Source organism: Silene latifolia, chromosome 10 (genome assembly GCF_048544455.1).
Source record: "Silene latifolia isolate original U9 population chromosome 10, ASM4854445v1, whole genome shotgun sequence".
NCBI lineage: Eukaryota > Viridiplantae > Streptophyta > Magnoliopsida > Caryophyllales > Caryophyllaceae > Silene > Silene latifolia.
Genome location: NC_133535.1, coordinates 74,801,291 through 74,873,379, shown reverse-complemented (window position 1 = coordinate 74,873,379; position 72,089 = coordinate 74,801,291). Strand labels below are relative to the sequence as shown.

At 36.1% G+C, this 72,089-nt stretch overlaps 2 protein-coding genes across 2 annotated transcripts; both read left to right on the top strand.

The window, feature by feature from the left end:
• The first annotated feature begins 43,402 nt into the window (after positions 1-43,402).
• LOC141607787 (uncharacterized) lies at positions 43,403-45,927 on the top strand. Its single transcript, XM_074427137.1, has 3 exons — positions 43,403-43,786; positions 44,574-44,755; positions 45,236-45,927. The coding sequence occupies exons 1-3, from the start codon at positions 43,403-43,405 to the stop codon at positions 45,651-45,653; spliced, it is 984 nt and encodes a 327-aa protein (XP_074283238.1). The 3' UTR covers positions 45,654-45,927.
• Positions 45,928-49,364: 3,437 nt separating this feature from the next.
• Positions 49,365-50,424, top strand: LOC141607786 (uncharacterized). The gene is made up of 2 exons (XM_074427136.1): positions 49,365-49,967; positions 50,056-50,424. Exons 1-2 carry the CDS (start codon positions 49,365-49,367, stop codon positions 50,422-50,424), a joined length of 972 nt encoding a protein of 323 aa, XP_074283237.1.
• Positions 50,425-72,089: the final 21,665 nt, after the last annotated feature.

Here is a 72,089-nt window from a genome sequence, read left to right as displayed (position 1 = left end):
CAAAAAGAAAAGTGTTCTAAAATGTCAAATGCCACAAGAAATTAGGGGGGGAAAACAACAAAAGGAAACTCCCATATGAAACTCAAATTCTATTGATCCCTTTTCCATCGTATCCACTTTTGTGCATGGTAGAGAGGGGACGACCCTTCTTTTTGTCTAGGCAAGAAGGGGAATTTCGCGATCCTCTAGTGTTTCTAACACCATAGGGAGTCTACTCTTGACAAAAGCATTTAACGATTGAGGACAAAAGTACCCTAACTTGACACAACTTGGAGGTGATTTATTAGTATCCTCTTAGGCTTAGTAACTTGAAGAAATTGTATCTATAATGGAGTGTGTATCCTTAGATTACTTCCTTAATAGATAATTTCCGACACTTAGATGAGGAATCGTTTTTGTAGATGCATCTATTACTTGTTTTGTGTGCTTTAATGCTTAGATGTATCACCATTTTGGCAAGCCCCACCTTGCCTTGTAAAGAAGGCATCCTACCTCATGGTTGTCTTGTTGTGAGTTGAAGGGGAGTGAGACCCGCTACTTGTCTCACATCGGTTATATTAGTAGGATAGTTTAAATAAAGGTCTAGTTTTAGTCACCTCTTTACTCGGGACGAGTAAAGGTTCGGTTTGGGGATATTTGATGTGACTCATAATTGTGCACATTTAGTCCCCTAATTGAACCTATTTTACATACTATTATAACATTCCATAGCCATTTTATTCGTCAAATGCTTTCTATTTTACTTTCCTAGTGCATATCGTATGTTTTGTTGGAAAGAAGATAATTAGGCGGAAATTCCCGTCTCTCGTGCATATTAGGAAGCTTTTTGATGATCTTGGATGGATTAGTATGAAGATGAGGCAATAATGATGACCAATGATGTAGGAATAAAGAGTATATAGAAGGATCATAGGCTTAAAAGAAAGGATGACGAGAAGGAAGACATTGCAAGAAGAAATTGCTCGAAACCCAAACCAAGAGTTTCTCCTTTGGTAATGAAAGTATGCTAGATGAAACGGCGTCGAAAAATCAAGTGGTCTAGGCTTTTGAATCACTCCAATAGGAGTCCGGCTGAGGAAATGACGTCCGTTTTACAATCCGAGCTCAAATAGACAAGCTGTCCGCCAAGACGCTCGTCCCCAGACTCAGGACGCTCGTCTCCCCTCCAAGACGCTCGGATTGTTTGGCAGACAAGAATGAATAAGAACACTGTCTCATATCCGAGCGTCCCGTGCTTGATCCGCTCGTCTCCTCCCCTCATAATCCGAGCGTCCCGTGCTCAAGACGCTCGTCTTGAAGCCATACAATCCGAGCGTCCCTTCCATGATCCGCTCGGATCACGAGACAGGACCACCGTGCCATCTTCCTAGACGCTCGGGACGAGCATATCCTTGCGAGACTAGCAAAACGGAGATGAGCATCTCCTTCGAGAGGAGCACTTTCTCAACTTTTCACTTAGCAATGCTATTTACTAATCTACCCTTACTTAACCTAATGATGTAATACTATATATACTCCATTTGTAATAATCAAACCAGGAAGTTTCCTTAGATTAAATCAAGTTCTCCTAGATTAGATTAAACCTTCATTAGGAGTACATTAGAATAGATTACCCTTTAATCTTTCCACAAAATTACACATTAATCTTTCCTTAATTATTGTTCAAGTTTATTATTGAGTAATTCAAGTTTATTATTGGGTAATTGAAGATTATTGGGTTATTATTGGAGAATTGAAAACTCTTCATCAATCAATCAAGTTTTCTTCTATTATTCTTTCCTTTCCAATTGTTCATCTTAAGTTTGGTATAATTCCTTTACTCTTTACTCTTTATTGTTTATTTCCTCACTTTCTTATCATGTTTATACTTGTTGTAATGATTGACACCATTGATAACATGTCTTCCATGATAATAAGTGAGTAGTTACTTAACTAGGATTAGTAGGGAACTAAGGGAAACAAACACGGGGAATGATTCATGCTTAATCTAACATGTTTTCATAATTAATTTGCTTGCTTGATGTGATTTCAACTTATGCATATGTTATGTTTGATGAAATGTGAGCCTATGAATCCTTGCATTTTTTACCCATCACTTATCTTTTCAATGAGACTTGTATGATATAAACCAACTCGAGTCTCATTAGACCATACATATAGTTGAATAGGAAGGACTAAGTCGACTTGTAGATGTTGTACAATCTAATCGATTCGGCTTCGGGACCCAAACCTTCTTACGGATTGTAAGATATACACTAACTTGATCCCATCACAACAATAAGTGCTTGCATCTAGTAGAGAACATGTTTTTATGATCAACTCCCATGGATCCCCTATAAAGCCATGACATCCTAGTATCCTTTATTATTTGTCTACACCTTTACTTACTTGTTTTACTTTGTTACTTACATTAGTTTAGAACACAACTACGAACCCAAATCAATTGTGACACTAGCACAAATTGAGATAGATAGACTTAGTACCCAAAGCACACCGTCCCATGGATCGACCTCGACTTAACCACTAACTAGTTGTTTGTTGAGAATATAAATGTGTTTGATTGGGAGACCCGACGACAATCTTAACCCGATCATTAGGCAACTAATATCATGTTCTTTTTTTTATTCATTTACTTATTGTAATAAGTCGGGAGGAAATGAAATTTTGACAATTTCTTGATATGTAACTTCTCATTATCCATAACGGTGCTTGCACCAATCCCGTTTCGACCCGTTCCCCAAGCCCCATTACAACACTTTGTTTCAACTTGTGTGCATTCTTCCTTTTTGCATCTCACATGGTCATAGGTATGGATGGCAACGGATCCTGGATCCGGTCCAAATCCGCTAGACCCTACCCTGATGGATAGGATATGGATCTTAATATTTCGGACCCTATGGATATGGATCGGATCTGGACCCACTGGTTTAAAAAAGGATCTGGATCTGGATCTGGTCGGCTAGACCCGGATCCGGCCCTAAGGCCCATTTTTAAAATTTTAAAAAAAAATCAGAAAATATGTTAAGTTATGCGTGCATCACACAAACCCACTATCACACATTCTAATTAGGCCATTTATCAAACTCATCTTCTCAAACCAACCCTTGATTTTAGTGATTTTACGCTCCTGTTTCTCTTTACTGTCTCTTTTGTTGAGAAAGCTCTTATTGGTCCAAATTATTTGACAGTGAATATGGATAAAGAGGATAGGCCATAATTCATTCGTTTATTCATGACGGACATGATATAATAAACACATAATGGATGAGCAAACCCTTTTAAGTTACTGCCAATCAAATTTTTTATTTTTTTTTATACATAGGACCCGCGGGTAACCCTGATCCGTGGGACCCGCGGGTAACCCTGATCCGTAGGGTCCGGATCTGGATCTAGCCAATTTGGACCCGCCGGATCTGGGTCGGATCTGGATCTGGATCCTATTGGACCCTGTCCAGATCCGGCCCGTTGCCATCTCTAGTCATAAGATAGAATTGTTGGAATATGTGTCCTCCGACAATAATGCGATCACGACTGTTGATCATGATGATCACATGTTTAAGTCTCATTAAAATGAATACAATTGGGAAGTAATTTTATTCTTGTCAATCGGTCAACATATATCGGTAATGATTGGTCGACTAGAGTTTGACATTCTTGTCGTGTGACGGTGGTGATCGATTGACCCCTAGGTCATACCTAAAGGGCAATACTCTTAATTGATTATTTAATTAATCGTATAATGTTACGAGTTAATTAAATTACTTGAAAATTGACGGACGATTTTGGAAGTAAAATTTACGTATCAAATTGAAATGTGATTAAATGAGATACGGTCTGAGTAATTGAATTGTATCATTACTCGGATGAAATAATTGTTTAATGTAACAATTAAATTGAATGAATTGTTATAAATACAATCAGTTGTGATTTATAAATTGGTAAAATTTTTGGCACAAGTAAATATGAAATTACTAAGTCAATTTTTGTATGTGACGTATTTTTATTAATACGTTGATTTTTAATATGTTAAAAATACATAACAAATATATATGTGACATGTGACATGTAACACATAGACAATTGACAAAAATAATATGGAATCCATATTATAGAATTGGCCGAAAATTAGAAGGGTTTATACTAATTATATGTTGCTTGTAATTAGTGGAAAACACAATGATTAAAAGGAAACCTAGCCATGCAAGCCTATTGTTCCTTGTGAAGAACAATTTCTCCATGCATTGGCTCACCCTAAAGCTCCTCTTACACGGTTTTGGGGAAGCAAATGTGATCATTGTTTTTCTTTAATTTTTGCCTAATAATATACTAAAGGTAGTGTATTATTTCCATTCATTCACTCATCCAAAAACACAAGTTCTAGTGAGAAGAAAAATTCTCTCTTCTTCTCTCTTAAAAACCGAAATTTATAAGAGTTTTATAAAAGTTTTGGTTCAATTTTCTACTAAAATTAATATTATACTAGTATTGTAATATTAATTAGATTAAGTGTTAAGCCTTGGGTATAATACATAGGTAGAGATCTTACACTTAGATCTTTATTCTTCCATTGGAAAAGCTCAAGAACAAGAAGAGAAAGGTGATCTCTCTTGTGCCCTAATAGCCGAAATCTACTATGTAAGGACATGATTTCTCCTCTATTTATATTATTGTTTGCATGCATAAGATCCGTAACTAATTTTATGACAAATTATTTAGACATATAAGAGTATGTTAACATGTATATGAATCTACATTTCCTTCAATTGGTATCAGAGCCACGGTTGTTTGCATGCAAATTGGTTAAAAGTTTTTCCGAGTTATATGAATAACAAAATAAAACTTGTAAAATTTGTGTTATTATGATATATCACGAAATTATTACATGCATGTTAATATTTCTGGTCCTAAAGTGTTTTAGGATATTTTCACTTGGTTTTTGGATATGTTGTTACATATATTATTTTGAGATAACCTGTAAATTTTCATAATTTTTGGACTTGTTATGCTCGAAAAATGAATTTTTCATCATTAAATTCGGATTTAAGAGAAAAATAGGTTAATATGAGTTAAATTTCGAATCTGGTCATATAAAATTAATATGTTGTCACATGCAATTTTACAAGATATGTGTAAAATAATTGGCTATAAAGAAGTCTTTTAGCATGATTTATGAATTTTTGAAGAAAAATAGCATAAATAGTGACATTATTAGTGAAAAATTAATAAAACATAATCTATGACTTAGGAAAAACGTCTAATGTTGCATTTTATTATATTTTTCAGATCTAAAATTGAAAAGTTAATGAAAATAATTTTTCCATGTTTTTATGATTATTTTATTATAAATTGATAAACCGCAACATTGTTTTTAGGAAAAATTTGAAATTTTTAACCTAAGATTTTGAACATTATGAGTGTCATGTAATTTTTCCAGAATGTTCATAAATTTAAATTTTGAATTTTGAATTTATTTGAAATTTTTAGATTTATTTGAAGTTTAATGGCTTATTTTTGTAATTTTTGGTCCATTTTTGAACAATTTTATAAATAAAGGTTAATTATGGTCAAATTATTAGTGAAGACTATATTTTGAGTCCTAAGAGGTTAGGGTAATTAAATTATGCATAAATATGAGTTTATGCATTTTTGTGATTATAAAATGTTGAAATCACGCAAATCCGTAAAAACCGAGTAATATACGATATTGGCTAATTAAAAGGCGATTTAGCATAAAAATTGAGCATGTTCATACATATTATAATGCTGCATTTTCTTTATGATTGTCATAATTTTAATTTATGTAATTTTTGAATTATGTAATTTTACTTAGTATGGCCTTAGATTTTAATTGGTATTTCCCGAAATGTATGGGAATATCGATTCGGTTGTAATTTTTATTGTGATCTCGTATCACCGTTTTGTAATTTAATAGATTTATTTTATTTTAGTTACAAATGTATAATAGGAAATTATGTAATTTATTATGTAATTTTATTCATTCCGGAGTTCCAAAAGACGGATTACTTCAAGAATGGCGATACATAAAGATGGTGTTACCTCGAGATGTGTGCCACAACCGAAGTTCAAGGGACCAATGGAGTTGGTTTCCGAATATGTAATAGATTAATAGTTTTTCTATTTTAGGAAAGGCCATACTAGGATTTTTATCTTTATGCTTGCATTTTATTTTATGTCACATGCATCGCTAAATCGCCATAACTAAACATGCATCCTTATTTTATCGAGTTTATCGACCGTGTCAATTAGAATTATCGTAGTTCACCGCTTTAGTTCACTTATAACGTGATAGATAATAAATTGACATGACCTCTCGCTAAAACTATCAATTGAGACATAGCCTTACCAAATAGTAGAAACCATGAAAACCTATTTCATGAGGGAGTGCACTCGGCTACCCCGGGGTACAAACCTTGTTACGTAGGGGAAGTGGGTGATAAATGTCTAATCCACCGAATTCATGTTGATGAGGGTTTCATCGGCTACCCCGTGCCTAAGTTAATGTGGGTTTGGATAATGGACACATTTATTCGAAATTTGGATTGAACTCAACAAAAGTAATTGATAAGGGTTTCATCGGCTACCCCGTGCCCTTATTGATGTGTTTTGGGCTATAGATAAATATTAGAGTAATTTTATCGACCAAGAGTTCTAAAAGTAGAATCGATTAAAAGGTTAATCCACCGAGTTATATTGATGAGGGTTTCATCGGCTACCCCGTGCCTAAGTCGATATGAATTTGGGTCTTGGAATCATTTATTCTAGTTGGGTAGAGGTCACTAGAAAAATGCTTAAAACTTGTTTAAATCATTCATTTTTACGAGTATTATTATTAAAACGACAAATGTTTTACTCCTTATATTTTGTTTTGTAGACCACTTCTTTTTCATAACAAATGGCAACACCAACTCCTAATGCTACACCACTCGCTACTTCATCTTGGCTCCGATCCTTTATGGATCGATGTAAACTTGAAAAGAATGGGTCAAATTTCTCCGAGTGGCATGCCCAACTCAAATTAGCCGCCGAAGGTGATGACAAGCTTCGTTACCTTACCGAGGCCTCTCCACCCGAACCCTCCACTAGGTCCACCGCGGCCACTAGGGAAGCCTATGAGGCTTACCAAAAGGAGTCCGCCGCAATGAAAAATGTATTAATATTTGCGATGGAGGCGGAACTCCAAAGGAGAGCCTTCAAAATGGGCAATGCTAATGAGATTTACTCCAAACTTGTGACCATGTTTTCACAAACTCCGCGGATCGTCCAATATGAGGCGGCCGCGGCATTCTTTGATCTCGACTTCAAAGAGGGCCAAAAGGTTAGCCCTCATGTGCTCAAACTCATGGAGCTTGTCGAGACCTTGAAAATTCAAAAGGTTGAAATCCCCAAAGAACTCATCGTAGATAGGATTCTACACTCCTTGTCTAAAGTCAAGGCATATGTGCAATTCCGGGTGAATTTCAATATGCAAGACAAGGATGTGTCTCTTGAGGAGTTGCACAAGTTACTTGTGCAAGCCGAGAGGGACATGGGGTTAAATGTGAACCCTCCCAAGGACATGATATAATAAACACATAATGGATGAGCAAACCCTTTTAAGTTACTGCCAATCAAATTTTTTATTTTTTTTTATACATAGGACCCGCGGGTAACCCTGATCCGTGGGACCCGCGGGTAACCCTGATCCGTAGGGTCCGGATCTGGATCTAGCCAATTTGGACCCGCCGGATCTGGGTCGGATCTGGATCTGGATCCTATTGGACCCTGTCCAGATCCGGCCCGTTGCCATCTCTAGTCATAAGATAGAATTGTTGGAATATGTGTCCTCCGACAATAATGCGATCACGACTGTTGATCATGATGATCACATGTTTAAGTCTCATTAAAATGAATACAATTGGGAAGTAATTTTGTTTCTTGTCAAATCGGTCAACATATATCGGTAATGATTGGTCGACTAGAGTTTGACATTCTTGTCGTGTGACGGTGGTGATCAGTTGACCCCCTAGGTCATACCTAAAGGGCAATACTCTTAATTGATTATTTAATTAATCGTATAATGTTACGAGTTAATTAAATTACTTGAAAATTGACGGACGATTTTGGAAGTAAAATTTACGTATCAAATTGAAATGTGATTAAATGAGATACGGTCTGAGTAATTGAATTGTATCATTACTCGGATGAAATAATTGTTTAATGTAACAATTAAATTGAATGAATTGTTATAAATACAATCAGTTGTGATTTATAAATTGGTAAAATTTTTGGCACAAGTAAATATGAAATTACTAAGTCAATTTTTGTATGTGACGTATTTTTATTAATACGTTGATTTTTAATATGTTAAAAATACATAACAAATATATATGTGACATGTGACATGTAACACATAGACAATTGACAAAAATAATATGGAATCCATATTATAGAATGGGCCGAAAATTAGAAGGGTTTATACTAATTATATGTTGCTTGTAATTAGTGGAAAACACAATGATTAAAAGGAAACCTAGCCATGCAAGCCTATTGTTCCTTGTGAAGAACAATTTCTCCATGCATTGGCTCACCCTAAAGCTCCTCTTACACGGTTTTGGGGAAGCAAATGTGATCATTGTTTTTCTTTAATTTTTGCCTAATAATATACTAAAGGTAGTGTATTATTTCCATTCATTCACTCATCCAAAAACACAAGTTCTAGTGAGAAGAAAAATTCTCTCTTCTTCTCTCTTAAAAACCGAAATTTATAAGAGTTTTATAAAAGTTTTGGTTCAATTTTCTACTAAAATTAATATTATACTAGTATTGTAATATTAATTAGATTAAGTGTTAAGCCTTGGGTATAATACATAGGTAGAGATCTTACACTTAGATCTTTATTCTTCCATTGGAAAAGCTCAAGAACAAGAAGAGAAAGGTGATCTCTCTTGTGCCCTAATAGCCGAAATCTACTATGTAAGGACATGATTTCTCCTCTATTTATATTATTGTTTGCATGCATAAGATCCGTAACTAATTTTATGACAAATTATTTAGACATATAAGAGTATGTTAACATGTATATGAATCTACATTTCCTTCAATTGGTATCAGAGCCACGGTTGTTTGCATGCAAATTGGTTAAAAGTTTTTCCGAGTTATATGAATAACAAAATAAAACTTGTAAAATTTGTGTTATTATGATATATCACGAAATTATTACATGCATGTTAATATTTCTGGTCCTAAAGTGTTTTAGGATATTTTCACTTGGTTTTTGGATATGTTGTTACATATATTATTTTGAGATAACCTGTAAATTTTCATAATTTTTGGACTTGTTATGCTCGAAAAATGAATTTTTCATCATTAAATTCGGATTTAAGAGAAAAATAGGTTAATATGAGTTAAATTTCGAATCTGGTCATATAAAATTAATATGTTGTCACATGCAATTTTACAAGATATGTGTAAAATAATTGGCTATAAAGAAGTCTTTTAGCATGATTTATGAATTTTTGAAGAAAAATAGCATAAATAGTGACATTATTAGTGAAAAATTAATAAAACATAATCTATGACTTAGGAAAAACGTCTAATGTTGCATTTTATTATATTTTTCAGATCTAAAATTGAAAAGTTAATGAAAATAATTTTTCCATGTTTTTATGATTATTTTATTATAAATTGATAAACCGCAACATTGTTTTTCCGGAAAAATTTCGAAATTTTTAACCTAAGATTTTGAACATTATGAGTGTCATGTAATTTTTCCAGAATGTTCATAAATTTAAATTTTGAATTTTGAATTTATTTGAAATTTTTAGATTTATTTGAAGTTTAATGGCTTATTTTTGTAATTTTTGGTCCATTTTTGAACAATTTTATAAATAAAGGTTAATTATGGTCAAATTATTAGTGAAGACTATATTTTGAGTCCTAAGAGGTTAGGGTAATTAAATTATGCATAAATATGAGTTTATGCATTTTTGTGATTATAAAATGTTGAAATCACGCAAATCCGTAAAAACCGAGTAATATACGATATTGGCTAATTAAAAGGCGATTTAGCATAAAAATTGAGCATGTTCATACATATTATAATGCTGCATTTTCTTTATGATTGTCATAATTTTAATTTATGTAATTTTTGAATTATGTAATTTTACTTAGTATGGCCTTAGATTTTAATTGGTATTTCCCGAAATGTATGGGAATATCGATTCGGTTGTAATTTTTATTGTGATCTCGTATCACCGTTTTGTAATTTAATAGATTTATTTTATTTTAGTTACAAATGTATAATAGGAAATTATGTAATTTATTATGTAATTTTATTCATTAGGAGTTCCAAAAGACGGATTACTTCAAGAATGGCGATACATAAAGATGGTGTTACCTCGAGATGTGTGCCACAACCGAAGTTCAAGGGACCAATGGAGTTGGTTTCCGAATATGTAATAGATTAATAGTTTTTCTATTTTAGGAAAGGCCATACTAGGATTTTTATCTTTATGCTTGCATTTTATTTTATGTCACATGCATCGCTAAATCGCCATAACTAAACATGCATCCTTATTTTATCGAGTTTATCGACCGTGTCAATTAGAATTATCGTAGTTCACCGCTTTAGTTCACTTATAACGTGATAGATAATAAATTGACATGACCTCTCGCTAAAACTATCAATTGAGACATAGCCTTACCAAATAGTAGAAACCATGAAAACCTATTTCATGAGGGAGTGCACTCGGCTACCCCGGGGTACAAACCTTGTTACGTAGGGGAAGTGGGTGATAAATGTCTAATCCACCGAATTCATGTTGATGAGGGTTTCATCGGCTACCCCGTGCCTAAGTTAATGTGGGTTTGGATAATGGACACATTTATTCGAAATTTGGATTGAACTCAACAAAAGTAATTGATAAGGGTTTCATCGGCTACCCCGTGCCCTTATTGATGTGTTTTGGGCTATAGATAAATATTAGAGTAATTTTATCGACCAAGAGTTCTAAAAGTAGAATCGATTAAAAGGTTAATCCACCGAGTTATATTGATGAGGGTTTCATCGGCTACCCCGTGCCTAAGTCGATATGAATTTGGGTCTTGGAATCATTTATTCTAGTTGGGTAGAGGTCACTAGAAAAATGCTTAAAACTTGTTTAAATCATTCATTTTTACGAGTATTATTATTAAAACGACAAATGTTTTACTCCTTATATTTTGTTTTGTAGACCACTTCTTTTTCATAACAAATGGCAACACCAACTCCTAATGCTACACCACTCGCTACTTCATCTTGGCTCCGATCCTTTATGGATCGATGTAAACTTGAAAAGAATGGGTCAAATTTCTCCGAGTGGCATGCCCAACTCAAATTAGCCGCCGAAGGTGATGACAAGCTTCGTTACCTTACCGAGGCCTCTCCACCCGAACCCTCCACTAGGTCCACCGCGGCCACTAGGGAAGCCTATGAGGCTTACCAAAAGGAGTCCGCCGCAATGAAAAATGTATTAATATTTGCGATGGAGGCGGAACTCCAAAGGAGAGCCTTCAAAATGGGCAATGCTAATGAGATTTACTCCAAACTTGTGACCATGTTTTCACAAACTCCGCGGATCGTCCAATATGAGGCGGCCGCGGCATTCTTTGATCTCGACTTCAAAGAGGGCCAAAAGGTTAGCCCTCATGTGCTCAAACTCATGGAGCTTGTCGAGACCTTGAAAATTCAAAAGGTTGAAATCCCCAAAGAACTCATCGTAGATAGGATTCTACACTCCTTGTCTAAAGTCAAGGCATATGTGCAATTCCGGGTGAATTTCAATATGCAAGACAAGGATGTGTCTCTTGAGGAGTTGCACAAGTTACTTGTGCAAGCCGAGAGGGACATGGGGTTAAATGTGAACCCTCCCAAGGATGTGCTTATCATAAGCACAAAGAGTAAGGGGAAGTTCAAGAAGAATGGGAGAAAGGGCAAAAAGCAAGCTCCCACATTCACCAAAGCTAAGTCTTGTGAAGCTAGCACATCCAAAGTCAAGAAGGGTCCTCTTGATAAGTGCCATTATTGTAATGGCATGGGACATTGGAAGAGGAATTGTTCCAAATACCTTGGTGATATCAAAGCTGGAAAGATCACTCCAGTAGGTAAATGACTAACCTTCTTTTATGTTTCTAAATTCAACTATGGTATTATGATGCAAAGTTGTGATAATGTATCTCCCTTTTTATTGTAAATAGGGCCTCCACCAAGCAAAGACAAAGGAAAAGAAAAGCAAGCATAAGAAACCATGAAGAAGCTAAGGATAGCTTTTATGGAGCTTTGTTTTTCATTGTCTTATTTTAAGTTATGTTTTGAATTTTAGAACTTTAAGTTTCCGTGTTCGACATGGAAAGGTATTTTGGATAATGGTTTGTATTTTGGATGATAGTGACTTGGTTTGCAACCCAAGTCACCCTTTTTATCATTTATCCTTTATGTTCTAAAATTTCAACTTTAAATGCTTGCGTTTTGAAACATAAGATTATTCACTTAAAAGTGATCCAATAGACAATTATAATGACGGGTTTCATTATATGTCCACATGTTTAAGGCTTGTGTATGATCATTTATAAAGTGATTTTGAGTCTATGAACTCTCTTAAAGGTATGTCAATCACCAAGTACACATATAAAATCAATAACAATTAGTCTACCTATGAGGTAGTTCTCCTTATAATTCAACATCATTAATTTGTGTCTCATATGCTATCTTTGAATGATTAGTGTATTTATTCTAAAGATAGAGTGGGAGAAAAATGAGGAACACAACACACAAGACAAGATTAAAATTGTGTACTTGTGTAAATGAAGATCTACGCAAGAGAGAATGATTTGAATGAAGGTATATCTAATTACATAGTATACCGAATAGATGAGATCTATGGTCTCAAGTTAGTTCTATATGACTAAAGAGACCAAGTGTAGTAATCATAAAAGAATTTTTTTTTTAAGATAACTACACGAGGAGACCAAAAGAAGTTTTGGATGAAAATGACTAATGTAAAGTCTTAACAAGTTTTTGACTAAGTTCTATATGATATTTTTGTCCAAATAGTTTCAATCATGAGTTTTACTTAAGAGCCTAAATGAATCAAAGTAACATACTTGTTATGATCAAAATCAAGTTACAAAGATTGATATGCCGATATCTTCAATAAGCCAACGTATTAACCATACAAGTGTCATTGCTTAACCTCCCTATGAAATGGTTAAATCCCCTTCCAAAAGGGTATTTGCGAAGGAAGTATTCTAAATATTATTTGTATTTGAATAATGACATTGCTACACTTCATTATGACATAAGTGTGTTAGAGATTTAAAATCTCTTTCCGTAAGGTTAAGATAAGACCACTTCAAAATAGGCATTTTGAAAGGATATGATGGGAACATATATGGTTTTATCCTAGTAACTTGGCAAGGCAATTTATATTTATATTCTTGACAAATTTTGATTGAGAAGTCAATTTCGAAATATGTTGAATTGAGTGGGAGTTAGGATATTCTCATGTGAAGACATGGAATTTAGTGGGAGCTATCATCCTTGAATGTATAAAACCCATTACTCATTAAAGAATGACGAGCTAATACCTTCTTTCATAAAGAAGCTTTTGAGTTTTCAATTCTGGATGAAAATGGACTATGATGAATCCAATTACATCAGGGATGTTGGATTAGTATTAAGAGATACACATCACATCAACATACACATAGGTTATTCATATGAATGAAAATGGGATTACCATTAGCAGTCATGGTAGTTCATTGAACCTGAGAACGGTTGATCTCATGATTATTAGTAACTAATGTTTCCGCCATTAGAATGATCATGTACGTGTCCAATTTTGAATCATATGCATAAGAGCATGATGATTGATTGGTGAGCCATAAAAGAAACGTCATGAATTCTCGAGTAGAATCCGATGAGCGATTTCGGTGATTGTCGGAATGTTCCATTGTGTGTTAAGAGGTTGCACATACTGTAGAAAATCCGAGCACATATGAGGATTTATGAGAATCCCAAATCTTTCAAGCCTAGAAAGAGAAATGAGAAGTTTTGGAAAGATGCTTGGTTGAATAAGAGATTATTCAAGATAATCTTTCCTAGTTAAGCTAGGACCTGTGAAAAGTACTAAGCTAATAATCTTGTCAACTATTACAAGATTCTACAAAACATATACCTAGTGCATTGTGTGTGGATGGAATACTTGATTGGTACAAGTTATGTTATTCATCGCAAATTCGTTCGTTATGAGATGATCGATAAGAAAGTTCTTTCAAGTTAAAGAACCAAAACCAAGGTCGAGAACCTTGATGTGTACTTGGTAAAATTCATGGTATGAGAACATGAATGTGAAGGAAATTGCAAGTGTAAGAAGTTTGAACACGTGGACACATGGGATGTTAAACTTCTATTGCAATCAATAAGTGTTTACACTTATGATAAACATCACAAGGTAGTAATATGATATTGACTACCCGGGTGTGATGTCGACACTTGTCGTTTGAGTTATTATTAACTTACTTTGAACATTGTTATATCCAAACGGGTTGTAGAGACAATTGAACCCCGTTAAAGTGAACATGGATTAACATTGTTTTGCCCATGGTCACTTATATGAGGTGACGTCTCGAAGTGACTAGAGTGTGAGGCGATTGATGGCAAGTTCAAGTGCCATACAGTCATGTGAGATGACTAGTCGATCACATAGGCAGACTGTTAGGAACATTTTGTCGGGCCTAATGACCGCTTATAGAGTTCTGGCAAATTTATATAGCCTGGTCGTGGCGAGAGCTACTATAGTATTCGAATGAGTCGATTCTTTTGACTAAAGACTATTCACCTAAGATGGCACAGTTTCAGATTAACTTTGATTTGTGTTACTACGACCTTCGTAAATGGGGTCAAATGGGCATATTTTGGGTTATGATGGCTGTGGCTAGTCGAAGGGAATGAGTGCGATAGGAATTGTCCACCCCTTGTCAGGGTTATCACAATATCTTAGGGCCACTCGAGGAGTAATGAACTGGAAATGCGTGGCCACGCTCGGATGGCATCCAGAGTGGATAAATCCGGTCAATCAGTTATTCTCCAGATCGAGGAAACCACTCTTGATATGATCACTTGCAAGTACGACCTGAAAGACACCTTGCATTGAGTGGGAGATAGTAATAGGACAAGAGAATTGGTGACGCACACTTGTCGAGGACAAGTGGGAGATTGTTGGAATATGTGTCCTCCGACAATAATGCGATCACGACTGTTGATCATGATGATCACATGTTTAAGTCTCATTAAAATGAATACAATTGGGAAGTAATTTTGTTCTTTGTCAAATGGTCAACATATATCGGTAATGATTGGTGACTAGAGTTTGACATTACTGTCGTGTGACGGTGGTGATCGTTGACCCCCTAGGTCATACCTAAAGGGCAATACTCTTAATTGATTATTTAATTAATCGTATAATGTTACGAGTTAATTAAATTACTTGAAAATTGACGGACGATTTTGAAGTAAAATTTACGTATCAAATTGAAATGTGATTAAATGAGATACGGTCCGAGTAATTGAATTGTATCATTACTCGGATGAAATAATTGTTTAATGTAACAATTAAATTGAATGAATTGTTATAAATACAATCAGTTGTGATTTATAAATTGGTAAAATTTTTGGCACAAGTAAATATGAAATTACTAAGTCAATTTTTGTATGTGACGTATTTTTATTAATACGTTGATTTTTAATATGTTAAAAATACATAACAAATATATATGTGACATGTGACATGTAACACATAGACAATTGACAAAAATAATATGGAATCCATATTATAGAATGGGCCGAAAATTAGAAGGGTTTATACTAATTATATGTTGCTTGTAATTAGTGGAAAACACAATGATTAAAAGGAAACCTAGCCATGCAAGCCTATTGTTCCTTGTGAAGAACAATTTCTCCATGCATTGGCTCACCCTAAAGCTCCTCTTACACGGTTTTGGGGAAGCAAATGTGATCATTATTTTTCTTTAATTTTTGCCTAATAATATACTAAAGGTAGTGTATTATTTCCATTCATTCACTCATCCAAAAACACAAGTTCTAGTGAGAAGAAAAATCCTCTCTTCTTCTCTCTTAAAAACCGAAATTTATAAGAGTTTTATAAAAGTTTTGGTTCAATTTTCTACTAAAATTAATATTATACTAGTATTGTAATATTAATTAGATTAAGTGTTAATCCTTGGGTATAATACATAGGGAGAGATCTTACACTTAGATCTTTATTCTTCCATTGGAAAAGCTCAAGAACAAGAAGAGAAAGGTGATCTCTCTTGTGCCCTAATAGCCGAAATCTACTATGTAAGGACATGATTTCTCCTCTATTTATATTATTGTTTGCATGCATAAGATCCGTAACTAATTTTATGACAAATTATTTAGACATATAAGAGTATGTTAACATGTATATGAATCTACATTTCCTTCAAGAATTACACGTTAGATTGCGGGCACGTTTCATGAGTCGTAGTAGGTGAGTGTTTTTGGCTACTTTTTACACATGAAAACACCCGTTATTCAATGAGTGACGAGTGAAAACCGCGAGCAAGTCGGTCATCTAGGTCCCCTTAGTCATGGGTCTCTCTTGGTTGAATCTTGATTCGTGTCATGTCAATCTTGGACTTTTAGCCTTGCTTCCCTTTTCTCGCCTTTGAATTTGTTTCCTTGGCATCTTGGTTGTTTTATTGGGTTGCTTGAGCCATTCTTAGGGGGTTGGCACCTCGTTGAGACCTTGAGACGATATCTCCCGACTTAGATCTTTCGGTTTTTGAAATAAAATCCGGCCGCTTTGATGAGGAAAGTGGTTCGCCTTTTATAGATGCATCCTATGTGTTATTTTGTGCTTAAATGATGGATGTGTCAAAATTTTCTGTAAGCCCCCACTTCCCTTGCAAGGAAGCACATACCTCAATGTGTTTCGTTGTGAGTTGAAGGGACGGAGAAGGCCCGTTAATTGCCTTTCATCGGATAATATTAAGATAGATTAGATATTGCTTTAATAAGGGTCTTTGTCTTAGTTTATGAGCTTACTCGAGGGCGAGTAAGGTTTAAGTATGGGGAGATTTGATAAGCATAATTTTGGTATCATTTTACTCATACTTTAACCATTTATTTAACCCGATTTTGTGTGGTTTAATCGATTAGTAGCTCATTTTATATGTTAATTAGTAATTATTAGTTTTATTATGATAGTTGCAAATAATTGTTTTTATATGAGAATTAGTTACTGCGATTAGTTGTGTTCATTTTGTAGGAAATATAGTTCGTAAAAAAAGATGGAGAATTAAAAGCCGAATGAATAAAGACAAGTCAAAGCGGGATTAGACAGGTCAAAGGGGAGGTCAATCAGTGACTTCCAACATCAGTTCAAAGAAATGAACCCATGCATCTCTTTATTCACCATAATCACCAACTTAACCACCATCAAGCCCACCTCCATTCACGAAACATCAACCCAGTTCACCACTTTCTCCATCTTCAATTCCGAACTCAGAATTAAAACCCGAGTTCAGTTCACCAACATCAGCATAAAAACGGGTCCGCATCAAGTCGACTTCGCCGTTGCTCCTTCAACCTCGTCTGAGCACCATCATACTCACCAGCATTTCACTCTGCATCTGCTCCGAGCCCAACTTATCAGAAGTAGCAGCAACCACCCCTGCTCTCCGCCATTCTCGCCGTCACCTGCAAAATGAACCTGCACAATTAGCCGTCCTCCTCAACTCAGTCTCGTACTTCATCATCAATCCACTTCACCACCATTCACACCCACATCAATCAATTCGGCTCAGCCCAGAAACGAGTCCCAACTCGTGCAGCACCAAACAACCACCAGGCCCATCATGCACCACCTTCATCTAAGATCGATGCCGAATCGAGTTACAATTCATGAGCTTCATTCTATCAACCAATCATTGCCCTTAGCCTGAAACCTCAATTGAACCACCCACGACGCAGCCATCCTCCGACAAGCAACCATGGAGCATCACCACGGTGCAGCATTGTCGTACCAGTAGTCGTCCTCTATCACTATTGAACCCGACGTTGCTAACTTCTCCGTTTTCGAAGGCAAAGCTATGTGTTATGTTTGATGTGTGAATTGAATACAATTTGGTTCACGAACTCATCGGAACAATTGGAGTGTTTGCTGAGTTTTTGGGAGAAAAAGAATTGAATAAGTGAAATGACCATGTTCTCCCTTTATTCATTCCCTTTTGTTGAGTTTAAATAAAGGGCAATTCTGTCTTTTGATATGTATATTGTGGGGTATAAAAAGGAAAGAAAAGGAAGACAGCAAAAAGCCTTCATTTTAGAAAAGAGACGGCAGTATAAGAGTTAGATAGTTTTAGAACAAATACTCTCATTTTCCTCTCATATTTCCTCATCTATAATTATTTTAGGGTAGAATTTAGTAATTAATTTGGGACAAGATTTCATCTTTTGTAATCATTCTCTTAGATCTATGCAATTTCATTCCTCTTCTTTCTTATGGTATAATTTCTTCCTCCTTTATCTTTTATAGAATTTATTTCCCTTTCATGTTTATTCCAATTTTAGTTGGTAATTAGTTTAAAGTTTGTATCTTTATTGTGTTAGTCATGTTTATTTTATGTTTAATGTTAGTGGGTAGCATTATTAGTTTAGTTTTAATTATGTTTAGTGAGTTGATTATACTAGAGTAAGGGGAAGCTCTTGTGGGATTAATGGCTTGATTTGAGTTGTGTTTGAATGCTTAAGTATTTGTTTGCCTCTTATCTTGTGTTTTGAACATGTTTGTGGAATGGCTTGGACGAGAGTTTGGCTGTCCTTGTTTGGTTTGACTCGCCTACGGCGAGAGTCGAGACTAGTTAGACCGCACTAGATAGGTGGGTTGGGACTAGTTAGGACGAGAGTTCAACTAGACTTGACCCAAAGACCGTCTCATATCGAGAGATATAGACACACCTATACTTCATTCTCCGTTTTATCTTTTATATCAAGTTAGACTAGACTCCTCCTACTTGGGTGACCCCGACACTCTAGTCTTTTTTTCTCATTGTGTTTACCTTGCTTGTTTACTTACTTGTTCATTTACTTCATGTTCTTAGCTTAGACTTTTAGCATAGATAACCACTTCAATCTTATTGACCGACTAGACTAAAATAAAGACCGAGACTTATAAACCATTTCTAACACACCATCTCTATGCATCGACCTCCTTACCCTACTACACTCATTAGTTTTGTATTGAGATTATAAATATTGTTTGCATATCGAGGAGTACGACAAACTCGGTATCATCTTGTTAATCTGCCTGGAGATCTTCAGTATATGGACCATCTATTTATCTTGATTAAAAGTTCTTCATCTTGAGCTTGTTTAAGACTTGATCTTATCTTTGCTTGAGTGATCATCATAGTTGTAATTTGAAATAGCCACAACAATGCTTTATGAATCTTCAATGTTATAGCTCAAGCAACTATAACATTACTTCAACGGTCTTCACAAATCTTCAATGTTATAGTCAAGACCACTATAACATTGCTTGCTTATATTGTAACCCTTATTCAATCTAATCAAGACTAAACAAACGATTACGAGCAACATAGATATACATATTATAAACCACACTTGTCATTATCAAAACATAACAAATAACTATATGGTCCAACAATTATTTTTATATAATTATGTCATTATAAGAAACTTTGTATTAAGTAATGTGAAATGTAGTGTTATACAAATTTTATACTGTAATATTTAAAAGACATGTTAGACATTATTTTTATATAATGCTAGAAGAAAAGTATATTTTTTATTTATAATTACATATACATAGCCATGTGAAATTGTGATTAAAAAAAGTACTTTTTTTTTGTTACGACGGTTTAATATGTTGTTGTTATACTCACATTATACGACAAAAATGTATTTGTACTCCTTTTTTTCCCGAATTTATATCACATTTATAATTAAAGAATTATTTTCACGATATATATACTATGCAAATGTGTCTTTTATTATATCATTTTTTCATATTAGTTTTAAACTGCGTAGTTAATTGTTATGATGAGTAATACACAAATACCACAAAATACTGATGAGCTGGTATTCGGTAATAATGTCAGATTTTTAGTTTATCTGTTCAATTTTTTTCCTCTTTAAAGCGCCGCATCACAGGCTGCATATTCCAGTTTAAATTTTGTCATGTAGGATGATATGGTTTAAAAATATATGTATTTCATTGATGAAAGTTAGCATTATTGTATATAATTAATTAATTAATATTATTTTTAAATTGCAGCATATGCTGTTTAAATGTTTATAGTATATTCTAACCTATATTTGTAAATGATTTCTATTTTCGAATTACAGATGTTTAAAATATCAATCATTTAGGTAGGACTATAAATTACACATGTTCTATACTTCTATGTATTAAAAAAAATTATACATGTTCAGACAATTGTTTATTCTTTCATTAAGTTATTTAAATACATGCCTTTTAAATTGAAAAACAATGCATCATGTTTTAAATATAAGTAGTAATTGATTTTTAGCTTTATAAAATAGGACTCAAATACTCATCATTTACATATGTGATTTAGTTATAGACACAATTTTTGATCGATCTATCTCAATTGTTAAATATATTAACTCTTATCTATGCTTTTATTATAATAAAACGTCTACAATTACAACTATGATTTGTACTCTGAAATTACACATTGAAATATTTAGTAAGTTGGTAGTATTTAAATATTAATTTGTAAAATCTAAATATACGAAGAGTAAATGTAACGAGTATCTTTTTTTAGTAATCAAAAAATTAAAACATAAATCCGTGTTCTATTAAGAGAAATTAAGCTTTTCAAATATATTTAAAATACCATAATTTTGAAAAACATAACCGTGCATTTTTGCACGGGGTTAATACTAGTTGATATTTTAAAACTTAAAACGTGTAAAATAGGATAAATGAGATAAAAGCAGGATACATAGAGATTAAAGAAGTTGTATACAATAATTTTCCATATTGTGACTTATGATTTATGATTAGTTTTTTCTTTGACAATGTTAGAAATCTAGTCTAGTATTATAAAGAAGGATTAATGAGAATAATCCATACTATTGCTCATCTTTTTAGAATAATCTGAACTATACTTTAACTCAGAAGAAACCCAACTATAAGTATCATCTTCTCAAAATAGTTTATGGTAACGGGATACCTATTAATCAGGTAATTTTTTTTCTTTCTAATTCCCATAATCAATCCTAACCACATTACATTAAGGGGGTGTTTGGTTGGAGCTTTTGGAATGGATTGGAATGGATTCAAGCCATTCCAATGTTTGGTTAGAGCATTTTGGAATGGAGTTAGATACCCGATGGATTCTAACTCCATTCCAACCCATTAGAATCTCATACCCATCTTTCTCCCCAAGGTTCCAACTCCATTCCATCCCACACATTATTATTCCCATTCCCGGATTGAACCAAACAACTTTAAACAGGTATGGGGTTCTAACTCCATACCTCCTTGGAGTTAAAATCCATTCCATTCCATACCTAATGTTTGAACCAAACCCCCCCCTAATTCCCAAAAATATTGTCTTCATTTAATTCAACACCACCAAATCTAACTCCCCTGCATCTTCAATCCCACTTCTGGCCAAATGACCAAAATGGTAAAAAATAAAGTAGGGGATAAGTGACAAATTGGTAAACAAACTAAGCAAAGTGACAAATTGGTAAAAAAAAGTGGATGATAAGTGATAAATTGGTAAAAAAATATTTCCGAGGATAATTTAACCGAAAATAAAACACGGTAATATTACAAATATTTCGTATTTAACGTGAATTTTTTTTCCAAATAAGTAAAACATTTTATATCAAATATTTTGATGTAAAAGCAACTTTTATCATTGTTTGTCACAATGTTTGCGTTTATTAGGCAAAAAACATGATGAAATATAATCATTATTTTTTTCTTTTTTCTTTATTTGAATTTTTTATGTTGAAAAATATGAAATGATACATTTTTTAACTCATAAAAAACTACGATTATGGTGAAATTAAGTTTTTTTTAGTTGGAAGACAAGAAAATTGCGTAAATGGGGTTGAACTGAAAATGTTTACTATGAGTATAATGGACATATGTTCGCTGTTTCTTTTCCAAACTTGGTACGAAGTCACTAAATGTTAGATTGAATATTTATTACTTTATAGTTGTTAAATCGCAGGTGACTTACTATTACAAAGATATATACTCCATAAAACGTAATAAACCTCTGATTCAACGATATTGCCCGATTTTGTTAAATAAAGATTAGACGATTTTATGACATTACATAACAAGTTTTAAAGTTTTGGGCCAAATTTAAACTAAAGGTATTTGGAGGAGAAACCCAGCATTTCACACCTGCAAATTAAAATTTTTTCCATTCCTCCTTGCCAATCCGCCATGTTCTTCCTCTTTGTCTAGCCAAAAAAACTATTAGACTTTGGAAAGGCGAACATGACTCGAAAGTTAACTTTAAAGTTGATCTGATTCAAAAGAGATTTTTTAAAAAAAAAAATGTCAAAATGATGTCACAAATCAACATAAATATTTAGCGAAATGAAATTTACGGAGGAATTAGAATAAGAAATAGTAGATAGACCCATTCGGAAAGTTTTATAAGACGGTTTTATGGTAGGAACAATCTGGTAACAAGTTAGTCTAAACAGCGTTTTATTTTTCGTCAAATTGTTCTCCGAAATGTTTATTTTACCAATTTTCTGTCAAATTGTGCTTGGAAATGGTTTTTTATCAATTTGTCGCTTGCCATCAACTTTTTTACCAATATGTCACTTTGCTAAGTTTTTTTACCAATTTGATCATTTCGCCTCCCACTTCCATTAATCCCAACAAATAAACCACCACTAACACCTTTCAGTCTCCGACCTCTATTAATCCCAGATTCCCAGATCCGGCCCCAACACTCCGGCGAACTAGCAGCAACCACGCACTCCCCAACACCACCAACATCACATATCATGCCACCACCACCGTACAAACCAGCCCACCAAACACCACATTTGACCGACCTCGCCTCTATAATGATTCCACCACATTGGCCCTACCAAGGAGACCAACACCAGCTCCTCCTAGCCCAACCTCGTCCTTGTGACAATCCCCCACAGCACCCCTATTTCAATCTCTCAAACCCCTCCGACGAGCTACCACACCAGCCACCTGACGCACCATTGTACGAAAACCCACCTTATTTGGGTCTGGTACTTTCCTTTGCCGACGAAACCACACCACCTTATTAGTTTGCAAAAGAGTGTATTCATAAGGTAGTGTTCTTTGTTGCGGACTTGAACCCAATCCTTGTCGACAATCAACGTATGTTAGGAGAAAATTACGGTACATATCATAATATACCCTAATCGGAATAATATCGGCATTAGAATAAGTTATATTATATTGCGATATTAGTTGATATGATTTAGATACTCTGGGTACTATAAATATTATACCATTGTAATCATTCGAACAACGAACGAACTATCAATAACAATCCTCTCTATGAATTCTCCCCTCTCTATTTCTTAATATGGTATCAGAGCCTCTCGCTCTTGAGGCCTAAATTTTCAAAATTCCGCCGCCTGCCGGTGGGCTTATAAAGTGATGCCCACCGGCGGATTTTTATTGTCGATGGTTTCGAATTCATTTTTATTTAAAAAAAACAAAGAGAAACAGATCTTGAAGTGCTCTGTCGTACATACTATTTTTATTGTGTGCTTCTTGCATGATCTTTCGTACTACCTATCAATGGTGATTGTTCGAGTGGGTCGAATTTTGTCAGAATTCGAAAAGAATGACGTTCTTGATAATATTGATCGATGAATTTAACGGGTTCGAAAAACAACGACGTTCCGGCCCGAATAATTTTTTGTCAGGTTCGAAAACTTGCGGCGTTCCTGACAACGACATTTCAATGAGTTCGAAAAAATCAACGTTCTCGTTTCATTTGAATTTTGACGGGTCCGAAAAGTTACGACGTTTTCGTCCGACGAATACCGAAGAAGTTTGAATGTTCCCGTCTGACATTTCAACGAATTAAAAAAAAAATCAACATTCTCATTTCATTTTTTTTCTTTTCTTTATTTTGCAAACCCATGGAAATTTCAAAAATTACCATGAGTTTGATGGGGGTGTTAGGAGAATATTACGGTACATATCATAATATACCGAAATCGGAATAATATCGGCATTAGAATAAATTATATTATATTGCGATATTAGTTGATATGATTTAGATACTCTAGGTACTATAAATATTGTACCATTGTAATCAATAATTATCAATAACAAACCTCTTTATGAATTCTCCCCTCTCTATTTCATAATCAATTAGTCTCTCTTGCGACGGAGTATATCCGTCACAATGTGAAGACGGGCCAAAACAATACCATATTGAGTAATGTGTATACTAGTGGGGTATGTGTAACTATTATTCAATTTATTGAATGTTGGGAAAGCAAAACAAAAAAATAATAAAGAAATGAGGAGCTCCCAATATTTTGTCTCATGTCAGGCGTCATTATACAACCTCACCTTCTCTCATCACTCTCACATCAGTTAACACCATTTTTATCACTCTCTCTCATCACTCTCACTGTATCATCAACAATAAAAATCATTTTCCCATTTGAATCGCCATTTTAGCGGTCTTTCAGCTTCGAAATCTCCGTCATCAGCTTCATCTCTTCAATAGTTGAACATTCGATGGGTAAGAAACAAATGGCGAGGAGGACACCCCCGAAGAAAAATATGGAAGGTATGATATTATTGCATTTGTTGAATGTTGTTTGGTGTTGAATGTTGTGTCAGATAAGATTAGGTAAAAAAATGGTGTTTATTGTTAAATGTTGTTGATGAACCGTGCATGCATGAGTAGATTTAAATGAATGGAGTTGTTGAACATTTTGATTTTAATTTACTAAAGGATGGTATCATTAATGTAATTAAAATGGGACAAAAAAGGTCAGATCTGGTTTTGTTAGTGTTGTTTAGTATGCAATAGTGTCAGGTGAAGTCAAGTTTTGTTTAGAAATTGTCAGGGTAGGCTGTTTTGTCAGATTTGTTGAGATTAGGGTTATTGAATTTGTTTTTGTTGGTAAAATGAATTAATTAGACGTTTCATTGATTAGATGAGAAGAAAGGCAGGGGAAAGCAGGCGATGTGTTGGAGCTTGTGTCCTCCATAAATAAGTGTGATAACATTTATAAATCTCTTATAGGTTCACAAGGGTATACTTCGTATTTTATCAGTTGATTAACGATTACCTAATAACGGTTGGCTTGCTAGAAAGTTTGGCGTTATTATCATACAGATGGTGGTGATCAACTGGTCTCTAAAAGTCACACCTAAAGGATGTGTTTGAGAGATGTGATTATAGAAATGTAATCACATTGATGCCTTATATGACTAAACAGTTAGTCAATGTGATGATGAGACGATTATTTAATGCCGATTAAATAATATTAGCTGAGACGAATTAACTGTCAATTCGTAAATTAAATATAATAAGTTATATTTAATTAATGTATATAATGTAAGCTTGAACGAATTAAGATGTTAATTCATAGTTAAATGTAATCGGTTATATTTAATTAGCAAATTATAAATATGCGATATTTATAGTTAAAGTATATATTACACGATATTGTCATAATATATTATTATTGACCCGTATTAATAAATCAACTGCAAGCTGTTGTGTGTAGACTTGTTAATACGGAATAAAATAAATGACAATTTAATTAAACACTTTATATACATTTTGTAAACTACCAAAATAAGAAGATTTAATCACTTATTTTGGTAGGTGGAAAAACCGAAAAGAAGAGAATAATCCTCTTATTTTTCGGTTGGTCAAAACCGAAAATAGGAAGAAATATCTTCCCTTATTCCTCTCCCTATTTTGGTTATAATAGGGAGAGAGGGAGATTATTTCACTTATCCTTTTTACCCTATTTTTGACCTAAAAATTCTCTCATCAAAATCACACAAAAACCCTAATTAATTAGTGAATTGGGGATCGATTCTAGCAAGAAGAAAAGGGCATATCTCATATCATCTTGGGTGCAACTGATAGGTGAATATCATTGCGATATTGTTCTTAGGCCGATTTTGCTAGGACCGAAGGTTGATTTCATAATCTCTCTATTTTGTTTATGCAAATTTCTTTTATGATTAGTTTTCATTTTAATAATTTTGTTATAATCCTTATAAAGTTAATGGAAGTATACCGATATTTCCTACACGATGCAGAAGGGAAAAGAGAAGGTGAAATCAGGGGTTTCATTTAGAGAGCCGGTGGAAACGGATGAAAGGGAAGAAAGTGATGGGTCAGAGGACATCTCAGAGGATAGAGAAGGCAGTGGTGGGGAGGATAGGGAAGCCAGTAGTGAGGAGGAAGGCAGTGGTGAGGAGGAGAGGGAAGGCAGTGATGAGGAGGAAGGCAGTGGTGATGGTGGTTTGGCAGAGGTGCTGAATAAAGTGGTGAAAATGGCCGCAGCTCTTGGTGCAAAGAAGATGAGCAAGGAAGAGAGGAGCATGACAGATGGTAAGCTATATATGTGACCATTTTATCTGCAAAAAGTAACCAATTTAACTGATAAATGTGACTCTGGCATGTTTGTTATCTGTAAAATGTGACCAATTTGGGTATTAGATGGTAAATTAGTTAACTTGCTTGCATTTGTGATAACATCATAACATATCTATCAATGACATAGTGACATTTGGAAATTGTGACCAATTTATGGAGAAATGTGACCCTGTTAATGTATATGTGAATTTGTTATCTGCAAAAAGTGACTGATTTAACTGATAAATGTGACCCTGACATGGATAAGTGGTTCAGTTTGGGTGATTTGAACTAACATTAACAGGGTAACAGCTATATTTAACACATGGTGATATTTTTGTTATCTGTAAAATGTGACCACTTTGGGTAGTGGATGGTAACATAGTAAACTTACTTGTATTTGTGATAACTGATAGTGGGTGATATTGTCGGGTCACATCCAATCAAACACATTTATATACTCAACAAACAACTAGTTAGCGGTAAGTCGAGGTCGATCCATGGGACGGTGTGCTTTGGGTTCTAAGTCTATCTATCTCAATTTATGCTAGGGTCACGATTTGTTTGGGTTTGTAGTTGTGTTCTAGGCTAATGCAAGCAATATAGTATAACAAGCAATGAAATAAAGGATGTAAACAAATGATTAAAAGCGCTAGGATATCATGGGGTCATAGGGGATTCATGGTATTGATCATACAAACATGTTTACAATTATAAGCAAGCAATTAATGTTGTGGAGGAACCGAGTTGGTTTATGTCTTACAGTTCATAGGAAGAGTTGGGTCCCGGAGCCGAATCGATTAGATTGTACAACACCTACAAGTCGACTTACTTTCCTCCTATTCAACTTCTATGCATGGTCTAACAAGACTCGAGTTGGTTTATATCTTACAAGTCAAGTTGAGTAGATAAGAGATGGTTGTAAATGCAAGGATTCATAGGCTTAGCATTTCATCAAACATAACATGTGCATAAAGTTGACATCACAGCAAGCAAGCAATTTAATCATGTGAACATATTAGATTAAGCATGAATAAATCCCATGTTGGTTTTCCCTAATTACCCACTAATCCTAGCTAAAAGACTACTCACTCATTATCATGAGAAATATGTCATTAATGGTGTCAATCATCACAACAAGTATAAACATGATAATAGAATGAAGAAATAAACAATAAAGAGTAAAGGGTAAAAGAATTATACCAACTTAAGATGATCCAAATAATAAAGCAAAGAATAATAGAAGAAACTTGATTGATTGATGAAGGGTTGTCAATCCTCCAATAATAACCCAATAATCTTCAATTACCCAATAATAAACTTGAATAATAAACTTGAACAATAATTAAGGAAAGATTAATGTGTAATTTGTGGAAAGATTAAAGAGCATTATATTCTAATCTACTCCTAATTGAATCTAAGAGGAACTTCTAATGTAGAGGCTTAACCTCCTAAAAACCCTCTAAAAAGCTCTCCCTTTGATTATTTACAAATGGGGTATATATAGTAGAGCTTCATTAGGTTAACTAAGGCTAAATTAGTAATTACATCTTTGAGTTTAGAGCAGGGAAACACTAGTCTTTTTGGAAGGATGAGCATCTCGGCGGAAGATGTCGCGGTCCGTCCGTCCAGGAAGGGAAGACGCTCGGATTCATGAGGTGGTGCACGGGCGTCTTTCTGGGAACCCGCTCGGATTGTAGTGGGGGAATCCGGGCGTCTTTGTTGGTTAGACGCTCGGATTGTCACTCTGGACGGGCGTCTCGTGTGTGAGCCGCTCGGATTCTGTGACAGAATCCTTTTTCTTCGCTTCCTTTTTATTCTCGTAGGATTGGTCTTTAGTTATTACTTCCTCTTCATACTAGTCCATCAAACATCGTCAAATAGCTTCCAAATATGCATGAAAGACGGGAATTTCCGCCTTATTATCTTCTTTCCTACAAAACATACGAAATGCACTAGGAAAGCAAAATAGAAAGCATTCGACGGATAAAATTGTCATGGAATGATACAATAGTATGCAAAATAGGCTCAATTAGGGGACTAAATATGCTCAAATAATGGTCACATCAATAACATCATAACATATGTATTTATGACATAGTGACATTAGCAAATTTTGAGCAATTTAAGGAGAAATGTGACCCTGTTAATGTATATGTGAAATTGTTATCTGCAAAATGTGATCAATTTAACTTATAAATGTTACCCTAGCATGGAAAAGTGGTTATGTTTGGTTGATTTGACATAACATATTTCATATCTTTAAAATGTGGCCATATATTTTGTGATGAATAAAGCTTAAGAGTCTAACATACCCTTGTGGTATGTATTTACTATGAAATGTGACCAATTTAGTGAATAATCTTTATTTTAGGATGGTAACATAATAGAATAAAGATATTGTCACCACTTTAGTGTACATTTAGTTTCTTAGAATGGTCACTTAGTTGCATTGGTTATGGTAACATGTAGACTTAGTTGAATTTGAGATAATATGTGAACACTTTAATGTAAACTCAATATCTTAATATGGGCACATAATAAACTGATGATCCTGTTAATGGATTTGTGACATCTTTATGAGCAAAATATGACCCTGTTAATGGATAAGTTGTTCTGTTTGGGTGATTTGACCTATCATTTATTGGGTAACATCTATGTTAACTATGGTCACATATTTGTAATATGTAAAATGTGACCACTTTGAGTAGCAGATGCACCATATATCATGTGATGAATAAAGCTTAAGTGTCTGACATATCCTTGTGGTATGTATTTACTCTGAAATGTGACCACTTTAGTGTAGAATAAATATCTTAAAACGGGAACATAATAGACCAATGATATTGTCACCAATTTAGTGAACACTCAATTTGTTAACATGGTGACATGTGACCATGCTAACATAATAGACTTGGTAACATAATAGACTTGGTTGCATTTGTGATGATATGTGACCAATTTAGTGTACATTTAGTTTCTTAAAATGGTAACTTAGTTCCCTTTGTTATGGTAACATGTAGACTTAGATGCATTTGAGATGATATGTGAACACTTTAATGTAAACTCAATATCTTAAAATGGGCACATAATATGTGAAATTTTTATGAGCAAAAATGTGACCAATTTAACTAAGATATGTGACCCTGTTTGGGTGATGTGATCAATTTAACTAACATTTACAGGGTAACAGCTATGTTTTAACTATGATCACATATTTGTTATATGTAAAATGTGACCACTTTGAGTAGTATATGGACCATATATCATGTGATGAATAAAGCTTAAGAGTCTAACATATCGTTGTGGTATGTATTTACTCTGAAATGTGACCACTTTAGTGTAGAATAAATATCTTAGGATGGGAACATAATAGACTCAGTCTGATTATAAGTTATTATGAAATCCTTGTATGTTGAACAATGTTTGAAAAACTATAGATTTTCATGTGCAAACAGAGGCTCAGAAAATGGCAGCTGTTGGTGAAAAGTCGAAGGACATAAAGGTTGGACAAAACTCAAAGAGAAAGTTATCGGAAGGGGCAGTGGCTGTAAAAAGAAAAAGACAGAGAAAGGAAGGAAGGAACGTATGTTAACCATCCTTTTAAACTATGTGACCATTTTATTAAGACTGATGAACTCTTCCTCTACATGTAACGATGTTTAACCTGTTTTCTTTAACGACTAATTAATTGTGTCCGGATATAGTAAATTGAAGGGGGTCGAGGGACATGGATCACCAGCTGCCCTACACTATGTCATCGAGCATTTATTGACAGAGTAGAGGAAGGCCATTGAAGATATAGGGCTCGGGGGGCTTCTGGAACTAAAGGCCTCTAAGTTTATTCATACGATGGTTGACTGGTTGTTGGTGCGTTATGATACGCATACCAGGCTGATGTTATTTAATAGGTTGGTCCATTTCTCAATCAGTAAACATGATGTTTACGATATCTTTATGTTACCATGTGGGGGGGGGGGGGGGAGGATGTGCCACTAGTTAAAGACGATAAAGAGCGCAGCTAGTGCACTCTCGGAGAGAGAGATTTGGTGCTTTGCTGAAGAAAAATATCCAATTGGACAAGGTTAGAGGTGAGATACTGCAGATGGTAGATGGTGGACCAGATTTCAAGAAAATGTTTGTGTTGTTTGCATTGGGGTCGTTCTTGGCCCCAACTGTTCACAATCGTGTTGACACGAGGTTGTTGGGGGCTATGGAGGATGTTGAGTCCATTCCAAAAATGGACTGGTACTGTTACGTCCTGGATCGTTTCGACCATTCTGTGGAATCATGCAAGGAGAATGACTCAAAAAGCATTGGGGGCTGCCTAATGTTCTTCCAATTAGTCTACTTTCATCGACTGATTTGGAGGGGTAAGCCTGCAAAGTGTACACTACCATTGATAAGACATTGGACATATGAGGATCTGAAGCAGCGAGTGAAAGAGGAATGCAAAGCTTACACTGTCCATAGGGGCTTTGGTATAGGGGTGTGGGATCTGAGGACGTATCCGGTGTCCCTTAATCTAGAGAAGTCATTCTACAAAGTTACGGTTGAAAGGGATGATCCTGAAGTGGGAGCAACAGTGGAGGAAGGAGGTCGTCCGGCCGAGGACAGTGTCATTGAAGTTGATAAGGGATACTGTGACTTTGCCACTACCAGATGACCTGCCTACAGATGAGGATCTCAGGCGCCTATATAACGACGTAAGTACCAGCACTTGTCTATCCTTCAAAATTATAGTCACATTTAGACTAAAGTTAGTTACATACTTATTGTCTGTTCACATGTGACCATGTAAGCTGTGAAATGTAGGTGTTTGTTGACAACTTAAACTGGTGACATTCTGGCTTAACGTAGTAACATTTATAGATGTAAGCATCCTAGGTGTGATATATTGGTCTGTTAAAATGTGAAATAATATGTATGTAGGTCTTGTAGTATGAAATATGACTTAACTATTTTGTCTGTATAACATTTAAAATGGTAACAATCTTATGGACTGTTAAAATGTGACCATCTTTAGTGTGATATGTAGGTGTTGTAAAATGAAATATGACTTAACTGTTGTCTATGTATGACACTTAAAAAGGTGACAAACTGCCTTAAGATGGTTACATTGTCATTGAATGTTATAATGTGACCATGGGTTTTGTGATATGTCAACTAGTTAGTCTGAAATGTGAGAGCATGTTTTGTGATGTGTATTTAAAACTAAAACAAGGGTCACAATTTCACTAAAGATGATTACATTCTTATGGTCTGTTCACGTGTAACCATGTAAGCTGCAATATATAGGTGTATGTTGACAACTAAAAATGGTGACATTCTGACTTAAGGTAGTAACATTTTTGAAAGTGAGCATCATAGCACTGATATGTAGGTCTGTTAAAATGTGAAATTATATGTATATGTAATGGGCATTAAATTAGTTTTTTCAGGTTAGTGAAATATCCTTCTAATCCAAAGTTGTCCATGTGTAGGCGCGTGTACTGAAATGGTACCAGTCAAAGAGGAACCAGCATTTGGTGTCACGCTTACATCGTCAAATGGCAGAATAAATGAGGGCGGATCCTCCCTTGTCTCAGCAGGTGCGGCAACAGCAGGACGCAGTGGTTGGAGAAGCGAGTGAAGCAGAAGAAGAGACCTTGACGCAAAAATTGGATAGTGACCCCGTCTTCTATGCCGACTTCATTGCCATGCTTGACCAGGTGGACACGGCTTTGGAGAACGTGGTTCTCCCACCCTCATTTGACTTGGGGATAGATGACATTGGACGAACACTAGCCCGCTCATACGAGCTCAGATACACTCGGGCTAGAGACCGTCAACTAGGAGGCCCCGTTTCAAATTGCCCTAAGGATGTCATTCGTCCCCCGAACCGTCCTAATCAAAAGCCTGGCGGTAAGAAGAAGTGAAGTAGTTGCAGCGGTCGTTAAAAGAACTGACAATAATTGATAATGTTGTAGTATTTTGGGACACCACTTTTGGTCCTTCCCTACAGTGAAGGGAATGTTAAATAGTCCTTTTGTTAAACACTTATGTTCTACAAATGTGTAGACTATTGGGGTATGTATTACCAGTACTGTAGTTACCCTTCGCATTGTGACATATGTGAACAAACATGGTCACAATATTGTAGTAAAGTAGTAACATTTTGATGCTGACCATAAAAGCCATCAAGTTATAAACAACGACTGTTATCATGTTAAGTTCAACTCTCAACGGTTAAACATAGGTACATGTCTCGATAGGATGGTCACATTTCCAACAATGACATATGTCAGCAATTATAGTCATTGATGTTCCCATGTTAACAGTTCAGTCACCATGTTAAATAATGGTAACACCCAACGCTAAATAGCCATCATATAGATCAACAAAAAGCCACTTTTGAAAGGTGGGAAAGGAAACCCAAAAAAATGTCTATAAATATTTGAGTATGAAAAATATATAGTGAAAATGTGATATCTCAAATATTTAGTTAGAAATGTGAGAGCATGTTGTGTGATGTGTATTTAAAACTAAAAGAAGGGTCACAATTTGCCTAAAGATGGTTATGTTCTTATGGTTTGTTCACATGTGACCATGTAAGCTATGATATGTAGGTGTATGTTGACAACTTAAAAATAGTGACATTTTGACTTAAGGTAGTAACATTTTTCAAAGTGAGCATCATAGCGGTGATATGTAGGTCTATTAAAATGTGAAATTATATTTATGTGTAATGGGCATTACATTAGAGTTTTCAGGTTAGTAAAATATCACCTTCTCTTTTACAAATGTGACCACATAGTAGCATCTTAATATGGAAACATATATGAACAGGTACGAGAAATAACCCATATTTTCAACAGAAAGACACATGTCCACAGGTCGCAAAATAGCGAAAACAAACAACATTACACTGAAACTTAAAGTTAAAATACTTAGTTTATGACTAAAAATGGTGACATTGATAGATAACTAATAATGTCATCACCTTGTTCCATAAATGTGACCAGTTTCTAGCATCATAATATGGTAACATGTATGAACGCAGATATATCAATCTGATTTCATATATGTTACAGGTTATATGAGTAGACTCTTCACACAAAATAAACTGGTCTAACAAACAGTTCATAGTACCCAAAAAATTTCCCGAAAATGTTTGAGCTATGTCATGTGGGGCAAAGTAGATCAAATCAGACGCGGAACAGGTGTGTACATGGTACTGCCTTGTTCAGTCGCTTTCTTAGACTTCTTCTTTGGCCCCAGATTCCTTTTTTTACGTGCACTACGACCCTTTGTCGTACAACGTACTAGATCTTGAATTGGAGGCCCAGTCGGGTCTACGTTGGGTAGATCTTCGTTACGTTGTTCTTCGTCCATACTAAGTTTGGACAGTAACGACTGCACTTCCTCATTAGCCTTCACACACAACTTCTCAAAAATAAGTCTTGCCTCAACAACATTGTGGCATTTAGTGATAAGATGGTTTGTAGCTATCAACATTGAACGACGCCAGTTTATTGCGTCATTGGCAGCGATTCTGCGAATGTCGCTTGGAAGAAGCCTCTCCCACACAGCTTTCTTGGAGAATTTTGTCCATCTGCGTAATATGTACCTGTTGGGTATCTCCCCAACAGAATGCATGTGGAGGACACGAATGATGTGACTGCAAAACATTCCCATAACCTGGAACTTTCGGCAAATGCATTCAATTAACTGATTAGAGCAATCATACGTGACATGATGTGCTCCGTCCTCAGAAGCAGCGGGTTGGACGTGGTACACCAACAGAGGGTCATCAACTGGCAAGAATGTGGCACGAGTTCCCATTGCAAGAGCGAATTCTCTCTCAAAGATGCGAAAGAGCTCCACAGTATAAACTTAAGAAACATGAAGCAACAAATCAACAAGAGGGTACACGGAGGTTGGCGTGGATCTTATATCGTTGAATTCTTTCCGCTCCTCCTCAGTTCTCCATCTTTTCACCGTGGTTTCAAATATCTCAAAGAAAGCGGTCACTGACGTGGTCTTCGAAGCTTGAAAACCCATAGCATGGTTAGTGCTCTCGCTCCTCTGAGACGATAATATCCCGGCAGAAAAGTATTCATTGTTCAATGTAGTGCTCCATTTAACTCTATGTTTATGTAGTCTCTTAAACCATAAATGGCCCTCTAACCCATAGTCTTTCTACATTTTGCGCCAAGTTTCTTCAAATTCTGATTCATTATAACAACCATTGAGACATTTGTTGAATAAGTTCTGGAACGGTCGATCACCCTTTAATTTCCCAAAGTGAGATATTGCGTTTTGTTGAATGTGCCACTGATATAACCTATGTCTTGATGTGGGATAAACCTGTCGACATGTCACCATTATTAGTGTAAAATATTATCATCAAAATATACATTAAAATGGTCACATCTGGTTTGTTAATGGGTTCATACATATGTGTAACCATTTTTAATTATAAATGTGGAGACTTTGGAGTATCTACAATAAAACAATCGTAAAAATGGTTACATTTATAATTATAATTATAAATGTTGATAGCTTAGAGAATAATGTAAGGAGTATACAAGATAATTTATATGATGTGTCAATATCTTTTACAGACAACATTAACATGGTCTCATTTGATAAATGTGGTACAATGTTCGTATCATATGCTATAAATGTAACCACATTTAAGATGGATAGAAGGAGGAACATATATCAGCTCAGATGGCAACATGTTAATTAGAATTACAAATGTTGCTTGCTTAGCAAGTAATGTAAGCAGTATAAACAAAAAATGGTGACATGATATATTTGGTTCAATGTTAGTGTCATAGTGATTTAAATGTAACCACTTTTCAGATTAATAGGAGGAGGGACATATACTACCTGAGATTAGACAATAATGTAACCACTATTCAAAGTTATTTATATGAAGTGCCAAAATCTTATAGTGATAACATTTATAAATGAAAATGGTGTCATATTATAAATGAGTTAAAATGTGATTGTCACGGTGGTTTAGATGTAACAATTTTTCAAATTGACAGAAGGAGGGACATATATCAGCTCAGATAGCAACATGGTAAGTAGAAATAAAAATGTTGATAGCTTAAAGAATAATGTAAGCAGTACAAAGATAATTTATAGAAAGTGTCAAAATCTAAAACTGGCAACACTGATAAATAAAAATGGTGAAATCTGGTAAAAAGAGGGACATATATCAGCTGAGATGGTGACATGGTTATTACAATTAGAAATGTTGATAGCTTACTCAATAGTATAACTCAGTAATGTAAGGTTAACTTGATAACATACATATGTAAAAATGGAGACATGGTCCGTTTATGCATAATGTGGACCACTGTAATGAGATAATGTTAAACCTCTTTGATGGCATTTGTTATTGCTTGGTCTTGGTCAGTAAAGATAGAGACTGGTCAGATTTCATCTCCCATGGATTCATTGAAAACTTTGAATAACTACTCAAATGATTCTTGATTCTCGTTCGACAGGAAAGCACACCCAAACATAACATTCGACCAGTGATTGTTAATACCAACAAAGGCTCCACAAATAAGATTGTACCTATTCGTACGATAGATAGTGTCAAATATGATTACGTCTCGGTACAACAAATAGTCCTCTCTCATCATTGTGTCCCGCCAAAATATGTTACTTAATCTTCCTTCTTCATTAAATTGAACACGGAAAAAGAAACCCAACTCCTCCGCTTGCCTACTAGTCAGAAGGTTGATCAATGTTGCTGCATCACCTCCTTCAATTTTTTTCATCCGCAGTCTGTTTACGTAGTTGATATGATCTCGCTTTGTGTGCCCAACAAACTCATCACCGCCAGCAACTGCAGCAACAACTCTGGATTGCACAGAAGGGGGCACATGAGCTTCAGTCATTGCCTTTATTAACTCGCCCTCCGCTTCTGAAAGTTTACGCTCAGACCTATGGTGATGTTGCCACTCGGGGGGGGGGGGGGGAGTTAACGGATGATTATGTTCAATCTCATGCTGCAGCACCTCCCATACTCCTTCGTCATTTACTTGCGTCCTGACACAGGCTTTGCACTCGCAACGAGTAATTGAAACATTCCTGAAATTATTGTTGAAAACTTCAACATCACCAGTTACACCGCCTTTGCTCTTGTTCCCATGATTTCCTTCGCAAGAGCATCTAAAGTATCGCTCGATGAACGGTCTATCTTTCTTGTTAGCCCTATGAGATGTAGATTTCTTGACACTAAATCCAATGTGTTGTGAATGTTTAATATAGTGAGCGTAAATATGCTCCCATTTCGCTGCTTTGATTACAAGAAGAGAACCAGATAGATCAGTACCTGTGACAAATGCATCGGATTTAGACACATTATGTAGGAATAATAACACTGTGTAATAAAATCAAAACTTCATACACAGAAAACCTAAAATCGTAGCCAATATGCATTAACATGGTGACATCTGAATCCGTGTTGTTCTTGACAAAAAAAAATTTAGAAACTGAAATTTAGGTACTGACAAACACATATAAATAATTTTTAGTAAGCTACAAAATTTTTGTGGTAAACAACAAACATCTTTACATGTTAGAGTAATATCATCATCGTCACAAATTCATCATCGTCACAAATTCATCGTTGTTTAGGATTTAATAGCCGCAAGAAAAAATATAAACGACACAAAAAATATTGCCCTAGCTTGAAGTATAATGTCCTAAATATCGTCAAAAAACAGAACAGAACAACAATTACCATCATAAAAAGGGAAAAAAACTCACCTTTATTTATCATCATCGTCACAAATTCGTCTTCAGTAACGACAGACACAACACTATGATCGTTATCAATAGCACCCATATGATCTTCTACGACAGTCTCTAAAGCAAAGCAAACATCTTCCTCTGACATTTTTTCTTAGTGATTAAGATTTGTAAAATAATGTGGGTATATTCGTTGAAGATTTACATGATGTTTTTTATGAAGAATTAAAGATGAAGGAGCTTGAAGATGGAGATGGATTGTAATTTTTTTTGAAAGAAGAAGGTGACTAACAGGGGAGTGTCATCCGTCCCAAAAAGTTTGATGGGTTGGGGTTAAGGTGAAGTTGGGCTCCTAATAAAATATCATTGCCTAGCACAAAAAAAGAGAGTACCTTTTAATATTATAATCAGTCCACTAGCAACCCACCCGCCCAAATCATACGGATATGCTACTATTTAAACCGTCTTTGCCTTGTGAGTTGTGACGGATATAGTACGTCTTCAATGGGAATTTGTGTTTCGTAATAACATATGATGAAGGTAACGTGTATAACGGACACTAACCATTATTAGTAATTATCCCAATAGTTACTTATTCAACATCACTACCAATCGTTGGTTGGCGCAGTGGTAGCATGAGGTTGCGCTTGGTAGGAAGGTCTGCGGATCGATCCCCCACAACTGCAATTGGGAGAGGTTTAAATACCGTAATTCTTGGACACGCCCCAAAATCCGGATTAGTCGGCCCAATGTGATTCGGATTATCGGATGGTTTAGACAAAAAAAAACTTATTCAACATCACTCTCTTCTTCTCTCTTCTCTGGTGGCTCTCTCTTGCATGCCGACAGCTTCCGCCGTGTTGTATGGCAGAAGGTCCAGATCTTCACGAAGTTCCGACACCGTAGCCTCCTCCTCCTCCGCCTCTCCACCATCCATCACCGCCGCCACTGCCGTCATCACCTTTCTTTTCTCTCCTCTCTTCCGGTACTGTTCTTTCTCTTTCAATTCCCTGCTGTTTAAATTCTTTATCATTATTGATTATGAAATCTCGTGTAAGATGCTCAATTACAAATTTAGAATTATAGTTGGCCCCTCTTTTAGGACGGACATATGTATCCATATTAAAACCGGTCAAATAGTACTGCACCCTACTTGGATCAATAGGACAAGCTTAAGCTTTGTGTTAGGCTCTGTTCTTTTGGACTTAATTTCGATTCTAATCGATTCGATTGATTGATTCGGCTCCATTCGATTCGATTGATTCGGTTCACTCAATTGATTGATTGATTGAATCGATTGATTGATTGATTGATTGATTGATTGATTGATTGATTTATTCCAACATTACTATTATTATTCTTATTGATATTATTATTATTATTATTTTTATATTAATGTATTTACTATTGTTATTATAATTATATTATTATTTTTATATTTATTATATTACTATTATATTTATTAATAATTAACTCGTATTGTTCATATTATTATATTTATATTTAATACATTTATTATTATTATTATTATTATTATTAATATCATTATTATTATCATTATTATTATTATATTATATTTATTATTTTATTAATATATTTATTATTATTAATATTATTCATAACATATTTATTATTAATATTATATTTAATATTATTATATTAATAATTTATTATTTAATATTATTATTTTATTAATATACTCATTATTAATATTATTAATCACATATTTATTATTATTATTATTATTATTATTATTATTATATTTAATATTATTATGTTAATAAGTTATTATATTAGACCTATTATTATTATTATTATTATTATTATTATTATTATTATTATTATTATTATTATATTTATTTATTTTTTAGTTATTATTATTATTATTACTTTATTTATTGTTATATTAATATTTTATTTTTTATATATCTTATTAGATTATTATTATTAGATTATATTAATATATTATTATTAATGAATAATATTATAATAATATTTAATATTGTTGGTATTATTTTTATTATAATATTTATTATTATTATTATTATTATTATTATTATTATTATTATTATTATAATTTTTTTATTATTTTTGATTGATTGATTGATTGAGATCGATTGATTGATTGATTCAGCTCCATTAAGTTGATTGATTGATTCACTCTATTGATTGATTGAGACAATTTTGGTCCAAAAAACAGGGCCTTAGTCTCTATACATTCAGTTCAGCTCTATTCAGTTCAGTTCAGACAATTTCAGTCCAAAAAAACAGGGCCTTAGTCTCTATACATTCTTCTGCTTTTGTCTCATCTATCATATTTGACATGTTTTAATTTTAAGACGGATAGACAAGAATTTGGGAGTGTTAGAATTAAGAATCTGAATAGTCAAGTACCCAACATAACTCTGGTAAGTTTTGTTCTTGCTCCAATTAATATGTCTACTTTGCTTCAGTTTACTTCAGTCTTCGGACACTTTTGGCTCAAATATTAAATGTCCGTAGTTACACACCCCAGATAACATCGCTTACTTCAGTTTTGTTGACATGCAAATCTTCGGATTTGATCAAGTTTGTCATAGCTAGAGATATTCTCGGTCTTAACCTGGCTATCCATCTAGCTCAGGCGCTTAATGCTACTCCGTACTTCCTTTGTAGTGTTAGTAGTCATTTTAGGATAGAGGGAGTCCTGTAAATGTCCTTGGACAATTGCTGTCACTTTTCCCTTGCTCAAATCCGATCACTACGTCTATGACCACTAGACACTAGTCCTCCTCCACATCATGTATTCCCAGTGCTGCTGAGTTATTTGAGTATTAAACTTTTCTGCTGTCGGATTCTAAAGATATTTGATGGTCTTTGTGTCAAAGAAACGGAATATTTATTGACACTAAGCTCCAATTTTACGGGACTTTGTAAATAAAATAATATCTACTTGTTTTCTGGTCTAAATTCTATGAATCACGGGGACAGAAGTGAGGTAAATAAGATGGGAGCTCCTTCATTTCATTATTTTTTAAAATTATTTCTCAATTATGCTTTCAGTAAAACGGTGTAGATGTCATAACCTTTTTTTCCAGTGAAAATTTGATATAACTAATAGAATGTTTAACAGAGTCTAAACTTAACTATACATTTACAATTGAGGTCCTTAACAGTTAACACCAGAAAAACAAAAGGAAGTTCAGACCATACCTTATAAATTGGAACCAATCATCATTCGTCATTTTTGCCAAAACTGGGCTAAGCAGGAGTAGGATTAGCCCAAAATTAGCTGCATCTACACAATGTGATCAAGCTATCAAAAGTTACCACAGCTTTATCTTGAGATAGTATGGATTATGGGACACATTTTGAAGTGCAATAACCGAGATCAAGTTAGGCCGGCGATTCTGAGATCAAATTTGTCAAGACCCCAAAATAGCTCTCAAACTCCTCCGAAATAGAAGCTCCTGTTGTGATGTGAGGCTTCTCTTTTCCCATTCTTCAGGAGCCTTTATATCCTCCCAAATCATGACCACCATGTCCGCTTCCCTGCTTAGTAAACCTCCATCTCTATAAATAAGACAACAATTATCCTTGTTTATTAATGTAATGTACTATGGTTTATTTCTCCATCACCAAACTTTGTGGGAAGTTGTATTTTTAATTGGGTAATGCTAAGCTGTAAATCAAAGGTTAATTGGGCGTAGGTTGGAATTTTTTGGGTTAATTTTTCTAAGGAACAACCTTTGTATAAAATGAACCATTTGGCCCAAACAAGTGTAAATTAGTTTCGTTTCCCCCAACTATTTTTGAAACAAGATTGTCAACAGATTTGACTTCTCCATGGGTTAACACATTTTAACTTCTCCATGGGTTAACACATTTTAACTTCTCCTTGGGTTATCAGAGACACTCGACCCCAGGAAATCGTTTCTATTGTATTCTATTATGGCACAACCACCATCCTACCACCAACAAGCCACTATGAAAATCTCTGGACCATAAGATTCGCTTCTGAACCCGACAATTAGCCATACACCTCCTCCTTTACAAGTCAGTGCTCTAACTAAATTAATCTCAAAATATCTACAAAAAATTTCCAACAATCCCTCTCCCTCACCAATTCACATCGTATGGTTTTGTACCATCGCCTTTTTAGAACCCGTCTTCGTCGGCCTCGCCCCAGCAGACACCACCATTGGGAGACAGTGATTGATCGAAAGACGAAGACACAAACATCACCAGTATTGTTTCTAAAAAAGTGGGAGACCATGTAGATTTTGAAAAATTAGGGAATTACTATATAGAAAACCCAAAAAATTTAATGGACCATGTAGTGTTTTTTGGATCAGCCACTGGTAATGCAACAAAAGTTGTTGCATTGTGATTCATTTTTAAGCCAAAAGAAAGAAACCAAGTGTTTTCTTCAAAAAAATCTCTTCTTTGCTTTGTGCTTGAAGAGCTCCATTGCTTTGTGCTTGGGGTTGGTAATTCATTTGCTTGTGTGCTTTGAATTATCGAGGCTAGTCCTATTGCTTTGTGTTCGGGTCTAGTCATATCACCAAACCGTCCTCTAAGGACACGCCTAAACAACCAGTTTGTTTCATGCAAACTTAGGCTCGTTACTTTAGTTTTTCGCTTAAATTGTCGAGTGAGAGGTTTCACTCTAACTTGGTAATCAGAGCTTTGGTTGGTATAGTCTTGTGAGTTCATTTTCCTAACTACATTCAAAAACACAAAAAAAAGCCCAATGAGTGAAGAGAGTTTGTCAAACCTTTGGTTTGTTGTTTGAAAAATCTGTTTTTATTAAAGTATTGTCATTCGGTTTTTCCATTGGAAAATCAGTAGCAATGGAGTATGTTCCACATGTTGCATGCTCAAAGATGAAGCCTTGTGACCTTGGTTTCATTTCCAAGTCCTTAGAAGCAGCTATGGAGAAGTTGCAAGCTCTAACAAAAGGGTATGAAGGTGATGTGCAAACAAGGAGTGCAACCGGATGTCGTAGAGTTCCGAGGGAACCAAAACCACCTGATTTGTGCCGTGGAGAACACCTCCTGCCCTATGAGTGTTCTAAGTCCTCTCCTACCCTTAGAGGCAAAGGTAACACATCATTACTTCCCTCCTTTAATGATGAAAACAAGAGAGCATTTGCTTCTTGGTTGTTTGATGTTGAATGCTATTTCGAGAATAAGTGTTTTTCTGATAAAGAGAAGTGTAAATTGGTTTTGTCTTGTTTAAAGGGTGTTGCTTTACTTTGGTATAATATTCTTAATTTTTCAAGGAGAATGGAAGGGAAGGGTATGATAAGTTCTTGGTTTAAACTTGAAAGGAACATGAGACTAAAGTTTCTACCTTGTTCTACCATGGATGATTTGTGGGATAAACTTAAAACCCTAAAACAAAATTCCTTGAGTGTTCTTGAGTATGCTAAATTATTTGAGGAATTACAATTTTGTATGTGACAATGAATTTAATCCTTTCAAAAAAATCAGATTTTACCTTGGCCTGAAATCTGAAATTGCTAGGAAAATCAACTTGAAAATGATGGATTCATATGGTGAATTGCTTGAGTTGGCTTTGGATGTTGAGAAGAGCTTAGCAAGGCCTAAAAACCATGAGGTCTTAGCTAAAGGAGACAGTTTAGAGGTAACCAAAACAGATGGAAATGAGGAGAGTTTAGACCAAGTAGTTGTACCATGCTTGGACATTGCTTGTCCTAAGTCGAAGTCCCTTGAGCCAAATGCCATGAGCACTTGTGGTGAGATGAATAGCTCATGCAGTGCTACATTTGAGAGCCCATGTTTTGAAATTAAAACCCACATATGAGCCTACTAGTGAGGAGGAGAGTAGCCGTACCCTTACCCATGGAGCCATCAATGACCAAGCTACTGATTTGAGGCCTAGAGAAGTGATTGTCGACCAAAGACTACTTAACCTTCAAACCATGAAGTTTGGACAGTCCATGGTCATGATCAATGGTGGAACTTGTTGGGATTCAAGAAAGGGTAAAGCAAGAATGGGCACAAGTAGAATCAATAAGCCTTGTATGAGTGCACATATTTCAGAACTACTTGTGGAGATTTCAATCCTAAGCCATGAACACTCCACCATAATCAAAGGGGAGTTGAAGTGTAGGGAAGATGTCATACACTCCACATTTGATCCCGGAGGAACAATCAATACTTGGTTAAGTGAGCAATCTGAAATTGGGAATGGTGCAACACTTCTCTTTCCATTCACCATTCTAGTCTATGATCCGGGAGGAAGTCATGAGAATGTCGAGAATTTGAGAGCAAAGTCTTTTGAAGAAAGGGAATTTGCAACAAAAGTTGTTGCATTGTGATTCATTTTTAAGCCAAAAGAAAGAAACCAAGTGTTTTCTTCAAAAAAATCTCTTCTTTGCTTTGTGCTTGAAGAGCTCCATTGCTTTGTGCTTGGGGTTGGTAATTCATTTGCTTGTGTGCTTTGAATTATCGAGGCTAGTCCTATTGCTTTGTATTCGGGTCTAGTCATATCACCAAACCGTCCTCTAAGGACACGCTTAAAGAACCAGTTTATTTCATGCAAACTTAGGCTCGTTACTTTAGTTTTTCGCTTAAATTGTCGAGTGAGAGGTTTCACTCCAGGTAACCAGCCCATCTGTTTTATGAAGCAGCCATCTGTTTTATGAAGCAGCCATCTGTTCATACTCGTATCTGCTCTATGATAGGTTAGATCACTCTGAGAAAGTACGTAACATAGTAACTTCATTAAATATTTTGAGAACCACACGTACTAAACCCATTGATGAATATGTTAGGCACATATATTAATAGAAAGAGATGGGCCTGTTGCGGCCCAAGTTGACGATAGCTGCTTGAGAGTGTAATCCACCTTCTGTGAACTTTGTAAAGAGAGTTTCCTCCTTACCTTGATAGAGAAGATTGAGCTAACATATAATCATATATACTTCTATCTCTATTAATCTTCACATGTGTCATCGTTTGACTCTTGCTCTTTTTGTACTGAATTTTTCATCGTACGACTATTAAAGAATACATTATTTTTATGTAAGAATTTATAGCTTCAACGTGTTTTTTTATTTCTTGTTTCTTATCTTCACACTTCATATGCAGGTGACTAAGCCACAGCAGACAGAATGTGTGGGGGAGTCATCCTCACAAGATATTAACAATAGAGAAACTGTGCGGGACTTAAGTAGAAGGCACTATGTAAACGACAGGCTTCCAGGGCCTGTATTGCTTGCTAAAGAAAGGCTACGCGAAAGACTAAGAGGTGTTTCTGGTTCTGAAGCCAGGTTGGTGGTTAGGTGGTGACATTCAGTTTTTACATATCTTGAGGTTTCCTCGTAAATTAGTGACTCCATAATGTAGGGTATCTGCTAGTACTTTGTTATGTTATTTGACTCTTCACTTTTGGGGTTGTACCGTATTTGACATCATCCAATGAGATGGGTATGGAATCAATACCAAATCCTTACTGCTCGGACACTTCTTAAATAGCCAAAAAGGGAGCTGGCATGCTAAAAGCAGAAGTAAGAGACATGTCTGGCGCCTTTAGTATGATTTTTAACTGTTAAGCCCTATATCTCGAACTTCTCGTTTTCAGATTGAACTTAAAATTTCACTTATATAACCGTAATTTTCTTTTCGAGACTTCAGCCCCTTCCTCATTTTAGATCAAGGTCCCTTTTAGTAAGAAGTTGACTCCTGCCGAGTCCAACACTATTCAAGTAACATAAAATTAATTGAGTTCGTTGTACCGTGCTTGAATGTAGGCAAAGCAGGGAAACATCTCCAAGTTTCCACTACGACTTCTGGGTCTTCGATGCAGACTGGGAAACCAATGGGTTTCAGGACCCACCAACTTCTGATACAATTTTGAATGAATCAACATCCGAGCGTAATCATCAGCAGTCCATGTCAGAAGAGGCAAAGAAGAAACCGCTCGGATTGACGAAGGAAACCCTCAAAAAGCTTCGCCGTGAGGTTTTCACATTACACCAAAAGGGAGGAACTCAGTTGAAGTCCAAAGCTTCAAATGAATGCAATATTTGTTTGGAGAACTTTGTCGAAGGTAATGAGCTGGTAACTCTATCTTGTGGGCATAAATTTCATACTTCATGTTTATATCCCTGGCTCCGGACTTGTGGAGATTGCCCTTATTGTCGTGCTCGTTTCCTAATTCTTAGTTAAATACTGACACACATTAGGACTTCTGCTGCAATTCCGAGAGCTTTATCATAAATAGAACAGGAGAGGTTTGTGATATAGCTTCTATTGCATGTGTCTCCATGTTTGTATTTTGGATAGGAGTATAGGACAAGCATGGGACATTGTACACCTCTTGATTGTATGATAATTAATGTAAAACAGTTTGTGTTTGTGTTTAAGGCTGTAAGCTTTGGGTTTTAGTAATGCTTCTCCTCTAGCTGATTTCTACGGTTTTATGTTCCCCGTCTCCCTATTTTGTCCGTGTAACTAAAGATTATATGGAGTAGATTTTTATGTTTCCATTAAAGTAGATCCAGAGAGGGCAGAGGGGTTAATAATTAGGGATGAACCATAATAAATGTACGAGGACACTGGATATGGGATCTAACCGTTTCATTGAAGACGGCCACTATCCGTCACAAGCTGAAGACGGATAGTGGCCCTCTCACAAAATGCAAGTGGGAGGACAAGTGGGGGTATCCATTTTACCCCACTTACACTATTCATTTGCATTTTGTGAGAGGGACACTATCTGTTTTCAGCTTATGACGGATAGTGTCAGTCTTTAATCAGAATTTGTGCGGATCTAAAGAGTACCACACTTGTCCTTTTTGTTTGATTCTCCAATGCTAGTGCTAGACCTCTCAAACGAGTCTTTTTTTTTTCGAGAAATTGGTTGAAACTTCCTATATAAATTGCACAAATTCTCATTATAGACGGACACTATCCGTCTATACGTATAGACGGATACCATTTCCCCTCACAAAATATCCATTTGCCATAAAGTGAGAAGCATATGGGGGTGCCCCACCTTGTCCCCCCTATCCATTTTATTAGAGGTCTTTACCCGTCTGTTCGCTCCACCCGTCTATACCAAGACCTATTGTATAAATTGTTAACAAGTTTTAGGCATACTGGTTTATTTGGTTGAACAAGAGATCTTATGCTAGGCCCTATTCTTTTGAAACTAAATACAAGTTTAGTTTACTCTTATAAGTTCAGTTTAAGTCCGCTTCATTTATTTTTACACACTAATTATTATCCATAAATAACTTGATAATAGTTAAATCCGAAAATGATCTGAACCGAAGTGACCGATCCGGCCTGACTCAAACTCTTGCAAACCCGAAAATTGACCAGGAGCTGAACTCGACCCGGTTGCCAAGTCTACTTCCAATGACGGCGTGTAAATGCGACATCAATACATTAAAAACTAACATAAAACGAAAACAAGTCAAGAATCTCTTATTTCTTTTTTAATGGGCTTAATTATTTGAGAAAGGATTAATTGACGGAAATAATCTCACATTTACGGTCTCTTCTAAGAATAATTTAAACTTTCAATAATCTCACAATAATGGTACCTTTTAACCCCATCTTCGTTAAATGCTCCCATCATAAATTAAACTTGCTATAGCAGGTTATTTTCATGTATATGAGTAATGTCCCTCTTTTAATTGGCTTTACTATCTTCTAAAACCCATATGTGCAACTCCTATCTCTGAAGCTCTTTCTTATATCCTTCTTTTATTTTTGTTGACAAATCATAAGACCATCCACATTGGGGTTCTCATGCATTTTCACGAGAAATGTGAAAATTGAAAGGGACAATTAAAATGATTAAAAAAATGCAAAAGAGGAGAGAGGGCAAGTGAAAATTTTCGCCTGTACGAAGACGGTTCAAGAGGCCGAATAGGCCCACAAGTGAATAAAAAATTAAATGGATAGGAAAAGTGTGGTTTTTGTTGACCAATAAGAGCTTGCCACGTGGTGGAGCCAGCCCAACAGCTATATTTTGCTTCACAATAGATATATACAACGACTATTTTTGAGTATAATTAATTAATTAATTTATTTTCTTACAAAAAATAAAATAATCATAATTCATAATTTTTTACCTACTATAAAATGAGCTCAATATCAATATATTTTCTTACACCACTTCTATTTTCTCTCTACAAAACTATATTAAATCAAAAAATGACTCAAGATTAAAGACCGTAAAAAAGTGCGAATTTCGAATTTACCTTAATTTATATCCCAAAAAACCGTTAAAAAAATAGAAATTCGAATTTACAATAATAACGATAAAAATAATAAATTATAAAACCAAAAAATTTATATGATTGCAAATAATGATAATGAAGTAAAATAAATATAGTGTGAGATAGTGAATGTTGAGTTGGATAGTGTGGAGCTATAGTAAAGTATGAAAGAGAAGGAAAGTTGAGTATTTGTTGATGTGGGTGTTATTTTGATGTTTCTTGGTGAATTTTGGCAATGAGTGGAAAGGTGAGGTGGATGGTGAATTGGAAAGAGAAAAGCTGAAAAAGTGTAACTCACTCGATTAAACAAGTGAGTCAACTAATTCAGACATGTGAAGAGATAGAAAGAGAAAACGCAAAAAAAAAGAGGAAATTCTAAAACCTAGGCAATAATGACGGCGCACAAAATTTTATCGCCATCTTCGTCAAAAAATCCAAAAAAATCAAATAAAAATCGCTTTTCTCCTCTGGATTTTTTTGTAGCTGGTCCTTCATCAGTTGTGAAGATTGGATCCAACCCGGTGGATATTGATCCTTATGAGCTTGATGATCTTATTACTGATGAGGAAACAGAGGAATGGATCTTTCAGAATCGAGGTAAGAAAAAGCAGAAACTGGATACTATTCCTGAGGAACCTGAAGGTCTGTTGCATTTCTCTGAGTCTGATGTTAAGAAGGAATTGGATTTTTGAAAAAATTCTGTAATCTGCTTCATTTTGGGAGCGAACTCTCTGTGGGATGTGGTGTAGGACTTTGTCCGTAACCTCTGGGCGGATTATGGGATTGATAGGGTATCCTTTCTACCTTCTGGTGTCTTTTTAGTGAGATTTAAGTCGCCAAAGGATTATAAAGCAGTCTTACAACATGGTCATTTTTTGTATGAGAATAAACCATTGATTGTGCGACCATGGTCTCCTACTGAAACATTGACTAAAGCTGAGGTGAAAGTGGTACCAGTCTGGGTTAAACTCCTTAACCTCCCCTTGAAATTATGGGGGCAGTGTATACCTAAAATTGCAGGTCTAATGGGTGAATAGGTTAGATGTGATGGACCAACGGAGGAGAGGACTCGATTAGGTTGGGCTAGAGTTCTAATAGATGTGCCTTTTGGAAAGGTTCAACCAAAGGAGATTAAGTTTCTGGATGAGGAAGGAGTTGTGATATGTATTGCAGTTGAATTTGAGTGGCTTCCTATCCTTTGTCAGGCCTGTGGTGGAATCAGCCATCCTGATAAAGCTTTCCAAAAACCTAAACCTGCTCCGAAGAGTAGAAAGAAGATTGTCCAGAAATGGCAAACTAAGGTGAAGGATCCTATGGTGAAGACAGTCCCTCTGGTCTCTCCTAGGGTGCCTAACCCAAAGGTGGTCACACCTAAAGGAGTCCTCAACACTGTGCAAGCTCCTACTCCTGCAACTCCAATGGGGCATGCTAAGAAGAGTCAAAAGTCAGGCAATGCTATTGGATCCTCTATGGTGATTACCCCTGTTAGGGCTGTCATTAGGTTAAGCAGACATGAGCTGATAGATAAGGGTGGTAGCTCACTAAAATTCGGGCAACATACTTTTCTAGAAGCTTTAAACCATGAGACACCAAAAGTTGGGATTGGCACTGTGATAGATACCCTACCCCCTGAAAGGGGGGGAGTGCAATGATAGGCTTTTGGAACATTAGGGGGTTTAACAGTCCTACCAAACAGAAACATGTGAAGTGGTTCTTGCATCATCATAATGTAGGGCTGTTTGGTCTCCTTGAGACGAAGGTAAAACCTTCTTCTCTAAATTCTGTGAGACATAATATTTGTGAAGGGTGGTGTATATCTACCAATACTCAGTGGCATAAAGGAGGTAGGGTGTGGCTTATATGGAAACCCAACCTATATCAAATTCACTTTATTGTGTACAATGCTCAGTTTATTCATGTGAAGGTGGATGAGCTGACTACTAGGGAGTCTTTCCATCTAACCATGATTTATGCTTTCAATGGGGTTCAGGAGAGGAAAGGACTGTGGGCTAGATTATGTCATTTCCAGGATACTATGTCTGGTCCTTGGCTTATCTATGGGGACTTTAACACAATTCTTAGGCCCAGTGAAAGGTTAGGGGGTCAGTCAACTGAGGAGGAAATGGATGACTTTCAGATTTGTACTGACTATTGTAATGTTGTGGATATGTCTACCATGGGTTCATACTTTACATGGAACAATAAACATGAGGCTAACACAAGAGTGTTTAGTAGATTGGATAGGGCTTTAGTGAATCATGAATGGTTAATTCAGAGGCCTGATTGTTATGCTTATTTCCATGTTGAGGGATATTTTGATCATACCCTGTGTGAATTAGGTTTGGAGTCAAAATATTCTCGGCACCCCTATGTTTCAGTTTTTGAAAAAGTTAAAGCTTCTTAAGCAACCTTTAAAAAAGTTGAATAGTGAGTTGTATGCTGATGTTGAAAATAATACTGTTAGAGCTTGGAAGCATTTGGAGTTTGTTCAAGAACAGTTGAGATCTAATCCTACAAATGCTGATTTACTGGGTATTGAGCTCGTTTCTATGAAGGATTATCATGAACTCCAAAAAGCATGTGATAGCTTCCTAGTCGAAAAATCTAAGGTTACTTGGCTCTCTGAGGGTGAGAGTAATACCAAACATTTTCATAGCTATATGAGAGGGAGGCAAGCAAAAAATATTGTGTTAAGGATTGCTGATTAACATGGTGACTGGTTCTCTAAACCTCTTAAAATTCAGAAAGCTTTCGTGAATTTTTACTAGGCACTGTTGGGGGAAACAACTAATATGAAACCAGTTAATGCTCAGGTTGTTCAGTGAGGCCTAGTCTGTACTCCTGAAATGCAAGCTACTCTTATTTCTCCTGTGACCACTGAAGAGATTAGGAATATTGTGTTTGACATTCCTATACACAAGGCTCCTGGACCCGATGGGTTCTCAAGTGCATTTTATAGAGATGCTTGGCCTGTGGTGGGTGAGGACTTGTGCAAGGTGGTTCAAGATTTCTTCACTCATGGTAGACTCCTTAAACAGGTGAATCATACCTTTGTCACTCTTATACCTAAAGTGGACCTACCATAAAATGTTACACAATTCCATCTCTTGTTGTAATGTCCTCTATAAAATCATTTATAAGCTGTTGTGTAATAGACTTGCTACTGTCTTGCCCCACATCATTATTCCTACACAGGGGGGTTTGTGAAGGGGAGAAATATCATAGAAAATATTTTAATGTGTCAGGATGTTATACGATTGTATAATAGGGCTTCTGTTTCACCTAGATGTCTCCTCAAGGTGGACCTTAAGAAAGTATATGATTCACTCAATTGGAAATTCCTTGATTAGATGCTGGATGCTTTATGCTTTCCTTATCCCTTTAAGCAGTTGGTAATGAAATGTGTGACCACTGCATCTTATTCCTTGGTTTTAAATGGGGAACCTTTTGGGATGTTCTAAGGGAAAAAAGGACTGAGGCAGGGTGACCCTCTTTCCCCAGTCTTGTTCACTATTGCAATGGAGTATCTTACAAGAATCTTACAATTCACAACTGAAACTCTGGACTTTAAATTTCATTATTTATGTGGGAGATTGGGCTTGCATCATATGATGTTTGCTGATGATTTGTTGCTTTTCTCTAGAGGTGATAAGCAGTTTGTTATGGTCTTGCTTAGATCTTTTGCTACATTCTCTATTTCTTCTGGTCTTTAAATGAATTTTTAAAAATCAAACATTTACTTTAATGGAGTTCAAAGAGCATTTAAGGATCAGATCATTCACATGTCAGGCTGCAGTGAGGGGCAGCTTCCCTTTAAATATCTTGGAGTACCTATTGCTGCTAGTAAGCTGGGAAAAGCTGATTGTCGAATTTTGATTGAGAAGATCATTGAGAGGATTATATATTTTGGAGCTAGGAAAATTTCATATGCTGGCAGATTGATCATGGTCCAGTCTGTGCTCACCTCTCTTCTTTCTTACTGGGCCAATATTTTTCTAATCCCTAAAGGTGTGTTAAGGAAAATTGACAGTATATGTCGAAATTATCTATGGGATGGTACTAGCAACTATATTAGAACTCCTCTTGTGAGTTGGGAGCAGGTTTGTACCCCAAAGAGTGAGGACGGCCTAGGCATCAAACACAGCTTCACCTAGAATATGGCCACTGTTAGTAAACTGGTATGGTGGATTTACAGCAAGCCTAATAGTCTTTGGGTCAAATGGGTGAATCAAATTTATATGAAAGGTGGCAGTTGGTCTGACTATATTCCTAAGTCTCATATGAGTGAGAATTGGAAGGCCATCTGTAAGGTGAGGGATACTCTTCAGGATGGTTATGCTAATGACATTTGGCTTGCTGATCAGAAGGGCTATAGTGTCAAGTCTGGGTATGAATGGCTTCGACACAAAGAGTAGAAGGTGGGTTGGGCTAAGCTGGTTTGGAATAGGTGGTCTCTACCCAAGCCCAGCTTCATGAATTGGCTTATCCTTAGGCAGGCCCTCAATGTCAAAGATAAGTTGTTTAGGCATGATGTAATTACTGACCCTTGGTGTTGCATTTGCTGTGCAGTTCTTGAGACTGTAGTTCACCTATTTCAGTAGTGCAAATACACACAGTTGGTGCTGAATGATATCTGCTACTTGTTACATATCTCATATCCAGAGGGTAATGCTATTGTTTGGGTAGGGAGAAGAAATTGGACTGCTCTACAGAAAAGTTGCTGTTTAGCAACATTCATGGCTGTCTACTATGAGGTGTGGCATCAAAGGAATGCAGCAAGATTGGAAGGGATGGTTTGAAGGCCTGAAGTTCTGAGCATGAAGGTCGAGGCTATTATCATATGCAGAATTAGGCTACTGAAAGTAGAGACTCTCTCTTTGAGAGATCGGGATTGGATCAACTCAATTGTTTAGTCTTATGCTTTTGTTGATCGTGTTTTCCTGTTTAAGTTATCCTTGTAACACATTTTAAGGTTAATGAGAAGTACTTACATTTCACCAAAAAAATAGTGAGTCAACTAATACAAACTGTAATACCTCGTAGTTTATAACGCTATAGTACTCGACCGAGTAGGCAGTCCACTCGACCGAGTGTAGCTCACTCGATCGAGTGGGGGACTGAGTGGAATTTGGAAAATGGTTGGAAGTTTCTAATACATCGTCACTCAACCGAGTGGCGGTTCACTCGCCTGAGATGGAGCTTCAATCGATCGAGTGCACCGAGCACTCGATCGACTGACCCGTCGCTGTCCAGCTTTTTACACGAGGTTGGTAGGTGGTATATCACTCTTAAAGCCTTATCTTTTCAGAATTATTTCACTAGTAACCACCCTCACCTGACCCATACACTCTCTAAAAACCTCTAAAAATATCATATACCTTATCCTCAAGATCTAGCACACACTTCTTGAAGAATTCATTCCCAAATATTTGTTCTTGCCATTTATTCATAGTGTGATAAGATTATGTTCACTCTCGTCCTCTTTGTCTTTAATTAGTAAATCCTAATTAATTAGTATGTGGTTTAAGAAATTAATTATGGTTATAACTAAATTAATGGGGTAATTAAAGGTTAATTAGCATTGTTATTGTTGTAGTATGTTATAATAATAGTTAGCTATGGATTATGTAGGAGGAGATTTCATTGAGGAGCACTTCTAGTCCTTAGCTTGAAGATTGTGGAAGAGTAACAAGAGGTAGGGTTTCCCTACTTAGTTTTAATGATATGGATGTTGTTTGTGCATTAATTAGCATTAATAACATGATAGTTGCATTATAACATGGATAATGGTAATTAGGGTTGATGGTATGATATTGTTTGGCAATATTCGTACATGTGAAAAAATGGGTAAACATTGTTATTCCTCTATCGGTAGTAAATTGCATTATAACGTGATTATGAGACATTGGTGTTAAAAGGGTGAGCTAATGTTGAATTGAGCATTTATTACATGTCATGAATTGTACATTTGAAAAGCATACTACTTGTTTGTAATTGTTAACTTATGTGGTGTTGAGTCTTGGAGAATGGTTGGATTGGGTATTAGTTGCGAGACATGGTTGTAGAGGAGTCGTAGGACAATTGGAAGACCGTCTTGCGCTTGAGTCACCTCTTGGAGCTTCCCACTCCAAGAGGGATGTGCACATTGAGGGCTTGAGTTTGGAGGGACCCGTGTGGTTGAGATACGGCATCTGGCAGGGGATCCGAGTCGCTCTTGGGCCCAGTACCACTGACGTGTTCCGAGTAGTCGAGTACCTAGTTGTGGTGTGGTGTCGTGGGCGTGTCGCTGGCACCGGAGTGTTGGGGGTGGACACTAGAGTTGGGCGTTTTACTGTTAATGGCTTTTAATTGCATATTCATATAGTTTAGCATAGTAGTAGATCATTCATGAACATTTGTATTGTTAAAGCTAACCTTGTGTTTTAAAATGTCTATGGTGAACCATATGGTGATTTCCGCCTATATGGGGAGCAGTGTTAACAGGTAGGCTTTGCATATAGTGACTCGGAGGCTTTGGGGAACGGTCTTCACTTGTAGCGAGTCATCACTTTTGTTACTCTAGCTTTTTGGCATTAAACTCCTTTTATTCATGATGGTTTGTATAATTGGGGTGGCCTTGTGGACCCCTTAACTTGTAGTAATTTATTTGACTTAACTACTTAGTATTTTATGGCATGAACTTAAACTATTCGTCTTAAATTGCTTTACATTTGTTTGTTCGCACTACGAGCTTGGGAAACCAAGTCTTGTGACACTCTCATGTGTTGGGAGTTGCCTTGAGGAAGGATCCCGACTTGTGGGAGTGTTACAAAGTGGTATCAGAGCGATGATTTTGGAGCCTAAACTAATGAAGCAATGAACATAGGTGTGTCAATTTAAAATGAACCTGTTTTAAGTTGTAGGGAACTCGTGGCAAGCTTTGGAGACGTCCCAAGGTTGTACTCTTGTCCTCTTAACTGGAGTCGGTCGCAACACATGGGGGTAATGGGACGTTCTTGGTGCATATGGTTGTTGCATATCCTTGTTCGATACTTGTGAAGTAGTTTCTTGTTTAGTAGAACTTGATGTGGTGACATGGATGATTATAGTTAAGCTAATGAGGAACATGTTGGATGTTTATGTGTGAGCATGTTGAAGTGTTGAAGTTGGTAATTTATAAATAAGAAATGTAAATCACATGCTAATTATCATTATGTGTATATCGTGTATCACATCGATTCTTTTACTTTTTACGTGCTTGCATTTAGAAACATGCAAAATAGGGTTATATGTGGATTTATGTGAGTTGGAACGAGTACATGATCCTTTAGGGGTATACTCGGTCAAGTGGAAAAATGGGACTCGGCCGAATTGAAGGCACTCGACCGAGTGCCCATGCCACTTGACCGAGTGGAGAGTTTTCCATATTCTGGAAAATTCCAGATGTTGAAACACTCGAACGAGTAGGGGACCCACTCGACCTAGTGTGAGTCATTCGACCGAGTGGTAGTACCAGTCGACCGAGTGGCCTATTGAATGAAATTTGGATACCTCTTGGAAATTTAGGCACTTTACCGAGTGGGATAACCACTCGACCGAGTCGAGCATCACTCGACCGAGTGAAGCCCTACACTCGATCGAGTGGGCCTGTATAGTGGTTAATATCGTTTGTCTCTCATTGTAGGACATGTATTGACGTTTGCTATTGATGTGACTCCTATTTACGCAGATTTAGTCCCCTAACTAGCCTAGTTCCTATGCTTTTTAGTATGTATTAGGGTCGTTTCTTATCTTTAGCCTCCTTCTATGCGTATTATTTGAGGTTTGTCGTCCTTTCTAAGAGAAGAGCATTAATCTTGCCTAAATGGAGTGAAGCGGAGCTAAATTGATGATATCTAACGACCAAGCATCAAAGAGGAGACTAATACTAAAGACCTAAGTCAATAAAGCAAAGAAAACGATTAATGATGAAGACCCCCACGACCCCTCAACGATCCCCACGGATCTTGAGGCAGTCAAAGAAGGAGAAACCATGTGGTCCGGTTCAAACTCGTCGTCAAAAGCTACCAACCAAAACAATATTTATAACTTCACAAACTACTCTTAGTAAAGAGGTAAGTAAAGGTCGGATCCCAAGGGACGGGTATTGATGTAGGATTCTCAATCGCAAATGGTTGTGTCTTAGGGTTTCACAATTTGGGTTGAGATGAAATTGGTCTAAACTAATTAACAAGATAAAAGTAAAGCAATGAAAACAAGCAAGGTAATTAAAAAGGGGTGTAAACAATTGATTAAAGACACTAGGGTGTCATGGGTTCATAGGGGATTCATGGGAGTCTATCATACAAACATGTTCTCAACTAGATGCAAGCACCTACTGTTGTGATGGGATCGAGTTGGTGTATAAGCTTACAATCCCTAAGAAGGTTTGGGTCCCGGAGCCGAATCGATTAGATTGTACAACACCTACAAGTCGACTTAATCCTTCCTATTTAACTATATGCATGGTCTAATGAGGCTCGAGGTTGTGTATAAGCTTATAAGCCTCATTGAAAAGATAGGTGATGGGTAAAAAATGCAAGGATTCATAGGCTCGCATTTCATTAAACATAACATGTGCATAAGTTGAAATCACAACAAGCAAGCAAATTAATTATGAAAATATATTAGATTAAGCATAGATCAATCCCCATGTTGGTTTCCCCTAATTCCCCATTAACCATAGCTAAGGAAACTACTCACTCATGATCAAGTTTAACATGTTAATAAGGTTGTCAATCATACTAACAAGGCAAAACATGATGAATAAATGAAAGTGATTAACAATAATTAAACAAGATTAAGAGAGAATTATACCTATGAAGATGATTCCAATAATAAAGTAAAGAATAATAGAAGTACTTGATGATTGATGGAAGGTTGTCAATCCTCCAAATAAACCTAAATAATCTTCTAATTACCCAAAATAAAGGAAGAACAATAGAGAAATTAAGGAAAGATTAAAATGTGATTAATATTGAGAATTGTATTACAACTAAATTAAGACTAATTTGAGAGTATTAAGAGATGATTACAACTTGATTGAGGATGGATTAAGACTTGATACCAATCTAGGTAGTACAAAGGGGTATTTATACTAAAGATTAGGTACAAAGATTAGGGTTTCTAAGGGCTTAAATGACTATTAAGACCATAAGAAAAGTTGAGGAAATGCTACTCCCGAGGGAAATGAGCGGATCCTCTTGCTAGTCCTGCCTCGATCCGCTAGTCCCGTGCTGTGGGACGGGCTCTTCTGCCTTGAGATCCGCTCGGATCCTGGGGAAGACGCTCGGGTCATGGTGTTGCAAGCCGCTCGTCTTGGGCACAAGACGCCCTGATCCTGGTGCTCTAAGATACCCGAGTCGTGCTCGATCCGCTCGGATTCTTGGACAAACTACTTTTCTTCTTTTGATCCATAATAATCCTTAAGGATCATGTCGGGGATGCAAAGATCATTTCATCATTACCCATTTCACTTTATTAACTACTTAGGCCTCTAGTGTTGGTCTTCTCTTTGATGCTTGGTCATTAGATGTGATCAATTTAGCTCCATTTTACCTCATAAATGCAAGGTTAGCAATCCTTTCCTACCAAGGAGACAAAACCTCAAAGAATATGCAAAATGGGAAACTAAAGATAGTAAATGACCCAATTCTGTGCTATAAAGCATAGGAACGAGGTTAATTCGGGGACTAAATGTGCTCAAATATGAGTCACATCAAACATCCCCAAACCGAACTTTTGCTCGTCCCGAGTAAAGAGGTGACTAAAAGTAGGACCTTTATTTAAACTAACCTACTAATATAGCCGATGTGAGACAATTAGCGGGTGTCACTCCGCCCCTTCAACTCACAACAAGACAACCATGAGGTAGGATGCCCTCTTGCAAGGCAAGGTGGGCTTGCCAAAATGGCGATACATCCAAGCATTAAGCGCACGAAAGCAAGTAATGGATGCATCTACAAAAATGAATAGCCACTTTCCTCATTTAAGTGGCGGAAATTATCTAAAAGTGAAGGAATCTAAGGGTACACATTCCATCATAGATAGAGTTTCTTCAAAATACTAAGCCTAGAAGGATACCAATAAATCACCTCCAAGTTGTGTCAAGCTAGGGTACCTTTGTCCTCAATTGTTAAATGCTTTCGTCAAGAGTAGACTCCCTATGGTGTTAGAAACACTGGGGATCGCAAAATTCCTCTTCTTGCCTAGACAGAAGAAGGGTCGTCCCCTCTCTACCATGCACAAAAGTGGATTCGATGGATAAAGGGATCAATGTGATTTGAGTTTCATATGGGAGTTTGCTTTTGTTGTTGATTTGCCCCCAATTTCTTGTGGCATTTGACATTTGAGAACACTTTTTTTTCGCCATTTCTTTGATGTTTGACATTTCAATACTTGACAATTTTCAACTTTTTGCATTTTTCTTTTGAACATTTTCAAAGCCACCCTATTTGTAGCGAGGGTGCTTATATTTGAAGCATAGGAGTTCTTATTTTTGTACTCCTCTTTTCTTTGATGCAAATTGCAAACTTCTTGTTGACAAAATGTGGTAGAATATGGAAGATGGTTGCATGGTTTCAAGGGTTACCTTGGAATAAACGGTAGCCAAGGAGTTATCACGCCACAAGGTACTCTTGACTAGGCCTTAATCCATGGGTCAAAGGATACTAGCATGACACATCCTAGGGTGTTTTAGAAGCATTCTAATGAGCAAAGTCTTAAGAAGAAAAAGTATCTACAAGGGCCTTATATACACTTGTCAAGCTTCCCAAATAGATGTTTTCACAAAATTTTTCCTAAAATGCAACTATATGCCATGATGCAACTAACATTTATACAACCTAATGCAAATGCTTCTATCAACTAGTATGCTATATAAACTAATTGCAACTCCTAAAATCACATTGGTGTATACCGCATCAATCAAAATAAAGCCACATAGTCATTAACATAAAGAGGAAAAATGAGATTGGAAAGTTCATACCATGCGGTCTTCATAATCCTCATGCCTCAGATGTGGCGTAGTCGATCAATGTGATAGAAGGACAAACAAACAAACAAGTATATACAAAATATAAAAAATTACACTATAAAGGAATGAACATGTTTTTGATTTTTTAATTTTTTAATTTTTATATGGTTTTTGTGTTTATGAAAATAAAGGAAAATGTTTTTGTATTTTTCAAAATTTTTCAATTTTTCAATTTTTATCATTTTTGATTTGAAGGTCAAGTTAGAATTTCCCATCCCCACACTAGTATGGGCATTGTCCTCAATGGCCAATACGATAGGAAATTATGCAAGATAAAATGAGAATGCATGATTTCTACACTAATATGCAAACTATATGACATAAACACAAGTGATGCATTCTAAACTATACTATATGATGCATGAATTTATTGGTTGGAGAGATAATTTAGATTAACTCCCAATGCTTGTGCTTGAACTTCCCCAAACCAAGTAAGACACTATTTCTAGTGTAAAAATGGGGGAGTTCATGCACAAGTATGCAATGCATGAAACTAATTGTCATTTTTGATTTTCAAAAGTGGGAACAATAAATTTATCATCACCTAGATGTTGCTAAGGTAGAATAATAGTCCTTAAGTTTTACAAGGACACCACTAGAGATTGAAACAATTAAATGTTAAACAAGCTAGAAAAGCATGAAATTTTTGATAAAAAAAATGAGGGGGAAAGAAGAGCTTCACCTTGGCCATGGTGAGTAGCGCATGCCCACTCTACCTAGCTCATGAACATCTTCATTGGTTACTATCATCCCCTCCAATATCGCTATCCCATTGTGCTTGTGATGCATCACTTTCATAGAAGTCCATAAATTCGTCCCCCTCGCTATTAACCTCAACCCTATCACCTCCACTTGAGCTTTCTCCTTCTCCTTCTCCATGTCCATGTGTTCCACTGTTGGCATTCTCCGAGTTTGGAAAAAGGATGTCCATTTGATCCCAAGAGGGAAGCATTCCCTCTTCACTAATATGCCCTTGATGGGCCAACCGGTGAAATTGTGGATAGAGAGCATAGTAGTTGTCCACCCTTGCTTCATATTGCTTTTGGTGCATATCTTGGAGTAGGCCCGTGACAAAGTCATCTCTAGGAAGGATGAAGGGATTTAGGTGATTGTAAGGTTGATATGGAAATGGGTAGGGCGGGATAACAACTTTCTCTTTTTCATTTGTTTGAGGTTCATGTTGTTGGGGTTGTGTAGGAGGTGTTGTTTGATTTGCTTGGTTGGAACGAGTTGGGATGAGGTAGGATGGTACTTGAGAGAGGGGACCCTTTCGAGGTGATATCCTTGTTAAACCTTCCATTGGAAGAAAGATGGGGGTGCTCCCCTTGGTGAGCCACTTAATCTTTCTCTCAAAGCCTTCAAGGGTGATCCAATGGTGTTGTCGGAAAATCAACATCTCATCAATGTTGGTGTTGCCCGGAAGAGGTATATAAGCATTGTTGTTGTTGAAATTGGGATTGAAGAATTTTGCAAGCCTTGTTATTAATCCCACATTGACAATGTGGATCATACCATCATCATCTCCATTCCGGAACTTTGCCCATCTTTCAAGAAGTACTAAGGGGGCGTTGAAGTGATAACCGCTCCTCCCTTGTATCTTTAGGTAGGACTCCATAAAAACTAGATCGAGTTTATTCACTATCGCGGGATCACGGCCGGCTAAAAGAGTGCTTGTGATAAACCGGTAAGTAAGCCGAATAATGGGGTTTTGAATGTAAGAGGCCGAGCATTCCTTAATGAAAGAGAAATCGCGACCCGTCATGGCTCGCCATAGAGGTGCTATGCTATAATTCCGAGGCTTTGATGTACGGGTAGCCGATACATCAAGACCCAACACACTAGCAAACTCCACAAGAGTCATCATTCGAGTTGTGTTCTCTAGTATAAACTGTAGGAAATATCGGTATACTTCCTCTAAAATTATACGGATTATAACGAAATTATGATTATGAATACGAGTCATAAATGAAATTGCATAAACAAAATGAATAAGATTAAGAATCAACCTTCGGTCCTAGAAAATATGGCCTAAGAACAATATCGAATTGATATTCGCCTAATCGTTGCACCCAAGATGCTCCGAGAAATGCCCCTCAAATTGCTAGAATGAGATCCCCAAATTCACTAATTAATTTTAGGGTTTTTTTGTGTTTTGTTTGATGAGAGAATATTAGTTCAAAAAGCCATAATGTGACACCCCGCGATAAAGCGGAAAATATAACTTATAAATTCAAGCGGAAAATAGGGAATTTTTGAAACTTTTAAAATTTAAAGCGCGGTTTTATTAAAATACCAAACACAAACAAAGAATGCGGAAATAAAGTTTAAATTATACAAATGTGATAGTCAAGGTGAGGGAAAAGATATCCCTCGAATGACAATACAATAAAAAGCAAGTCTAAACAATCCTAATAAACCGACTAAAAGGCCAAGTGCTCGCTAGCTCACACATGTCTTCACCCCAGGAATGCACCAACTAATACCTGTCATTCATGTAAACATGAACGCCACAATCAGTGGGGAGTAACTCAAGGTTCTCCCAGCCACAAAATGTCAAAACGAACATAACAAGGAACTAAAACAGGTAAGTCATATAAGACACATACAAAAGATAAGAATATCAAATTTATATGTAAACATGGCAAATAATTGAGATGGAACAAGATAGGCCAACATTAGCATAATAAAAATTCAACTGTTCACGGGAGACCATTAAATAATATGAAAGACGAGAATACGGTCATTTATGCAAAAGTACGCATTTCAAGAAATTACTACATAGATATGAGATTAGAATCCGAATCATGTGAAGCAGTTAAGTAAGGGATCAACCAATGCAAATTACAAGAATAGAAACCGTAGCCATTATTTGGAAAACCAATTAGCAAACATCGCACGTGACGTGGCTACTAATGTCACATTCATACTTATGGCTTGCATCTCACCATAAGAATGGATGGGAACATCAATCCCGACGATCATATCGCAACTAGAGGGCTTATAGCTCACCCCTAGTATCCGATAGGACCAAGACAAACAACACAAGGCATCACTCTTACCTTGAAAGACAAATACCAATAACTATAACCAAGCAAGACCTTTACTACTCATATATCAATATATAATTCCCCTGGTAGGACGACAATGGTACTCCCAAGACTCAGTCCTAGTCTAAATCTGGCCAGACTCTCGGGGCAGAACGGTCCCCGATTTGACATGCGGCAGAACAGTCCGCATCCAAGACTCGAAGACAGATCGGAAATCGAGAACCCACAATCGGCAGAACAATCCGAAAGAGGCGGAAAATATGAGCTAAACCCACAATCGGCAGGACAGTCCGAAAGAGGCGTAAAGATAAGTCAAGCAATACGGTATAGCATAAAGTCATCATTATAAGAATACGACTCAACCAAGCGATACGAATCAACTTGGAAAGAGACTACTACTATATGAACCGATGATAATTCAAGTGAGACGTTTCATGCCAAAACATAATCATGAATATGAATAAGTAACCTATTTCTTCAATATTTGTCAATTGAATAGAAATGTAAACAAACGAAGATGAACCATTTATAATAAGCAAGACAAGCATCCAATTATAAATGACTCAATTTAATTAAATAATTAGAATGATTCACTCATATTTGAGATACGATAAATAAATGAGAATGGACGGATTAAAAATTCATATTATAGGTAAGTGAGACATTTTATCGAATTTTGACTTGAATAAATAATAAATTCCACATTTATGATTAATGTGAGAAAAATAAATGAATGAACGATATTTAACGAATTAAGTTATATAAAACACGAGGCGGGGTTTCAATAATTCAAATAACCAACTTATGCCGAGACAATCATTAAACACGACTCAAAGGACCTACAGACAACACCCAAACACGACCCAAGGGTGTTATTCGGACAGCCCTAATCACGCCTCACCACTAAGCCGCGACCAACCTGCCTAGCTCACGACCAGCCACTGCCTAAGGAGTCATGGCCACCCCCTCCGAGCCACACTGTCCAGCCCAGGACATGTCAATACAGGCCACCACGACCCGGATAAACAGACCGTCAAAACAGGCCACAACCGAGTACCAAAACAGGCCATGACCGACCCAAAAACTGACCACACAGCAAACTTAAACAAGACCACAAGGCAGGACAAATAAACTGTCAAAACAGGCACTAATGCAGGCCGTAACAGGCCATCAAAACAGTCCCCAAAGCGGTCCTAGAGATGTGTACAAAGGTACCACAACCATCACGAAAACAGTCCAAAAAAAACAGTCGCATAAACCCCTACACAATCCATCGTGACAACCTAAAAAAAAACCCCTAAAACAGACCCAACCAGGCCGTGACAAAGCCGCCCAACAAACACCATTGCGACCACCCGAAAAGAGTTCAAACCCCCTTCCCACGGCTCCAAAACAGAGTCCCAAAACGGTCCATTCGACTCAGAATTAAGGACATGACAGCAAGGTTGAGACGGAAACAAGCGCAAGTAATACGTGAACAACAACCATTAAATTTGTCCTTACACAACTCGAAGATGGCGTGTAAAGACAGTCCATTCTACCCGTCTGTTGAGTCGTAAATATACTCTAAAACATCGTCAATCATTATGGGGCTGCACTCTATGGCGATGCGCATAAATGACTCAAACGAGAACAAACATTGACAACAAAAGGGAGGAAGGTAAGTATGTTTTCCTAGCCATGTTCACATTCGAAGAAAATGTGTAATAGCGGCAGGAAGGAACGAAATACGGACTAGCGAGCATAACAACCACGACATAAGCATGTGAACTCGGATCGCCTCTCATACCCGAATCCAAAGATTAAAAACGAGCCAAAGGGCATCCAAACAAACATGTAAAGTGACCATCTACACCACAAATTTAACCACATACATGAGGAAGACGAAAGAACTAAACTTTATCAATTAAAAACATATAAAATGACACATAAGACGGAATTTCGACTTTTTGTCGAGTAACCTATCACCGTTACCTGTTTTTGATCTCTTAAAGTCCAAGGAACCGTCTAAGGGTGACCTTAAACCCAAAAATGAAAGAAGGTAGACCAAAATCCGAATCCCTTGTAAGACGGTCTTTCTGAAATAGGACGAAAGGTTGGCTCTTTCTTACATATAAAGAAGGAGGACGAGAAGAGCAAGCTATTGGTGCAAAATTTATCGAATTTGGTTGAGAAATAAGGGAGAAAATGGGGATTGAAGCTCGCGAAACTGGGTTGTGTATTCTGTAATTGTTGCTGTTGTTGTTTTGAATGAAGAAGAAGAAGACGGAGTGAGGAGAAGCAGGCGTGGGGACGGGTCATGATAACCACAACAATAATAAAATATAATAATAATAATAATAATAATAATAAAGGATTATATAAATGGGTTGAAAAGGTAGGTATGAGTTGTCGACTTGTGATTGGTCCGGATTGGTTTAGGCTCAAAAGTGAAATGTGACGATCTTTACTAGACGGAAATATGTCTACAATCTACTATAATTTAAGACGGGAATTTATTATTATTATTACCGCTATTATTACTATCCGACCGTATATATATATATATATATATATATATATATATAAACAAGCTTATAAGATTATAGCTTTTTGTAAAAATTCATGTTTAAAATGAAACTAATTAAATTAAATAATTTAAAATATAAATAAAACAATAGAATGGTTAATAAATTTATAAATGATAAAATAGAAAATTCGCGGGTGTTACAATCACCCCACCTTTTAAAAAGTTTCGTCCTCGAAACTTGAAAGTAGAAATGAAAGGTTATAAAAAGTAAAACTGGACTTTTTGAAATCGGCACCTAGACGGTAAAAGGTTACTCATTGTAAGAATTAAAATTCTTTCAAAAGATTCAAATAAAATTCTCCGACAGAACCAGATTCTCATCAAAGGAACGGAAGTGCTCTCGTTGCGCATTCAAGAACATCACATTCCAAATCGAAGATATGGTCAAAAGCAAATCATTTATATAAATCGAGAATCAAAATACCTTCAAAAACATTAATGAAGAGTTTTCAAAAGTATAAGTCTCATTCATGGAACGAAATTGCTCTTGTCGTGCACACAAGAACGCTAACTTTCCAAGTCAAAGACAAACTTAAGACAAAATCAATTTGCCGACAAGCGTAGAACAAGTTATCAAACGTCTCCAATAACGAGTTCTAACATCCGATCCGCGTTAAAATTAAAAGAAAAAGGTAATTCACTCAAATTTTCTTTTGCAAAAGCCAAAATAGAGATAAAGGTTTCACTTTTAAACTCAAAAGGGAGTCAAATTCCTGAAAATATAACATTAAACTTTGGAAAGAAATCGCAAATAGATCAAAGTTAATAGAATTTGAGCAAAATTTAAAGAAATCCCATGTTTAGCAACTCGTAACCATGATAAAGAAGTCTATACTCAAAGAACGAGTAGGGAACTAAATCAAATTTTCATTTTCGAACCTTTAAAATAGGTAATGTTTTGTAAGAGTAACATAAATTTTAAACAACGAATCAAAAATGGTAGCTTGAAATGTTTAGAAATTGGACAAAAGAAAAGGATTTAGATATCCTAAAAACAAAGTACGCTAAGAGAGTCCAAACTTAACCAACAAAAAGAGCTATGATGAACATCGTAGGGGTAAGAATTGAAATAAGGTCAACAAGGAGGTCAAAGATAGAGATTTTATAGGTCACTAGCATCTAACTCAAGGGAGGAGCAAGATGAAGCGAGGAAAGGAGGTATGAACGGTAACACTTATGGTCAAAGAGGAAGGGGAATTAGACAATAAGGAAACGCCAGGTACTCAAATCTCGAACAACAACATCATCCTGAACTGTCCCGAAAACTTCCTAACCACAAAACTTATAATCACATAGCTCCCAAAGATTTCCTCAAAACACTTGTGTTACTTCACCTTAGGCTATCCCATGAAACAAGTTAGTTCACTATAAGTGTGATGTCACCACTTCAAATCCTCAACATCTACAAACAACCTCCACGAGATCAAGGTCAAAACTTCTAACAAAGCTATACTCATATCCAACTAGTGTCAACTATGAGTTCCTCAAAATGGTAAAACTCTCAATCAAAAATCCAAATTCAAAAGTTCTTTTGCACATTGTATCATCCCAAGGAGATCTTTTTATACTCTCGAAACCTAAGGCATAAATGGTGACATTCTCCAAACTACGAGACAACCACTCAAACATCTAACTCATCTGAGCTCAATATCTATCGATCCCAACTTATAATTACATCTCAAGAACTCGGCTACTAATCCCGATTACCGCGAAGTGGATACCCAAATGAGATTCCAAAACTAGCAAGAACTCTCACCTAACATGGTCCCTATGTAATCGTCAGAACACTCACAAAAGTATACCGACTATGCTAACCTCGAGCTCAACTCAAACTTCCAGGTATAAACAACAAGGCTAAGTTCCATAACTTTAGTAACATAGGCAACTCACTCTTAACACACATAATCCACCAATCAATTATACTCACTTTATCAAAGAACTAGGCATAAGAATCACTAAGTATGTCTCACCACACTACCTAAGTCCTTCCAACATCATAACTTCTCAAAATCAAGGGTCATGGGTCAACCACAAACAAACTCCACAAAGCTAAATTATCCTACCACAATTAACATCTCACAAAAGAAAGAGAACTATCAAAAGGCGTTAAGGGAGGATAAGCAAGGAACAAAGGACAAGTTGGGAGGGTACAAGAATAACTTCCAAGAAAAAAAGAAAAAAGAGTTTAGAAGAAGAAGTAAACATTAAGAAGTAAAGAATGAGGTAGGGTACACAAAGAATGAGAAATATCTTCGAGTAAGTAGAAGCATTCTTCAAAAGTTGAACAAATCTTCAATTTCTAGCAATAGGCACCAAGTCTTGATCGCAACACGGGTAAGCTCATGGTTTGTCGATCCAATGGCACAAAAACAGATGACAATCAACAAGCATGTTAGAACCTACCACGGAGCATACACAAAGAGACTACCAACTTAGGTCCTTATTTCTACCCATCTCTCATTCATTATTTAAGGTCAAGTTCAAATTAAATTTGGGGTACACGTGTGTGCGTCGGGAGCAACATAGGCTCTGATACCAACTGTGACACCCCGCGATAAAGCGGAAAATATAACTTATAAATTCAAGCGGAAAATAGGGAATTTTTGAAACTTTTAAAATTTAAAGCGCGGTTTTATTAAAATACCAAACACAAAAAAAGAATGCGGAAATAAAGTTTAAATTATACAAACGTGATAGTCAAGGTGAGGGAAAAGATATCCCTCGAATGACAATACAATAAAAAGCAAGTCTAAACAATCCTAATAAACCGACTAAAAGGCCAAGTGCTCGCTAGCTCACACATGTCTTCACCCCAGGAATGCACCAACTAATACCTGTCATTCATGTAAACATGAACGCCACAATCGGTGGGAGTAACTCAAGGTTCTCCCACCACAAAATGTCAAAACGAACATAACAAGGAACTAAAACAGGTAAGTCATATAAGACACATACAAAAGATAAGAATATCAAATTTATATGTAAACATGGCAAATAATTGAGATGGAACAAGATAGGCCAACATTAGCATAATAAAGATTCAACTGTTCACGGGAGACCATTAAATAATATGAAAGACGAGAATACGGTCATTTATGCAAAAGTACGCATTTCAAGAAATTACAACATAGATATGAGATTAGAATCCGAATCATGTGAAGCAGTTAAGTAAGGGATCAACCAATGCAAATTACAAGAATAGAAACCGTAGCCATTATTTGGAAAACCAATTAGCAAACATCGCACGGGACGTGGCTACTAATGTCACATTCATACTTATGGCTTGCATCTCACCATAAGAACGGATGGGAAAATCAATCCCGACGATCATATCGCAACTAGAGGGCTTATAGCTCACCCCTAGTATCCGATAGGACCAAGACAAACAACACAAGGCATCACTCTTACCTTGAAAGACAAATACCAATAACTATAACCAAGCAAGACCTTTACTACTCATATATCAATATATAATTCCCCTGGTAGGACGACAATGGTACTCCCAAGACTCGGTCCTAGTCTAAATCGCCGAGACTCTCGGGCGAACGGTCCCCGATTCGACATGCGGCGAACAGTCCGCATCCAAGACTCGAAGAGAGATCGGAAATCGAGAACCCACAATCGGCGAAACGATCCGAAAGAGGCGGAAAATATGAGCTAAACCCACAATCGGCAGGACAGTCCGAAAGAGGCGTAAAGATAAGTCAAGCAATACGGTATAGCATAAAGGCATCATCATAAGAATACGACTCAACCAAGCGATACGAATCAACTTGGAAAGAGACTACTACTATATGAACCGATGATAATTCAAGTGAGACGTTTCATGCCAAAACATAATCATGAATATGAATAAGTAACCTATTTCTTCAATATTTGTCAATTGAATAGAAATGTAAACAAACGAAGATGAACCATTTATAATAAGCAAGACAAGCATCCAATTATAAATGACTCAATTTAATTAAATAATTAGAATGATTCACTCATATTTGAGATACGATAAATAAATGAGAATGGACGGATTAAAAATTCATATTATAGGTAAGTGAGACATTTTATCGAATTTTGACTTGAATAAATAATAAATTCCACATTTATGATTAATGTGAGAAAAATAAATGAATGAACGATATTTAACGAATTAAGTTATATAAAACACGAGGCGGGGTTTTAATAATTCAAATAACCAACTTATGCCGAGACAATCATTAAACATGACTCAAAGGACCTACAGACAACACCCAAACACGACCCAAGGGTGTTATTCGGACAGCCCTAATCACGCCTCACCACTAAGCCGCGACCAACCTGCCTAGCTCACGACCAGCCACTGCCTAAGGAGCCGTGGCCACCCCCTCCGAGCCACACTGTCCAGCCCAGGACATGTCAATACAGGCCACCACGACCCGGATAAACAGACCGTCAAAACAGGCCACAACCGAGTACCAAAACAGGCCATGACCGACCCAAAAACTGACCACACAGCAAACTTAAACAAGACCACAAGGCAGGACAAATAAACTGTCAAAACAGGCACTAATGCAGGCCGTAACAGGCCATCAAAACAGTCCCCAAAGCGGTCCTAGAGATGTGTACAAAGGTACCACAACCATCACGAAAACAGTCCAAAAAAAACAGTCGCATAAACCCCTACACAATCCATCGTGACAACCTAAAAAAAAACCCCTAAAACAGACCCAACCAGGCCGTGACAGGCCGCCCAACAAACACCATTGCGACCACCCGAAACAGAGTTCAAACACCCCTTCCACAGCTCCAAAACAGAGTCCCAAAACGGTCCATTCGACTCAGAATTAAGGACATGACAGCAAGGTTGAGACGGAAACAAGCGCAAGTAATACGTGAACAACAACCATTAAATTTGTCCTTACACAACTCGAAGATGGCGTGTAAAGACAGTCCATTCTACCCGTCTGTTGAGTCGTAAATATACTCTAAAACATCGTCAATCATTATGGGGCCTGCACTCTATGACTGATGCGCATAAATGACTCAAACGAGAACAAACATTGACAACAAAAGGGAGGAAGGTAAGTATGTTTTCCTAGCCATGTTCACTGTTCCAGAAAATGTGTAATAGCAGCAGGAAGGAACGAAATACAGACTAGCAGCAGCATAACAACCACGACATAAGCATGTGAACTCGGCAGTCGCCTCTCATACCCGAATCCAGTATTAAAACGAGCCAAAGGGCATCCAAACAAATATGTAAAGTGACCATCTACACCACAAATCTAACCACATACATGAGGAAGACGAAAGAACTAAACTTTATCAATTAAAAACATATAAAATGACACATAAGACGGAATTTCGACTTTTTGTCGAGTAACCTATCACCGTTACCTGTTTTTGATCTCTTAAAGTCCAAGGAACCGTCTAAGGGTGACCTTAAACCCAAAAATGAAAGAAGGTAGACCAAAATCCGAATCCCTTGTAAGACGGTCTTTCTGAAATAGGACGAAAGGTTGGCTCTTTCTTACATAGAAAGAAGGAGGACGAGAAGAGCAAGCTATTGGTGCAAAATTTATCGAATTTGGTTGAGAAATAAGGGAGAAAATGGGGATTGAAGCTCGCGAAACTGGGTTGTGTATTCTGTAATTGTTGCTGTTGTTGTTTTGAATGAAGAAGAAGAAGACGGAGTGAGGAGAAGCAGGCGTGGGGACGGGTCATGATAACCACAACAATAATAAAATATAATAATAATAATAATAATAAAGGATTATATAAATGGGTTGAAAAGGTAGGTATGAGTTGTCGACTTGTGATTGGTCCGGATTGGTTTAGGTTCAAAAGTGAAATGTGACGATCTTTACTAGACGGAAATATGTCTACAATCTACTATAATTTAAGACGGGAATTTATTATTATTATTACCGCTATTATTACTATCCGACCGTATATATATATATATATATATATATATAAACAAGCTTATAAGATTATAGCTTTTTGTAAAAATTCATGTTTAAAATGAAACTAATTAAATTAAATAATTTAAAATATAAATAAAACAATAGAATGGTTAATAAATTTATAAATGATAAAATAGAAAATTCGCGGGTGTTACACATAAGAAAAATGATCTTCTACTCCCTCATATAACCGAAATGGAGGAGGATAATAAAGAAGATATTTTTTCTTTCTTTTTCCTCTAATTCGGTTTGACCGAACATCCAAAAATATGAGGATAAAAATCCACTTATTTTTAGTTGTTATCATAATGTATAAAATGTGTATCTTTTATAAATTGTCAATTATGTCGACATGTATTAATAAGTCCACACACAACAGCTTGCAGTCGATTTATTAATACTGGTCTGTCAACATTTACACTGACAATATCGTATAATATATACATTAATTATAAATATAACATATTTATAATTAGCTAATTAATTATAACTGGTTACGTTTAATTAGGAATTAACATCTTAATTCGTTCAAGCTAACATTATATACATTAATTAAATATAACATATTATATTCAATTTACGAATTGACAGTTAATTCGTCTCAGCTAATATTATTTAATTAGATTAAATAATCGTCTCATCAACACATTGACTAACTGTTTAGTCAAATACATGGACTAACCTAGTCATATAAGGCATCAATGTGATTACATTTCCATAATCACATCTCTCAAACACATCCTTTAGGTGTGACTTTTAGGGACCAGTTGATCACCGCCATCAGTATGATAATAACGTCAAACTTTCTAGCAAGCCAACCGTTATTAAGTAATCGTTAATCAACTGATAAAATACAAAGTATACCCTTGTGAACCTATAAGAGATTTATAATGTTATCACACTAATTGTGGAGGACACAAGCTCCAACAATCTCCCACTTGTCCTCACAAGTGTATGTGCGATAACCGATTCTCATATCCTAAAATTTCTCCCACTCAATGTAAAACAATTTGCAAAATCCGTATTCACAAAGGTCGTATTTTACAAGTGATCAATATCAAGAGTGATTTTCCCGACTAGAGAGTAACTTAACTGATAAATGAATCATCATTCGAGCATGGCCATGCATTTCAGTTACAACTCCTCGAGTGGCCCTGAGAAATAACTAAACCTGATAAAGGTTGGATATTTTCTTCAACTCGAATCCTGCAGATATAAGCACAGTATGAAATGACCCAGAAAAAATCTGCTTAGCCTCCTATTACGGCAGACCATGAGAAAGAAACCAAAGTCACTCAAAAACTGCCTTAATCTCAAGAGATAGTCGATAGTCAAAAGAATCGACTCTAGGAACACAATGAGCGTCCAATCCACGACCTGGCACCGAATGTTTTTAAACATTTAGGACTCTATTACGTTGTCACAATTTTTTTGTCCTACGAGATATCGTTATAACTCGTATCTGTGATCGATCAGCCAACTGTTTGACTTATAGCTCGTTGAACTCACCATCAATCGACTGCACAATATAATAGCCAGAGTTATCAGCTCATGTAGGCGATTACGGACCAAAACATATATAATGTAATTCAGTTCACTTTGTGGCGTTCAATGTTGTCAGTACAATCCACATGAAAAACAAAATATGAAATAAAACGATGAAGTTATAAATAGTATAAGAAAAAGATAATGTATCGAATCCATAATCAACTACTACAACTCAGGAACACGTTTATTTCCCATGGAAATAACGTGCCCTTCATGC

Coding starts and splice junctions, on each gene's coding strand:
- LOC141607786 (XM_074427136.1), top strand. CDS start 49,365: ATGATAGGCTTTTGGAACATTAGGGGGTTTAACAGTCCTACCAAACAG. Junction 49,968..50,055: donor GTAGATTGGATAGGGCTTTA/GTGAATCATGAA, acceptor TGTGTGAATTAG/GTTTGGAGTCAAAATATTCT.
- LOC141607787 (XM_074427137.1), top strand. CDS start 43,403: ATGAAGTTTGGACAGTCCATGGTCATGATCAATGGTGGAACTTGTTGG. Junction 43,787..44,573: donor AAAGGGAATTTGCAACAAAA/GTTGTTGCATTG, acceptor CTTCATATGCAG/GTGACTAAGCCACAGCAGAC. Junction 44,756..45,235: donor GTTTCTGGTTCTGAAGCCAG/GTTGGTGGTTAG, acceptor GCTTGAATGTAG/GCAAAGCAGGGAAACATCTC.